The 68,348-nt window shown below is 38.0% G+C and overlaps 1 protein-coding gene across 1 annotated transcript; it reads left to right on the top strand.

The window, feature by feature from the left end:
• The first annotated feature begins 3,467 nt into the window (after positions 1-3,467).
• On the top strand, positions 3,468-40,315 carry KIF20B (kinesin family member 20B). Its single transcript, XM_030453265.1, has 34 exons — positions 3,468-3,583; positions 4,150-4,219; positions 4,927-5,083; positions 5,600-5,686; positions 5,790-5,906; positions 6,102-6,240; positions 7,593-7,777; positions 8,951-8,999; positions 9,583-9,777; positions 11,239-11,350; positions 11,788-11,859; positions 13,308-13,454; positions 13,797-13,959; positions 14,913-15,146; positions 15,843-15,982; positions 16,578-16,725; positions 17,682-17,949; positions 18,496-18,557; positions 18,744-18,863; positions 20,407-20,572; positions 23,510-24,722; positions 26,062-26,200; positions 27,155-27,277; positions 27,733-27,793; positions 28,372-28,497; positions 28,742-28,875; positions 29,769-29,924; positions 31,608-31,784; positions 32,375-32,527; positions 34,863-35,066; positions 35,849-35,926; positions 37,091-37,238; positions 38,751-38,893; positions 40,127-40,315. Exons 3-34 carry the CDS (start codon positions 4,928-4,930, stop codon positions 40,187-40,189), a joined length of 5,478 nt encoding a protein of 1,825 aa, XP_030309125.1. The 5' UTR covers positions 3,468-3,583; positions 4,150-4,219; position 4,927; the 3' UTR covers positions 40,190-40,315.
• Positions 40,316-68,348: the final 28,033 nt, after the last annotated feature.

Genomic DNA, 68,348 nt, shown 5'->3' on the forward strand with positions numbered 1-68,348 from the left:
CTAGGGTAGGGCTTTTTACATGAGCATGTATTAAGAGGACAAGGGGGATGGTTTAATACCTGAAGAGGGGAGATTTAGGTTCGACATTAGGAAAAAATTCTTTCCTGTGAGTATAGTGAGATGCTGGGATAGGTTGCCCAAGGAAGTTGTGGCTCCCTGAAAGTGTTCAAGGCCAGGTTGGATGGGGCCTGGAGACACCTGATCTAGTGAAAAGTGTCCCTGCCCATGCAAGGGAATTGGAACTAGATGATCTTTATGGTCCCTTCCAACCCTAGCCATTTTAAGATTCTATGAAGCTAATTTTAAAAAAAGTTAGCCTGAGTCTTAAAGAACATAGAATAATTTGGGTTGGAAGGGACCTCTAAAAGTCATCTAGTCCAAACCTCCTGCAGTAAGCATGGACAGCCTAAACTAGATCGGGTTGCTCAGAGCCTCATCAAGCCTCACTACTCCAGGTGAGGTCTTGCCAGAGCAAAGTGGCAGAATCCCCTCTCTCCATCTGCTGGCCACGCTTCTTTTGATGCAGCCCAGGATGCAATTGGCCTTTTGGGCTGCAAGCTCTCACTGTTGGCTCATGTCCAGCTTTTCATCCACCAGCACCCCCAAGCCCTTTTTGCAGGGCTGCTTTCTGCAGCCTGTACTGAGAATGTGGATTGTTCAGACCCAAGTGCCAGACCCTGCACTTGGTCTTGTTGAACCTCATGAGATTCACCTGGGCCCACCTCTCCAGTTTGTCCAGGACCTTCTAGATCACATCTTGTCCCTCTGGCTTATAGACAGCACCACTCAGCTTGATGCCACCTGCAAACTTGCTGATGGTGCACTCAATACTGCTGCCTATACTGCTGATAAAATATTAAACTGTACAAGTCCCAGTAGAGACCCCTGAGGGACACCACTTGTCGCTGGTCTCCATCTGGACTCTGAGCCATTGACCATCACCCTCTGGATGAGACCATCCAGCCAATTCCTTATCTACTGAACAGTTCACCCATCAAATCTGTATTTCTCCAACTTGCTGAGCAAGCTTTTGTGGGGGACCATGCCAAAGGCCTTGCAGAAGTCCAGACAGATGACATCCACAGCTTTTCCCTTGTCTACTGATGTAGTTATTCCAATGTAGAAAGCCATTAGGTTGGTCAGGCAGGATTTGCCCCTGGTAAAGCCATGCTGGCTGTCTTGAATCAGCTCCCTGTCCTCCATCTGCCTTAGTATGTCTTATTGGAGGATCTGTTCCATGACCAGATCAGATCCAGGCACAGAGGTGAAGCTGACAGGTCAGCAGTTCCCAGGGTCCTCCTTTCTACCCTTTTAATAAATGAGTGTGATGTGATGTTTCCTTTCTTCCAGTCACCAGGGACTTCACCTGACTGCCATGACTTTTCAAGTATCATGCAAAGTGTCTTGGCAACTACATCTGCCAATTCCCTCAGGACTTCGAGATGCATCTTGTCAGGTCAAATGGACTTGTATATCTTCAGGTTCTCAGATGGTCATGAACCTTGTCTTCACTTACAGTGGGGGAGGACTTTGTCTCACTGGTCTCCATCTTGGGGACCATCAACATGAGAACCATGAGGAGAGGGGGTTGCCAGAGAAAACTGAGGAAAAGTTGCTGAGAATCTCAGTCTTCTCCTTGTCTGTTGTTACCAGTTCACCACTGTGGCTCATCAGGAGGGGGGACACTCTATAACTTTCCTTTTCTGGTCAAAATACCTGTAGAAGCCCCTCTTGTTTTTCTTTACATCTCCTTCCAAGTTCAGTTCTAGCTGCACCTTGGACTTCCTGACCTCATTCCAACACATTTGGGCAACTTCCCTATCTCTTCCCAAGATATCTGTCCCTTCTTCCACTGCCTGTGTAGTCTACCTTGCCTTAGTTTGACCAGCAGGTCTCAACTCAGTCATGCTGATCTCTTTCCTTCCTTGCCCAATTTCTTACACTGGGGGTCTGAGATCTCTTGCACCCTATGGAAAGCATCCTTAAAGATCTGCCAGCTCTATTCTGCTGCCTTGCCCAAAGGTCATATCCCATAGGATCCTATTTACTAACTCCTTAAAGAGCTGGAAGTTTGCTTTCCCCCAAAAAACCATCTGAAAGAGCTTTTCAGTTTTGTTGGACAAACAATTTCAAATTCAATGTTGCATGACTTTATGCTGATAAAATAGATCAATTCTTGCAACATGGCCTGTGTCCAAACTGAAATCATGTACACATCTTTTACTGATATGATGCAGCCTCTGTTTAAATCTTAAAGACAGCTTCATCAAAGCAGATGACCCAGGACCTGGGCAGAATTATTTTATATTTTTATTTTTATAGAATGCCTTGCACTAGGTGGCATTCTTTTCTTCAAATAAAAGACAAGAGTCTGATTTTGGTAGTTAATACTTTCAAGGTACTTTTCCTTGTAGTTTAATTTAAAACAGGCAGATGTTCCTTATTAAAGTTCAAAGAATTCCTGTCAGTCTAAAGAGAAAATTATGGTGGTTTTTGTTACCAAAACCAGAACCATTTCCATACCCTGACATTCTAGAAATGGATGATCTGTTCAGCATTATGACATTGCTTGAAAATAAAGCCAAAAGATTTTATCTCCTTGATGTTTAAGAAATTAAATCCCTGCCACACAAACCTGGTACCAAACAATAATTCCCATCTGGAGAAGGTTTTAAGCAAAGATACCTTACAAAGTGTTTTCCACAACTGTCATTCTTCCAGTATTGTGAATCGGGGAGAGGAGAAAGGAGAGGGTGAACTTAAAACCGGAGTTTCCCAATTCTGCTGATCCCAGCTCTGATATCAGGCATCTGCTGCTTGAGCAGCTCACCTGGGCTCTCTCACTACCTTCAAACAGTGATTATCCTCTTCAGACACTGACTACAACGCCTCAGCTTGGCTCTAAGACTGAAAAACGCCTGTGGAAATATCACCACTGTAATCATCCCAAGTATTCCAAGTAAGCTTTAACTTACATATATCCTTCAGCCATACCTGGTAGAGCCAAAGCCCGGGCACTGTGCAGGCGAAGGCGGGCCGGGGGGCAAGGCCAGGGTGCCTTCCCGTGGCAGTCCAGGTCCTGCCACCGCAGAACAGACAGGCCCTGACGACGTGCAAGTCCCAGCAAATACCCTCGGGTAGCCCACCCGCACCCTGGCAAAGCCCAGAAGCAGCAGCAGCACCGCCAGCCAGGCAGGGCGGGTCAGGGTGGGTCATGTCAGCCCCGGCCCTACCATCCCCTCCCCACGAGGACTACACTTCCCGTCGAGCCTTTCGCCGCAGCAGCGCTCGCTCTCCCAGAAGGTCTCGCGGCGCCGTGCAATGCCATTGGTCGGATTTGAAAAGAAGCCGCGGCCTGGCCGGTTGGGCTGCAGCCGTTCGCGGCGTTGCTCGCCTGAGCAGTTGAGCGGATCGGAGCGGAGCGGATCGGAGCGGATCGGAGCGCTGCTGCCTTTGCTTTCTTCGTCGGCGGGCGCTGCCCTGTTCGTCGCGGGGCGCTGCCCTGTTCGTCGCGGGGCGCTGCCCTGTTCGTCGCGGGGCGCTGCCCTGTTCGTCGGTCACCTCGCGTCGCGTAGGCCCTCAGGTAAGTTAGTGCGGGGCTGCTGGGCTTTGGTTGGAGGAGGAGGAGGTGGGAGAGGCGGGCAGCGGTAGTTGCAGCCTGACGAACGGGCTGTGTGTGAAGTTTTTCCGTACCACTGTGGGGCGTGAAAGTCGCGGATAAGGCCTGGCCCAGCAGGGCTGTGGTTCCGGCACAGCCATGCAGCCGTGAAGGCACTTTGCTGTGCTCAGAACTGTGTTGTTATGAGAAGCAGAGTTACGATAGCGGATCCCAGTATGCAAATACTTTCTAATGGCTACTTCCAGGCAATATTCCTGTTCACGCCGGAATATCTAGAGCGTAACAGAATGCGTAGGGATAGGCACAGTCTGCATCGTGGGTTTGCCAGTGGTTGAACCTTACTGGTCTCAGTGTTGGGTTCATATGAATACTTTCAGTTCCAGCTTTTAAGTACATAACCTAGTGTTTGTCTTTTTCCTCTCATGTAAAAAAGGCACACAGTAAGAGCATAATCTTGACAAATCGCACTTTTAAATAAGCTTTTATTTAAAGCAACTGTCATTTATCTAACAAATATGTTTCCTTTCAAGACCTGGTAAGAGTTTTGAAGTGTGACTTTGTGTATCTGATGAATAAGACTTCTGGATAGTGACTGCACAGGTATGTTTTCTTCCTGCAGTAGCTTATTATCAACTCAAGTGTTTGTTCAAGCTATGACAATATTTCAGGCCAAGTTTTACTTTGTTTTCATATAGCTGCCTGACAAAAATAAATAGGGCAGATTAGAAGAAACAGAGTAACCGTTGTTGCTTAGTTCATGTATATCTTTCCCTCATTTGCAGCTTTATTTGTCTAGCTTAATGAAGTTATGTATCTTCCCTTGACAGACTACATAGGAAGGCTGAGCTGTTAAGTGTTCTGACACTGAAGTGCCCACATGTTTGATGTTTTATGCTGGTGGGAACAAAAATATTGTCAGCATAACAGGAAACAGTCTTCTGAATGAAGGGGCTTTGAACTAGCCCTGCTCTGTTCATTGTGTAAATGAACAGTGTGTTGTCCATCAGTACTAGAGAGACAGTGTATCTGCATCCCTGTAGCATAGCCACAGGAAGGTAGTACTAGAAGACCATTGAATCCTGGGGTCTAAAGCCTCATAACTTTAGGAGGCCATGTGGTAGGTGCCTAATTGCTAGAACACTGCCTGCCATAGTCTGAGTAATTGCCCAATGAGTTACTTTAAACTTAATCTGTAACACAGGCTGCCAAGTCACATTTGTAAGAAATTCCTAAGAAATCTTCTAAGATTTTGGAAGCTCTACCTTATGCAGTGAGAGAACAAAAAACAATTTTATTTTATCTTGCAGGATGGAACCGATTTCGGATGATGAGAAACTTCTCAGACCATCCTATATTTCTAGTATTGAGCTGCCTCAAAGACCAGGACCAGTAAGTGTGGAAGATCTTAAAGCAGATCTCTCTGATGATTTTTCATTGGTTTCTTCAATTTCAGACACAAGCCAGGTAAGAATTTTTAATATTTGCATTGGTTAGTTTTTTTTTCATAAGCTTAGTCTTTCCATCAATAAGGATAATTGGAATTCTTTGCAGAGAAGGTGGAAAGCACCTTTATTATGCTTTTAATTTGGAGAAGATATAATTTGAAGTTGTATGGCGGTGCTTTGGTATGTTATTGTGTGCACTAGTTCTCTGTGAATGAGGCAAATTGCCAGTTCAGAGCAGCTTGGTCATAGAATTAAACTCACAAAACATTTTTGGTCTCTTGTTGGCCTGAATGTAGTGTAAATATATGTGCTTAAAGATGATGAACCGATTAACTTATTACACTGAACTTCTGCAGGGCCCTAAGCAGCTTTAAGTCCCATGTAGTAAATTATGTTTGCTTCCTATGTCACCAAATTACTATTCAGAATAGCCTGGTGAAAATATAACTGTCTTAACATGTTAGATATCAAAGAATCTAGTAAACTTCATAACTTCCTTAATGTTTTTGGGTTTTGTTTTTTTTTTAAATTTAAGAGGAACAGTTTGGAGTACAAAGGACACATAGAAGTTTTCTTGCGTATTAAGCCTCATACGTCATCGGAAAGAGAAAATGAATCACAGGTGTGACATTTATTTAGTTTTAAAGTAGTTTGTGGTTTTTTTCCTGTGGTCTAACTCTTTATACTTTTTTCATGATTGCATTGTTCATGCTTCCTTTTAATAGGGCTGCATTTTAATTGAAGACTCAAGAAGCATCATACTGAAGCCTCCCAAAAACATTTTGAGTCGACTAAGTGAAAAAAGTGGTGGACACATGGTACAGAAATTCAGTTTTTCACGAGTAAGTTAACTGTTTTTTGAAGTTTAAGTTATTTCTGGGAAAATTGTTTAACTTGTATTATTTAACACACTAAAAACTAGATTTATTTTTTTTTTTAGTGTTAATAATCTTTAAGACTGTAAACGTATAGATTTAAAAAAGATTCTGTGAAAGCCTCCGATTGCTTCACCAAGAAACTTCTTTGTTTATGCTCAGGTATTTAGACCTGAAACAACTCAAGAAGAATTCTTTGAAAGTACCATGAAGCAGCCAGTGCAAGATTTCTTAGATGGATACAATCGTCTTATTTTTACGTATGGTGTTACAAATGCTGGAAAAACTTACACATTCCAAGGTAAAAATAGAAATGTGTTTTTCTTGAATCAAATTTCTTTTTTTAAAGTGAGGAATACTTCTGGCAGAAATGTTTCAACTTTATTTATTTAAAATGTAGGCCCTATATTGTGGGGAAAAAAGTCTGTGGAGGCTTAAGGATTCCATGTGCACATCAATATGATTGTATGAAATCGTTTATTAACTTGCACTCTCTTATATAGAGAAGCCTTGTTTACACCATCATATCATGCAGGTGGCTTTGTATTCCAATTACACATTCCATTCTCACAGAACCACTCTTCTCAAATAATTATTTTTCTCTTCTGTTGCCTGTTATCTCCTTCCCATTAGCTCATTTTTAGAAAACCTGCAACTAGGCCTCAGTAACCATTAACTCAATGTAGCCTAAGCTGAAGTAAGTCAGGATTGCTCACAGTCTGTATATTTCTGAACTGTTTCCCCAACACTATATAATAGCTTTGCTTGAATTTTACTAAGTAGCCTTTGAAAGTCTCCTTCCATAACAAATGTCACCAAGCTAACAACAGTTGCTGCCAGAGTTTATGTAAATATATAGTTATTTTCCTTCGGAAGGTTGTAATCATTACAACAAGGTGTGTGTGACTTTCTACCTCCAAGTATCTAGGATGTCAGGGAGGGGAGGGGGAGTTAAGAAAACACACTTCACACCCTGATCTACATCAGATGTAAATCGTTACACCAGGCAAGCACTTTGGGCTTTTAATTATTATTATAAAGGTCATGCACAGTCTTCAAACAGTAAGTGATTTGAAGTTTGTTTGAATTGTATGCAGAGAACATACATTTTGAAACGTAACTGACAACTTTCAAGTCTTGTCTCAAGTTTCTGAGCTTATCAATAATATCCTAAGGGGCATTTTCTCTTCATGCATTATTTCTGTTATAACCAGTTAGTTTTCACAACTAGAACTTTTTTTTAGGGTCTGAGGAATTAATACAGGACTGCAGCTGAGTGATCAGTCATCCAGTTGTATCTCAAGATTGCTTGAGGCATCCTGTGAAATGCAATTGGAAAATCTGCAAGTCACTATAGTTGGTTGTAGTTGTTTGGTTTGCTTTTTTCCTTAAAGCTAAGCTTAGGCAGAATTATGCAGAATCCTTAGTAAGAGGCTGAGAATCAACTGCTGCCAAAAGACAAGTTTCAAAATGCTCTAATGACACTTCTGTTGCTTCAATAATACAAATAAACCCACACCAACTTTGTGCTGTAAGAGGCAGCCAAATTCCTTGTCTATTCTTTGAAATTACAATTCCCTATCTTTCTGTCTTCATTTATCTGTATACCTGGCTTACAGTAATAATTTAGAATCTGTTTTATGTTGCTTACAGGGACAGAAGATGACGTTGGTATTCTGCCAAGGACTATGGATATGTTGTTTAAAAGTATTCAAGGAAAGCTGTACAGGGCAATGGATTTCAAACCCTATCGATGTAGAGATTATATAAAACTGACTAAAGACCAAGTGAGAGAAGAAACTGCTATTAAAAATTCAATACTTCGTCTGATAAAAGAGGTAGAGGAGCATTTCTTTCTATACTGATGAAAACACATCGTTCCATAGCCTCTTCCCATTGAAAAGGGCAACATTGGGCTGTTTTTAAGCATGAATGTGACCATTTGCTGTCAGACATGTTCAGATGAACAGTGAAGTGAGCAGTAGAGCTGATGAACCCTGTTTTCTGTGGATTTCTGTCTTGTGGCACAGTACTTGATAGAATGCAAATGCTAAGTCTTTTTTTTCTGTAGCTTAAGTACCTGATAATCCTCTGGGGTTACTGGTGACTAGTAATGACTGAATGCAAAGTGTCTCTGTGTGCAAGAACAAAGGTAGTTTTGTTCCTATAAATAATTTAGTGTCTTTAAGGGTATTTTGATTTTGGTTTTAAGTCTAGTTTGGCAAATATCCTCAAAGGAAGAAAAAGCTTTTGAAACAGTAGAGGTATAGAGACAGGGGACTTCTAAAGGTTAAAATGCTTTTCTGATGAACTTAATTCTTAAACAGATCACTGCTGAGCTGCCCAGAAATATACTTGTTTTATGAGTTTCCTGGCATTCTAATGCTGTTTAGTGCAATTACAGTTATGGAGATTTGTGTTTTGCTTAAACATATGTTTCTTGGTGTTCTGAAATTAATGGAATATAAAAAAAAAAATCCTGAGTATATACTAGCAATTGGAACTAGAAAGGGGTTATTTAGTGCCCTAAACAATTGTGTTCTACACTTACCTCTGTATAAGGGTTGACCTAGTAAGGTGTAAGACATGGAGTCCTGAGTTAGCAAAATACCAGTAGTAAAAAATGGCTATTAACCAGGTGAATCTAGACAGTCTTGAAGTGTCTAAACTGCAGCTGGACTCCTGCAAATGATCCTGTTAAATCAGTCTGTTTCTGGGGGGGGTCCCACCTCTTTATTTTTCTATGACTAGTTTTAATCTGGCTCAGCAAGTTGAAATATTATATAGTGTAATAGGGTGTAAGGGGAGTATCAGGAATGAATATTAAGGTAAGAACAACCCTTTCAACAGGAGTTTACAGGTGCATTGAACGAGGCATGATGTCTAACCAGGAACTTAGTTTCTTATTGCAACTGTGCTGTATTCCTATCTAGTAGGACAATAGAGCTGTTAGAAAAATGTTCTGATGATACTCTGTCAATGTGTTTTAAAGTTTCTCCTCTCTTTTGTAGGTAGACCACCAAAATAGCACTAACAACAAAGCACCACTTCATTATAAGGGTATGTTTTATATTAAAGATTAGCAGTTAAACCTGTCAAAGCAGCTTTCCTAAGGTCAATAACTGACTTCTGGCCTATGGTAATGGTGTCTAACCAGCACATTTATATGACTGTGAATTGGATAGAAGCAAGCTATCTGGGGAGAAAACACAAGGATAAAATAGCTAGAAGAATAGCTATCAGACATTAAATATGATGAAACTACATAAAGTATGTATGCAATTGGATAGACCTAATTCTATCCTGTAAAATCTACCTAAATACTAGATTTGCTTTAAAGTCAGGCTGTAGAATACTGTTCAGTTTAATTTTGTCCTCTAAATATATTGAAGAGACTTGAGTAATTGTAACCAAACTCTGTGTCTGGGAAAATTTGCAAGTGGAAAAGTGGTGGATTGCAGCTATCTTGAAAATATGTATGGGTAAGCATGTAACTTCCAGATACTTAAGGAGGGGAAATTTAAGTTTATTTTTGTCTGAAATAGTAATTTTTAAAAGGCTGCTGCAAAGTTAGTTTTCACTGACTAATTTTTAAAATGAAATTCACTTTATTTATTGACTTCTAATATTTTGTACTTGGCAGGTGTTGAAGAAGTCTTAAAACCCTTGGAACAATCTAGCACAACTGTGAAAAACAGCACAAAGTTTTCTGTTTGGGTTTCATTTTTTGAGATCTACAATGAATGTTTTTATGATCTACTTGTTCCTATATCAAATGATAAGAAAAGAAAACCACTACGCCTTGCTCAAGACATCAAGGGATTTTCTTATGTAAAAGGTTAGAATATGTTGCAAGTTGCCAATGTGTAATTTGAAAAGTCAATCTTTCTGTAATAGATGTCTTTCTAGATTAGGAAACTCACAACTATGTTCACTGTGGCAAATGTCACAAATGACTGCCTTGACTGGGAAAGGCAACAACCTACATATCTGTATATATATGTATATATATGTGTACATACATACATATACATACATACATATATATATGTACATATAGTATATCTTCAGTAGCATTTCCTTTATTCTTGACTGCAACTCTTCAAAGCCTACGTGTACTCTGCAGTCTTGATATTTTTTAAAATGGGAGAAGTACTGAAAACAAAAATTTATTAGTGGTTTGTTTTTCCATTTTCTTAAAGACTCCAAATGTTCTTAGTTATAATGGTGTCAAAAGTGGTTTGGTTTTTGTTTTTTGGTATTTTCTGCAGAGAAACAGGCTTTGGAGAGTATGTGGGAAGATTCATTCTGACTACGTATTACAGTACTCTCAGTTAAACCTGCAATGTAATTTGCTTTGGGCTGGGGAGCAGGGAGTTAACAGAACTTAAAATAACAGTTATGTGGTTGCTGCTGGCTGGGAAAAAATAGGGTTTGAAACCTGGTTGATTTGTTACAGGTTCTTTGGACTATCAAGACACCAACTGTAGATAAAAGGCCTTTCTGTAGGCATTTGACCTGCTGTTTTTAGCTTTCATTTGCCAAATTTGTACAAATTGTACAAAAAAACCCCGAAACCCCACTAAACAAAAAAAGCCAACAACTCAATTTCTTCTAAGAATAGAAAATGTGAAGTAGGATATAATATGCTTTGATCTGTGCTTCAGCATAATCTTTGTACAAAAGTTTGGAAGGGTAAAGCTATCCTGATGTTATTGGGGAAAATAAGTTAATGATTTTCTTGTTTTTCTTGGTTGCAGCCAGTATTTTTGCTAGTACAGCTGTGGTGACCTCTACTTTAACAGAGGCCATAATGTTAAAGATCTAAATTCCATTAGTAAGGTTGTATTTACTCTAGCATATACCAGGCTGACATACTGTCATCCTATTGAAGATGAAATCCCTGATTGAAAGCTTTCACTTAAGTTGATGGCCCTGGAAGTGATCCAGATGTTTGGATTTTTTCCCTTGAAAATTGTGGCCTAAACCAAATGTCCTGGTGGAATTCTGCCTTGATGAATATGAAAATAAGGCTTTCATGTTTAAATAAGGCTGTACCTTTTGGCTTTTCTGTGCTCAGGCTAAGGTTTCTCACTTAATTTAGATAGAAAATACTTTAGTGTGCTGATTGGAAGAAATGATGTAACATACTGATATAAGATGAATATAATTTATCTGCAGCAGACTTAGTAAAATGTAAGTCTCAAGTGAATGTATTATTCTTGGTATACATTATCCCTTTTCTATTTTTTGGAAACAACATTTTGAAAATTATTATCATGTTTGTTTTTTCCTAAAGATCTGCAATGGGTTCAGATTTCTGATTCTAAAGAAGGTTTAAAACTTCTCAAACTGGGGTTGAAACACCAGAGTATTGCAAGCACAAAACTAAATACTTGCTCCAGCAGAAGGTGAGAAATATTTTAAATAATATGGGGCATAGAATGATGTGTTGGAGGAAGGAGAAAGGTAAAACAGGGTTTGTGGCTTTTAGGAGGTGGAGAGACTTTAACAAGAGCTAGATATCTAGCCTTCAGTTTGGGTGTCCTTTAGCAAATATGTGACCCAGTACTTTAAGCAATAAGGATTCAATCCTTTAGTAAGACGAGCATGTAGAAAACAGTGTTTTATCTAACAAACTCCTTCAAGCAAAAGCAGCTAGCTGTAGTCTGTCTAAATGTCTAAAGAAAAAAGCAAAATAAGTAGTAGTACATAAATATTTCTTTGCTATATGCTTAGATATGTTGACAGATTCAACAACCTTTTGAAAAGATGGGGAAGCTAAAACTACCATTAAGGTGTCTGTCTACTTTATCATGTCTCTGCTAACTTAAACTTCTCCTTTTAGTCACAGCATATTCACTGTCAAGTTACTAAAAATTGAAGATTCAGGAGTGCCTCAAGTGACCCAAGTCAATGAGTAAGTTCAGAGGAGAGCCCTCCTCTTTTTTTGTGATGAAGTTGTCAGTTATCTTCCATATTTCTGCACTGCTACTGAACTATACAGCCAGTGCTCCCTGGTAGAGCCTCATGCATGTATGGTGGTTCCCCCACTTCCTGTTCTCATACAGTGCTTAGTCCTCTCCTTCAAGCCATCAGGCTGCAGTGGTGGTTTCTATCCTGTTCCATCTGCTCAGCACAAGGCTCTACTAGGGTTCTACTAGCCTTCTATGCTCCTCAACTTATGTGAGTCCTTACCAGGAAGATGAAAAATTTGAAGGGAGAGAAAAATTTGCACCATCTCAAGAGAGTCTGTTGGGAAGTAGTGTCGAATTTGATTTCCCTGGATAAAAAGCTGGTTGGATGTGTTGGGTCCAAATTTGCTAACTGGAGTTAAATCCAGCTGATGGCTGGTGAGGAGTGGTGTCCCCCAGGGCTCAGTGCTGGGGCTGCTCCTGTTTAACATCTTTATTTCTGATTTGGATGAGGGAACAGAGTGCACCCTCAGTAAGCTTTCAGATGACACTAAGCTGGGTGGAAGTGTCCACCTGCCTGAGGGTCAGGAGGTTCTGCAGAGGGATCTAGACAGGCCTGATCAATGGGCCAAGGCCAAAACCCCCAGCAGAGCCACAGGCATGGAGAGGAGTGGCTGGAGAGCTGCCCACGAGAGAGGGCACTGGGGATGTTGATTGACAGCCTGCTGAATATGGGACCAGGGAGGTGATCTTATCCCTGTACTTAGCACTGGTGAGGCTGCACCTCAAGTACTATCTGCAGTTTTGAGTGCAACAGTATATGAAGGACATTGAGGTGCTGTGAGGATTGTAGATAAGGGCAAGTAGGCAGATTAGGGGTCTGTAGAACAGGTCTCGAGAGGCTGAAGGAGCTGGGGCTGTTCAGCCTGGAGGATTTTAAAAGGAGGCCTTGTTGTTCTCTACAGCTCCCTGAAAGGAGGTTGTGGTGAGGCAGGTGTTGGTCTCTTCTCCCTAGTGATGAGCAATAGCACAAGAGGAAATGAGTTCAAGCTGCCCCAGGGCGGGTTCAGATTAGATATCAGGAAAAATTTACTCACCAAAAGAGTGGTGAAGCATTGGAATAGGTTTTCCAGGGAGGTGGAGAGTCACTATTCCTGGGGATATTCTAAAACGGGTAGATGTAGCACTTCAGGAGATCAGTTAGGGGTTACAGTGCTGGTGGTTGGACTTCATGATCTTGAAAGTGCTTTCCAACCTTGATTCCATGATTGGGGAAGCAACATTGAAAAGGATATTTCCTCTAAGAAAAAAATACTTATATATATAATATATTTATATATATTATTATTTATATATATATAATATAAAATATTTCCTCTAAGAAAAGTGTTTGGTTTTAGAAGTGAACAATTTGTTTTCTAAGACAAACTTAATTTTCCATATCTGCTTTCAGATTGTCAATGTGTGATCTTGCTGGTTCTGAAAGATACACCAAGACCCGCAATGAAGGTGACAGATTGAAAGAGAGTGGAAATATCAACACCTCTCTCCTTATTCTAGGCAAATGTATTAATGCACTCAAGAACTGTCAACAGTCTAAGTAAGTCCTTTTACAAATTGCATATTGGTTGTGGGGTTTATGCATTGCCTACAACATTTAAAAGCTGCTAGGAGGGATATATAGACTTCTAAAGTTTATACTGTGAAGGTATCATTGATCTACCAGAATTATCTTTAAACTTGTCAAATGAGGGTATGTGACCTATCCTATGCTAAATGTTTAACATGCTCTTGGTTTTCTCTTCACAAACAGCTCTATCTAATCCAAAGCAAGTTTTAAGACTACTGCTTTTATAAATGTTTTTAAATCTTCAGACTGGATAGCTCCCTCACTGACTGGAAACTGTTAAATTTGTGGTCATCTATTCTTTCATCTTTAAAGGTTGCAGCAGCACGTACCCTTTCGAGAAAGTAAGTTGACTCATTTCCTTCAAGGATTCTTCAGTGGAAAGGGAAAGGTACAGATGATAGTAAACATAAGCCAGTGTGCTTCAGCATATGATGAAACACTCAACGTGCTTAAGTTCTCAGCCATTGCACAAAAGGTAAGTATGTTTTTGTTTTGTCCATCAGTACTTATGGTTTGCACTTAAAGTGTAGGTTCTCTCACTTCCAAGAATACTGATTATTTCCTGGGTTTTTCTGTACCATGTTGCAATAACACTTTAGTTATTTCTAGTCAGGCTTTATTTTCCTGTAAAGTTTTTGAAAAGGCTTTGCTGGGACTTTTTTTTTTTTAAATTTGGTGTGGATATGGGAGCATCTCCTCCTGAAAGTCTGTGATTCCTTAAAAATGTCCCTGAGATATATGTACTCATAACATGCTTTCATCTAGGAGAAATTCTAGCTGTTCCATGTATTGCTGCTATCTTAATTTGGAATATTATTAAATTGAGATACTGATAAAATACTTTGAGGACCAAAGAGAGTTTGAAAGCTTAGAGGCTTCAGTGGAAAGGTAGAGGTTAAGTACAATGAGTAGGAGTAAGTGCAGCGATAACCCTGAAGTTGGAAAATGACAGCACTGGGGCTGAGTACTGCAGCCTTAATGGAAGACAAGGAAAACTTCTGTTGACAGGCATCAAAGGACAACAGATGCAGGCCTTTGGAATGTAGGCTGATCTAAGCAGGTTAAGTACAATACTAGAATGATTAGAGTGACAAAGATGTTCAAGTTATAGAATCTAGGATGACATTTGTGTATTGCAACTAGAAACTAGAAGTGCAGGAAATACAGAAATTTGGTGGTGTGTGAGGTGGCAACACTCTTGTAGGTTGTTCAGCAGATGAAACTTGGCCTTCCTGGAATCAAAAGAAGGTTTAGACTAGAAAGTAAGTCTTGTACTCTAAACTGGTCTAAGCAGTGGCTCTGAACAGACGACAGGCTGGGGTAGTGCTATGCTCAGGAAACCTGTAAGCAAGTATAACAGGTATCACTTTGAAGTGCTTGTAGAGGTTTAAAAAATATTGCTGACTTTATTCTTTATTTTCTGGGTAGGTTTTAGTGATGGACACATCTATACCTCCTCATGATCAGTCATGTAGCCAGAAGGCATTACTTAGTGACACTAAAATGCCACTCCCAAGGAAAAGAGTTACTATCCTATGGGACAGGAGCTTAGCAGATGTGATGGAAGATGATGGCGAGATGGAGGAAGAACATAATGTGTCAAAAGAAACAGACCAGACACATGAAGAAAATGAAGTTCTTATTGAAAAAGAAAAATACATGGTATGTGTTAGGGCTACTTTAAGAATTAGTGTAGCATGGAATCTTGAAATAAGGGTTTTGTCTCTGCTTCACCCATTTCTCCCTTTTTTTCTAGTCACCCTTATTCTACCTAAATACAATGTTAAGAACAAAAAGTAGTGTAACTCATGACCTGTTGTGGGAACACTATAAAATATGTCTAAAACCAGACTGAGCAATAAGAATTGCAGATTTGTCTTTCTCACCTTTTAGTAACCTATGGTAAATGCACAGCAAGTATTGGTTTTAGCAGTGCAGAAGACTGTTCCTTTGTGTTCTATGCACAAAAAAACCTCTTGTAAACTGTTCTTTAAGGACCAGCAATTGTAGGCATTTCTAGGGAAGACAAGGAGGAAGCAAAAGAGGAGTAAAAACTGTTTTGTAGAGTTTTCAAGCCAGTGAACCTTACACCTGTTTTTTTAAAGACAACTTCAAGAATTCTTTTCATAAGCTTAATCTTTTTTTGGAAATAGTCTGTGCAGACTTGCTGTGCTAATACCAAATGGGTATAGCTATCTCCTTACGAATACTTAGGAATTCTCTTGTTTATAAATAAGCTAATAGAAGAACTTTTGTTAGCTGGAGGAGTAAAGTTATTGTTGTAGTGTTGGAAATGGAGAAAATCTCACTTCTGGGAAAGTATTTTTTAATTAAAAAACTTAATAATGATAATTCTAGAAGATGGTGGGTCTCATAGAAGACTTGAAGAACAGACTTATTAACGAAAAGAAGAATAAACTCCTGCTGGAACTAAAAATTCGCGAAGAAGTGATACAAGAAATCACTCAACATTTTGCTGAGCAGGAAATAGATGTCAGGTAAGTTCACTTCAAGTGGTTTTAAAGTTACTGGTTAAAAACTGAAAGTAATTTTGTGAATTTCTTAATTCTGTCTCTTGATTGTAAGAGGCTGTGCTCTTCCGCTAGCCTTACTGCCTCCATTACTGTGTTAGTTTTTGTTTGGACTATGAGTTCAAGAAAAATATTGTGCAGGAAATACTTTGATTTTTGGGGAAGAGAGGATGTATGCGTGTGTAAGGAGTGTGTGTCCCTGCAGAGGTCTCTCCAAGAGAAGATTTATGTTGATATCATGTCTCTAGAAAGAGTTACAGCTGCAAATTCTTTGATTACTGTAGTCTAAGTGATACTCCAACAGGTAATCTGGCTTGGAGTTTAGAAAAAATTCTTGTAGTTAAGTGCTATCCATAATCTGTTTTTATGATTCTGTTCCTATTATTCTTCAGGGCTATATAAAGGAGAAATAATTCTATTTTGGTGTAGCAACATCATTTTGTCTATCACTCTATTGTACTGAAATGAATAAAAAACTTTTTCTCTTTAATAGGAAGGAGAACTAATAACTTCTTAGCAGTTCATATCAGCCAGCTTGTAACTGACATTTTTTCTACTGTAGAAAGTGCCTTTCTCGGGAACGTGAACGACTTGAAGATAATTCTGAAAGACGTCTGGAAATCTTCAAGGAACTTGTAAAGGATACTAAAAATGCAGCTGAAGAAAATGAATCGAAGGATCAGGCTTGCAGTGAACAAGCCAAACCTCTGGTATTTTCATCCAGCCTCCTTTTCCTAATCCTTTCCCCAGTAACATCTCTTTTAGTAAATACCTTTTATGGTGATGGTGTCTCAAGGATTACAAAGATATTTTCAAGAATTGCATGCTCTATAACTATATCCTCAGCAAGTTAGATTTATTATATTTAATAGGAGTAGTAGCTAAGCCTTTGTGCATTTAGGAATTTCTGGAGTTTTCAGCGTTTCTGTCCATACAATGTGAAAGCTACTACATGCTAAGAAATTAGAGAAAAAGCTGCAATTCTGGTGTAGGCTCACTTGCATTAAGTGCCTGTTCAGAGTATTCAAAGCTGAATTTTTCAGGCCTATACATGGACTGTACTAGAGTGCTACCAGATACTTTCTCCCTCTTAAGGCTACTGTAGCTACAACTGAAGTAGTGAGAATTGTATATACTCTTAAGCAATAACTAGACTAACTTGAGGCCCACTCTTGCAAGTTTGGAACATTTTTTTCTTAAAACAGAGGAAAGATACTAAGTAGTGTGTTGAGTACAATGTAATTCAGTAAGTTACAACAGCCTTATTTCACCCCACTGACTTTTACTGATACGTGATAAACTGCTAAAAACTGCTTCTTCTAGAACTGCATACTTGCTGCATACCTTTGTTCTCATCGGAGAAAAAATTCTAGCTTTTATATTAACTTTGGAGGGGTTGCCTCTGGTTATAGAAAAGGGAATGTGATTGTGGGTCATTAAGTGTTACAAAAATGGAGTGCTATTACTTGACACTGGAGACTTGCATCCAAACGTAGGCAGAAACAGGCAGTCAAATTGCACAAGAAAGTAAAAGATCCCTTTGAAACCAGAAGTAACTCTGTTTAGATGTCTGAATTGTTACTGGTTGGTCTTCCAAATTTTCTGTTGAAATAATGGCCGTTGTGTAATTATTTGTCATTTCTAAATTATATAAATTACCCTTCAGGATGAAGAATACAGAAGTGGGACCAACACCTATGTTGATTTTTTAGACATTATTGATTCCCTGCAGGATGATGTCGCTGATATCAAAAAGCAGGCAGCAGAAGCACACAGTTCCATTGCGGCCCTAGAAGACCCACAGAGATCCATAGGTTGGCTTGAAGAACAACTGGGAAAAATTACCACTGAACTAACTAATACCAAAGAAGAGCTGGCAAAGAAAACCAATCAGCTAATCAAAACTGAAGAAGAGCTGACACAGAAAACAAAAGGTGAGCTGGGTATAAGCGTGATATGAAAGGCAGAAAAAAAAAATCACTGACTGCTGTAAAACCGTAATAGTCTCGTTGAGGATGGTTTTGGAACCCATTGTTTTCTTTTCAAATTGAACATTTCCAAAGACCCTGGCTGAATAATTTTTAAGACAAAACTGGAACTTCTAATTGCAGTCTTCTGAATTGGGGGGATAAAATATCAACCCTGGTTCTTAAATTCATGGTAATATTGTAATCCCTGCAATTATTTACATTTTGCTGATGAAGTGTTTTCAGGTATCCAGTGAAACATTCAGAGGAAAAAGTAGCAATACCCCATAATACAATTTCAGAAGAACTAACTTGGAATGATCTATATTATGTATGTTGTAAGGTCCAGTTCTATTCAAAAACCTAAAATTTTTCTGATGTGTTTTGTAAGTAAAGCTGATGTCAAAATAGTCTATTCAAAAACTACTGAGGTACCAGAATATATGGAAAAATGGACTCCTGAGTAAACTATGTAATGATTGCTTATTTAATTTGGGCTTTTTTCTGTTACAGACTTTGAAGCTCAAATGATTAAATTGGATGAATCTGCTAAGCAACTTAAGGAAGCAACCCAGGTAACTTTCTAAAGGAAAAAATTGCAAAAGTATTTCCTTTAATGCAAAATTCCAGTAGTGTAAAATTCTTTTTTAGTACGTTTCTAGCTTTTTTACTATTAAATTTAGCTTAACTGATCTTGCTTTTAAAGGAATGGTATAGTTCAACAATTTAATACTGACAACTAAACTACTTTCTTTTCCAAGAAAATGAATACACAGAATAAAAGAATTGAGGAATTGATGGACATTGTGGAACAAAAAGATGATGCTATTATACAACTACAAGATTTAATATCCCATTTAGAAGAAACACTATACGACTATGTAAGTCTTGGCCATCTCAGTTTTCTTTATACAAAAACTTAAATCCATTATAAGCAGAGATTTTTATTATTTTGAAAAATTGAAATTTTCTGTAAGTAACTGCTGCTTGCTGGAAATTGTATCAGATGAGTTGGCACTGAAATTAAACTTACAGGAAAATGTGTGCAGGGCTGTGTGTGAAAAATGTGACTTCTGGAAGCAGTGATACAGAGTTACTATTGGAGGGCTCTAAATGAGACCGAAGGACCACTCTAAAGGGAAAAACCAAAGCAAAACCTCAAACTGGGAGGACTTAAGCAGTGGGACTATTGGAACTGTCATTGTCCCTATTTTTGGCTGAATAGAAGAGAAAAGAGGTTTTAATGCAGCAAAAGCTCAAATTTAATTGAAGAACAGTTAATGTGAGGACAGTGACTATGTGAACTGGCATCAAATTCAGCATGCACACCCTTTCAAAAGAGCAATCATAATTTATTGAGCAGAGTTTGAGCTGAGTGGATGGTCAGGGTATCTGTGTTTGATGCAATTAATAAAATATGCAACTGGCTAGTCTACTACTGGCTGCTGAATGCCATCAACTAGCTTGGGTAATTGTATGCAGGTTAAAAATTAACTGTGTGGGTTTTTTGGTTGGTTGGGTTTTTTTGGGGTTTTTTGAGCTTGGTTTCTAGTAACCTTGAAGTAGTTCTGAAAGCATATTGAATGAAACTTAGTCAGCACTCTAACCCATTTCTCTCTACCAATGTAAACTTAAGGCTTTGAGCACAGTACCATTCTATTCCCTCTCTATGCCCCACAGCAACTTAGCTTTTCAGAGTGAAAAGAGTTGTCACAACAGCTTCCAATTACTACTCCTTCCAAGAGCAAGGCTCCAGTTCTGTGCATTGTTTCTAGGAGACTACGTGCCATGAAACTTAAGACACGACCACAAATGTCAAGTCTGGTCTATGGCTTTTTTTTTTTAAATGAAGTACTTAAAGAGGACTAATTGATTCTTGGCAACCAGCATTGCCTACCACTTGTGTCATCTTGCAAGAAAAGAAACTTGATTCAAATGTATTCTAAAATAAGCAAGACAAAATGAATTAAGCTTTCAAATTGCATTAAATCTGTAAGGATAAAATTGATCTGTGGCCTTGCTGAAGGTGGTTAAAACTCCCAACTCTACTAACCAACAAGAAAGTAACTAATTCTGAGCTGCCCATTTGCCCTTTAAACAAATAGGGATTTTCATCAGCTCTTCAGACACTAGAAATTGTTTTCAAGTAGTAAACAAACTCCTCCTGCATACCAATTATTGCATTTCATAGTTTCTTAGTCTTTTGTTCTACTTTCTGTTTACTGCAAAGCATTGTGCTTATTAGTATCTGAAGGTGTATCTGCTTTTGGTTTAAGTGACTGATATATAACAGTCTTGTTCCTCTGACAATCCCTATGCTTGTTAGGCAAATAGCAATGTAAAAATATTTGCAAATAAAAGATTATGAAGTATTAAGTGTTCACTTTGTATAACTTCAAAGCAATTAATCTTATTTTAACACAGGAAAACACTGTAACTGCCATGAAAAGAGATTTGGAAGAAAAAAACTCTAATGGACTGACTGAAAGTAGCCAATTCAAGGCTTGTGAGGAAACTATGTTGGAAGTGGGAAGAAAACGTTGCTTTGAAAATGAGCCTACTGTGGAAGAAGAGCCACCTACAAAGAAAGGTAAAATTTCCACCATCACTCAACAAGGGGTCCTCCAAAAAAACTTAATTGCTATTCCAGAATAGAAGCAAAAAGTTATGAAACGTAAACATTATTTTATGAGGAGAAAATCTGCCATGTTAAACTGTAAATGGAAGTAACTGTTATGTAAATATCATCTGTCTTGCAGAAAGTCCTATGCTGTTCACTAAATGCTTAAAATAAAAGTTAGTTTTTAGACTTTTTTCCTTTCTGTTTTTTCCCATCTGTTCATGTACTTGCGGAGTCAGTTGTAGTTTTTAAGCAATTTCTTGACAGTTATTTTTGTACTAAACTTGCAGTTGCTGTATTTCTGGTACTCCTGAAGTTTTTTAGAATTGTTTAAGCAAGCATCAAAGTGTCTGACTGATTTTTCAGTGATACAGTATGTGCTGTGAAACTTGATGTTTCATTCTGTATGCATGCTGTGAACACATCTCTGATCAAGGTGACAGTGCTGCCAAAGGAGAAAAGCTTTCCACTTGAATGGAAATAAAATCATAGTAGTCCACAGGTGTGATATCTTGTGCTGCTCTCATGTTTGCTCTCATGTATGTGATCTTACCAGTCTTTTTAGAATTAGTTGAATAAACTAGCTGCAGCTGAAGACTTTCAGGATAAGTGTAAAACTTAACACTACTAGGTATCTATTTCATTAAAGTTTGTTAATCAATGAGATTGAGCTACATGGAACTGCCTGGTGCAAAATGGAATTTGACATCTGATTGCTTCTAACTTAACTTTAGGATACAGCTGAGCTTCAGTTTCTCTTAGAATGGTGGAAAACATGTGAAAGGTGAATGAAAGGTTTTCCATTTGTGGCCCTTACATTCTTCAATTTCTTCTGCACAAGAGGTGCAAGTAAGAAATCTTCCAGGCATTTTTGGGTGAGGGTGAAATAGAGAAATAATATTAAAAATGGAAAGCAAATATTTATCTCTATGAAAGGTGATAAAACGTGTTAAAACAAAACTGGTCAAATTCCCATATTCTTAGAAAACAGAGGATACAGATAGTGAATAAGCTGAATGCTGGACTACCAGTCGTCACAAGGGAAGGCTCAGACTAGTAGAAGATCATCTTAAGTTTATGAAACAAAGCACTCTATGCAGTGGGTAGTGAACTTCTCATACTTGCTGCCCTAGAAGGTGGGAGAGGCAGATAATTCTCAGATTGCAGTAGTGGTTAGACATGCTAAGAGCCAACAGGTTCATATATAGATACTGAAAGGGTTAAGTAGGGATGTATTGTCTTACTTCTCCAACATTACTAATTGTTCTGTGTCAGGAAAGGTTCAGAGGAGGTGACTGGTCCTACCAACAGCAGCAGAAGGTGGTAAAATATTAGGTTAGGTCAACTGATGACATGTGATCCAGTAGGGTCATGTGAAATATTTCCTAAAAGAAGCTTCCTTCTCTACTAATGCATCTGATTTGTCACTGCCATCTTTGATTGGGGTGAATATTACATCCTAGCATTACTATGTGATGGTACTACCTATAAAATATTATGGGAAGGAAATAGAAAAGGAAGCCAGTGTAGACCCCTTGATAGGTAGTAGTAGCTTTGCTATAGTCTCTTTATGAAGTTCGTTTAAACAAACAAATAGAGAAGAGAGAGCTCTCAAATTATAAAAGTGGATAACAGTACCAACAGTACCAACAGATTTTTTTCTCTTGGAAAGAATAGGGTATTTAGTCATGTTAAATGTATTTCTTCTGTAGATTATGAGAATAAGGGATCTGATTTAAAATCTGAGTAGCTACATCCCCCATAATGATGACACTTATTAAATGTAAACATATATGCTAACAGTACTTGCTAAATGCATTTGGCACAATAGTACAGCAGTAACAGCTACACTGATGGCTCAGTGTAGCCTTCAGATACACTAGTGGCCTATGACCAAAGCTTATTTTCAGATAAGAGAGGCTATCTTGAAGTTCAGGTTTTTGTATTCTTCCCTAGGACTCGTCTCCCATGTTTTTGGGGTGGGTCTTATTTTTATCTTAGTATTTTTGACATAAGCTTCTGGACTGATTGTCATGTAATTTCTTGTATTGATACTTATTCTGCTGTATGACTGTGGTTGTCAGTACAAAGCATCTAGATCACTTCTAAATCCCCTTATGAATGGTCATAGACTTCTCACCATAGGTTTTGGGCTAAGATCTACTTATGTTCATCTTGCCACCTCAGGTCACAAAAACATGTCTGCCATGAAGTTTTTAATCCTATAGGATTTAGAAACATGGTTTTACAAGCCAAAGTAAAGCTGCTGGTATGTCTGACCTAGCAGGAGTGCTTGATTTTTTATTTTAAAAAGGTACTGAAAAGGCAGAAAAGTGTCCTGTGAAATTTGACTCTAGAGAGAATCAAAACCAAACCCTGAAATTAGATGAAAAGCACTATTGCTAATGTTTCCGAATGACTGTGTTAGGATCTTAAACTTAGTAACTCTAGAAAACTTTTAGAAACTATTCCAAGGATGCTTCCATGTAGTAGTACACATGTATCCTTGTGTTCAATGCTGCCAAAGTCAAACTCCACATAACACACAAGAATTCATAGTATCTCCCTGGATTACATAGTTGTGATGACACAATCCTTGGTGAAAGGTTTGCTTTTCATACCAAATATTACAAAATGGATAGAGGGGGGTTTTAAAATAATCATGAATGACAGATGGAATAGATTTTGAATGGAGGAAACCAAACTATATCTAAAAGCCTAAGAGGCACCTGCCACATGTTAAACTCTTCATAGGGCTTTAACTGTTAAAAGATTTCAAATTGGTGGGTGCTGTGAGGGTGTGGTTTTCAGATGGTGACCATTTTCTATATAGTAATTGCTATTTGGTATTGATAGTGATGAGAACTATTGATTTTAATCAACTTGAGCCATATGGGTTTTCTTTAGGACATACAAAGCACAGTCGGGAAGGGGACTCTCCAGAGCAAAAGAGAACTGAAGAATATCTGGAAACAAGTACTTCTGACAACTACCCAGAAATACAAGCACTGAAGGAAAGAACTGAAGCTTTAGAAGGTCAGCTAGCTGCACTTGAAGAACAATGCAGAAGAGAAAAAAATGAAAAAGAAGAGCTCAGTGAGCAGATAATGTACTTGTGTCTCAAGCTCTCTGCTTCTGATGAAAGCGCTTCTAGCTTAAATGAAGAACTCCAGCAATGTCTAGACAGCTATCAGGAAATTGTTTCTGAATTGGACGAACAAAAAAGTATAAATAGGGATCAAGAATTAAAGATTACTCAACTAAATAATGAAGTAGAAAGTGCCAAACAAAAGATAATTGATAAAGTGTCACAAATTAAAACATTGCATTCCAAAGTAGATGAGCTGTGTAAACGTCAGTTTGAGTCCTATGCTATGGATCTTGATTTACCTGATCTAAAGGATGCCTCTGACACTCAAGAAGCTGAACCAGAGCGAGCTCAAATGAGTCCTGTGTGCATGCAGTCCCAAAGTACTTCTACAGCAGATCTGAGACAAGAGAGCTTTCAATGCATTGTTGAAAGCATTTGGGAAGAATGCAAAAATATTATTAAGGTTTCCTCACAAAAAAGTCAGCGGATTCAAGAACTACTACAACAAGTTGAAGACTTAAAGAAGGGACTTAATGACGCTCAGAATTACAATAATGAACTAAAAATAAAATTAAATGAGATTCCAGATCAAGATCATCAGTCTGTGAAGGAAAAATATCTTGTGAATGAGTTACAAGAGGAAGTTCAGAAGAAAATGAAGGATCTTGAAAAACAGGCTGCCGAAGATCACAGGCTAATCACACAGTTTGAGGAGGACATTACCCAGTACAAGGGAAAAATAAGAGATCTTGAATGCCTCCTGGAGGCTTCTAGAGCTAAAGATGACAGGATAAAAGAGTTAGAAGTACTACTTAAAGAAAAAGAATCTGTTATTTTAAAACTAGAAAATAATACAGTAGCTCTGCAAGAGAAATGTGCTAATTCAGACAGAAAACTGAAAGAATTAAATGACCAAGAAGCAAATCTGAAGGAAGAAGTTGCACAGTTGATGAACAGCTTGGAAAACATGAAACAGACTATGCAGGAAAAGGAGAAAAATGAAGAGAAGCAAATACAGTCTGTAGAATTGTAAGTAAATACTTGAGTCTGTTTCTTAGTAGCTATGAGAGAAAACTGCTTGCAGTGAAAATCAGTTTGACATAATATATTTTCATACTTATTAAATTTATTAACCAAAATGCTGCTTTAAGGAGTTCTAGTACGCTACTTAAATTTTTATTTATGTACTCTTCTAGCTGTGTTTTCCTCACTTGTTTGTATATTCTTTTGTAATAAAAAATCTAAATCACGTGTAACTCTTGTAGGGGTGAAAAAGGAACAAGCAATGAAATGAACAGTTATTTGGGGTTTTCTAGTAGTTTTATGTTGTAGACCTTTTCTGGACAAAATGACATAGTTTAATGTTGTATCCTGTAACTTTCCAAAAAGCAGCAGCATTTTCTTTGGAAAGGACTGAATGGTAAAAGGAAAAAGAAAAAAGGAAAATTTAAAAAGCCTAGAGGGTGAACATCAAAGAGCTGATGTAGTTACTAGCTATTTTACGTAAACAGTCTGCTATAAGAACTTGAAGGAATAATAGCTGTAGGAAGGTAGGATTTCCCTCAGTTCTCTGTACTAAAATTTTTAGGAAATAAGAGATTCATTGTACTATGGAGATTTTCCATACTACGTAGCAAATACACTGCAATCATGTAAAAATATTTTTATGATGTTATGAAGACCTTCTCCTGACTACAGTTCCTTTAGTGCAGCATCTGTGGGTACCTGCATATAATGTACAATTTAGCATGAAGGCCTGGGGATCTCCAACCTTGTACTTGTAAAGCTTTTGAAAGATTTTTCTTTTTGAGAAACTTAGTTTTGTATTGTCAGTTACAGAATTTTAAAAAATGTATTTTTTACTTTTAAAGCAAAAATCCAAGATATCTCGCTGTATACTTAAAATGATCTTTTAAAAATAAGCAATCAAACTTCTTAATTACTTTGTAGCTCTTGAAACAGCAGAACTTGTTGCAATGTTATTGTATATGTTCTTTTGATTTTCATTTGTTTTGATACTTACAAGGTCTGGGATGTAGATAGGAAGTTTAAACTTATTTGATATTGTTTGTTCCTTTGGTTACTCTATAAGGACATCTAATTATAAAAATGGCTGCTTTATTGTGCTTTAAAAAATTGAAGAATTGCAGTGTTCAGAAGTTAATCTGATCAGTTTATTCTTTCACTATTATATAATAAGAATCTGAAATATAAAAGTAAAATCAGAAAGCTTTTGATTGGTCTGATAAATCTGAGATTCTATTAATGGATAAAACCAGCAGTCTGAGAGCCTGGGCATAATGTGTAAAAACTGTTTATTTGAGATTTGCAACACTGACATTATTTATGTCTCAATTTCTAACACAAGGCTACGGAAAGATCTTTCTGAGAGCTCTGCCCTTGTACAGACTTTGAAAAAAGATTTACAGAGGAAAGAGGAAGAATATATGGATCTCAAAGAGAAATTTTCTGATGCCAAGAAACAAATTCAGCAAGTACGAAAAGAGGTTGGTACCATAGGTGAAATGCTGCTTTAAGTTTGCTTGGGGTTGTGTATTAAAACCTGTTTTCACAAATCTCAAGCTCCACGTGTTAAGAGTGATTCATAACAAGACTATTTTGAGTGATACACCTAGAGTAACAGGGAATCTCTAGCTTCAGTGAATATAAGTTAGGACTAGATGCAAAAAACAAATTAGTGTAGATACTGAAGGAAAAAAGTAAATTTTATCAACACACTAGCTATAGTTTTCTCAAATATTTTTTTAATTTGGCTATAGAGAAGACTTTCTTTTTTAACAGTAGTAGCCTTATGTTGTTGTTTGTCTACCTACCTTCAAAGTCTCAGACTTAAGGAAAATGCTTGCCTCTTGGTGGAAGAGTTGTATTGATCAGAAAAGGAAAGCTCTGACTTAGAGATTTTTTTTTTTAAATCTGAGCTATGTTTTCTATTAACAGTGTGGAAAAGATATGAAATAAATGGAATAACTTCCAGTATTCATTGTTCATATTTAGTTACCAAGCAGTAGCATTTCTTAGGTATTTATGAGATATCACACAAATTTAAAATCTGAAATATTATTGCAAAAGTTTGGGCTTGAAAGTTAAGTCTTGAAATTCTTGATGCATATGCCTAACCACTGAGGATGTTTTCCAGTTCAGCATTCATTGCACAATACTATATTTCAGAAAGAAGAAGGACTGGATGGGATGAAGTGATTATGTGTTGGGCAACTTTTTGGGGTTTGATTTTTCGTTTTTTATAGTACTCTATGGAGAAAACCCTTCTCTGGGAAGGATGTACAGTATAATGCACTTCTAGCCTCTGAAATTTAGCTGAGATATGCTTGAAAAAAAAGGTGACTCTTATTTAAGTATTCAGGTATTTGGCTAACTTAGAGATTGTAGAAAGCTTCTAGCTACATGTTGGCTCTTCTTGCTGTCTTTGGGCATTATTACAGGTCTGTACCATGCAACGTGAGGAGAAATCCCTGAGGAACAAAGTTGATGAACTACAGAGAACTAAAAAGAAGATTAGTGAAGAATTAGAGATTAAAAAGCGCACAATCCTGCAGCTTCAGAAGGTTTTTGTTTGTTTGTTTTTTAAACTTACTTGCTTGTAAGTTTTTGAACTAATGCATTAATGATGCAAGTTTTCCAAGCAACAGGAGAGCTTACAAAAAATTAAGAGTAGCCAGCTGAAATTAGTGTTAATGGGTGAACGGTGTTTAAAGAATTTCTCACTGCAGGATGTTGTCAAATTGTTTGAGTAATCTGCATAGTGAATATATACTTAATACCTGCAAATAACCTAATTCTGATTAGTTACACTCACATATGGTAGGATTAAAGTTTTTCTCTAAACCTTTTCTTTTATCAGCTTTAATCTTCATATGCACTACATAGATTTTTTTTTTATTCTGCACTGTTTGTCTTAATTCATTACTTACTAAAGCTCAGCATGAAAGCTGCTCAGTTTTAGCATGTATATTTTTCTTTCACCACATTTTTTTAAATTTGCTTTCAATGTGATATTTAGGAACACTTGAATAATGAGAAGCTGGAAGAAATCTCCAAACAGTATGAGAAAACATACAAAGGTGAGGAAAAAGATTATTGTTCTGTTCTATAGGTGTAGAGAGGCAAGAAAATGACTTGTCATGTTGTTAATGAATTTACATATTAATTTTAGAATACTGAGAAACTCCAACCTGGATATTAAGATGCTACTCTCAGGAGCTAATTTTTATTGAATTATTATTAGCAGGTTTATTTTAAAACAAAGAGAGTCTCAGAATAAGAAATCTAAGCCCCAGAGACAGACGATTCATGCTTTATCAATGTTAACCTCTTGAATGGTGATATTTATTTGACATTTAGTTGGCCATTGAAAAAAAATTGAACATGGAAACATGAATTAACATAATAAGTTCCTGTGGTTTGATAAACATTTAGCAGTTCAACAATGGTTAGTTTCTTGTAATACAAGCCATAATCTGACTAACATAAATATTGAAATGCCCACTTAAAGTTGATGGGAATCACTTGAGTTTTGAATTTGGGTAGTTCAGTATAGAAGCTGTGTTTCTAATAAAGGGAATAGGGGAAATGACTTGTGATGGAGGCACTTTGGGAGAATGGAGGGGGCTCATCTGTAATTTTACTTTAAAATCCTCAGATCTGCTTTCAAAGGAAAAAATAATTCAAGATATGCGGATGACATTAGAGGAACAAGAACAGACTCAGGCTGAACAAGATGGAGTGCTGGAAGCAAAATTAGAGGAGACCAACAGATTAGCTTTGGGTAATGTCTTCATGGAAAGGGAGCAGGGAAACAATTGGTTTGTATGTATTGTGGTAGCTGCTTTAATTTTTTTTTTCCTTTATTGACTATTATTTAGGCATAACAAGCTTCTAACAGTTAAAGGCCTCTGTCTTCTTGTGGCCACAGCTGTTAAATCGAAGTAATTTTAACTGAAGGAGGTGAATGTGGTCAAATATGCATTTGAAACTATACAATATGTAACCTTGTTTTGTCTACTGACTAGAACTGGAAGCATGGAAAGAGAAATATGAAGAACTGAAGAAACATACTGATGATGACTGGAAACAAGAGAGGAGCACAAATGAGGAGAAAATAAATGAAAATGAGAAATTAATAAAGTTGCAAAAAGAACTGAAGGTAAAATATGGTGATATAATTCTACTTGGTTTTATAAGCTTAACTTCATCAAATGAAAGCATAGGTTTCATTTAAGGAGTCAATTTTTTGTGCCATTTTCTAGAACAAAAGCATATTGTGGGAAGTTGTTACACTGCAGCCAAGTCTGGATGCTGTGTCTTTGCAATATAAAGCATCACTGCTACCCCATAATGGAGTGCACCATTCTTATGTTATGCTACCATGGACACGGCTTCTGTTGCTGTGCTCCTCTTCCAGTTGGTGTAAGCAATCCAGCTTATGGTATCATTTCTGTACTTATTTCCCATCATTTGGTTGGGCAACCAAATCATATTTCAAGATCTTGTTCTTATGACCTATAAACCCTTTCTGTTATGCTGAGGATTTACTTCTAATTTTCCTTGGATTAGAAAGCAAACTTTTCCCAAGCAGCTTTTCAAGTGCTTTCTGACTTGTGGGAGAATGTCTGACAAGCAGTTTGATTGTGATGGAAAAGGAGGCAAAGGTGTTTTGGATTGAAGTGGTGTTTGTAGGTACTCTGGCTACCATTCAAATTGCACTACATTCTTTGCCTTCAAGTCATGAAACAGAAATTTTCTAACACATCCTGTAAGGTACAATTATTTTTGGTGTAACTTCTCTAGTGTTTATGACCTATGCTTAGGAAAAAAATGTTACATGAAGACATGCCAGTCTAAATAATAAGTTAATTTTTTTGATACAGAAGAACAAATGAGAATGTAATACTTACACTTTCAAATATACTGGAGTAAAACTGTGCTGGTATTTCTATTATCTTTTTGAAACAAATCCCCGTTTAATGGAAGCTGAATTTGAAGACTTTTTCTGTAAAGTTTGTACCAATGGTTATATTTCTGGTTTCATTAAAACAGGAAAATGAGGCAAAGTATGAAAATGATAGAAAAAAGTGGCTGAAGGAAAAAATGGAGCTCATAAATCAAGTAAAAGAAGCTGAGGCCTATTGCAACAGAGAAATAAGAAAATCTGTGGAGGACAGAGAATGTCATGAAAAACAACAAGCAGAAATTGTAAGTATCTGGAGATCTCTATATAGCCCTCTAAGTGTAATTCTTTAATACAGAGCAAATCTCATATCAAGTGTTAACAGCACTTGAGGGTGACTGTGAAAGTCCCCACACTTCTTCACATGACAATGCCTGGATGAGATCTCAGTATGCTAAGGAGTAGGAGAGTCGCAAAGCAAAAAATCTTGATACATAATGGAAGTCAACGTCTGTTTCTTTCTATCCTATTACCATGACAACCTCACTAACTTTTTAAACTTCATCTTGTGTGTAAAACATGAAAAACATGAAAAAGTAACCACTTAACACTGAAATGCATTGGTATTTAACAAAGCTAAGAAAGCATACCTTGGAAAAGATTTGTTGGCTGGCTTATCTTTGAACAAAAAGCCTAAGAGGAAGAGAAAAAACAAGCAAAGTTGACAAAAAAAGCTTCTTCCTGATAGAACAAAAATACTTGGTCAGTAGTGGATTTGTTCCCATATTGCTTTCAATGTAGTCTGAGTGACAGCTAATAATACAGTGTATACCTTGCCTGTTCATAAACACTTGGATATTATTATCTCTATGTAAATCTAAAAATGTCTTTGCATCTGGAAGTAGTTAGCAATGATATTCTGGACCTGCAGTTGATGCAGGATGATGTTAGATGCTTAGGACTGAAGCCCAAAAAGGCCTAAAAAAACTGTTTAGAGACAGAGTTTTAAGCCTTTAAACAACAAAGGTATTTATTTTGGGATCCGAGGAACTCCCAGCTCATGCTGGACAAAGAGTTCCAAGGGTTAAGGGAAAGGGTTAGGGTATTTATACAGTAAAAGGGAGGTGACATGCATATTCATAAGTTTGCAACATAAAATTATAATATTCATGACAGGCGGAGTCTGGGCAGAGATGTCGGGGGGGTCTTTGGATGAAGTAAGAAATCTTTATCTCTCCTGTTTTTGATGACTTCATCCTCTTAATTGAACCCTTGCGATAATTTCTCCCTTATCTGCTGGTTGTGGCTGCTTCATCCTGTCTCCGTGCAGGTGTTCGCACTCCCCCAGTGCCCAGCTGGTGCCTAAATGGCCTTAGCAGTGTCTTGTTTTAAGAACAAGGCTTACACTTTTAATTATCTCCCAGACAGAAGTTAATCCCCTTAGGGTCTTGTATTGGTTACATTGTCCTAGTGGAAAATGATGTCTCAGCTGCTTTGTTCACTTCTTTCTCAGTTTAACCCTGAATTTTACTGGTTATGAATACAAACTCATTAACATATATTACAAGTTTTAATTCTACATAAAGTAAATTCACACAAACAGCTTGGCCTGATCTCCTCTCCTTACAGGAGTCAATCCTGTCAGGATCTTTCTCTTTTTCAGGACTTCCATCGCTTTGTGACTTTGCTTGCCTGAGACTTGTTATTGATAAAATTACAGAGTGAGGAAATGATAGTGGTGGTGGTACTTACAATAAATTATCTTCACAAATATATATTTGTATAAATAGAGATACATATTTTCTATTAGAAGTGTTTTACTTCTGCAAATTTGTAGTGAAAGTAGTGCTATGGGAGCTTAAAGATCTGTGTAGGTTTTCACATCAATTAAGGCCATAAAATAGTGCTGTGTAGAACAAAACTATCAGAATACTTCAGGTACTGTGTAGAAGTGGTGTTCAGTTCTAACCTCTCTTTTTCTTGTTTAGGAAAGACTTGGTGCACAGCTGGTAGAAAAGGAGAGCAATCTTCAGAAGTGGCGTGAAGAAAGAGATAGATTAGTAGAAGCTTTGGAAGTGCAGCTCAAGACTTTGGCTTCCAACATAATACAAAAAGATAAAGAAATAGCAGAATTGAAACAGGCTACACGAGAGGATTCAAAAAAGGTCATTCTCTCTTGCATTCTTGTGTGGGTTGGGTTTTTTTTTTTTGTTCCTTTGTTTTTGTTTTTTTCTTAATCCATTCTTTCTGCAAACCACTACACTTGTGCTTTCAATTTTGTCTCTATTTTTGTTCTTAAACAATGTTGAATTTTAACAATTTGCAGCTTATCTTTAAGAAAAAGTATATATTTTTTTGAAAATTAATTTGAAACAGTAGCTGAAGTTTCAAAATATTTAGGACTTGAAATAAAAATTCAAGTCAATTTTATCCTTTGATTGCAAGATTTGACTGGAAATCCAAAACAACTATTATATTTGCTGCCTTTTTCCCATCACCAAGGACTTAACAAACAAATGCAAAATGAACATTTTCCTAGGATGTTACATGGCTTTTCTTCACTTTAAATAGTAGTCACTCATATGTGAAATTATTGGGGTTTTGTTGGATAGCAGACTGTTCTAGCCTGCAATTTTTAAAACTGATGCTACTAAGTAATCATAATTATGCTTATGTATATGTTAATGTCTTTAGCCAAAAATTGCAAGTGATGGCAACAAATTTGCAAGAATGGCAATTTTTCTGTGTTTATTAGGATAAGGCAACTGATACAGAAGAACTAAGGAAAGAGCTGGCTGAGAAAGATGACTTACAGGAATTGAAGCAGCACATTAATGACACAAATCTTCAGCCTTTGGCCGAAGTACCTGAAGAACAAAATAAAATAGATCAGTCTATAAACAAAGAGGTTTGTTTACTCTATTTATGGAAAAATATGTACTAATGATTTGTTGTTAGTTTTATTGCTCTCTCAGTATGTATTTCAGCAATATTGGCAATCTCCCAAAGTTATTTTTTTGTAATTCTTTAATGATATCTTCAGTTCTGAGGTTTTGTTCATTCTCTCTCCCTCTTTCATGGTTGCACTCTAAAGTACTGTGGTTTATAGAATGCTACCTCTCTATAGAGGTTTTGTACTTGAGGGTAAAACTAATCCAGGTTCCAGAAATTTCAAGGCATATTTGTAGCATCATCAAATTTGGTAATGTCTGTGTTAAGAGAATTTCAGCTCAACTTTCCAGATATCACCTACAGTGATAATAGAGATAATTCTGTAATTAGACCTTCCAGCCCATATGGGGGCTCACAAGAACAGAACAGTATCTTGCATCCCACTCAAAATGAAACTTTCTTTACACAAAGAAAAGATCAACTTTGCATACTTCCTGACTGAAAAATAAAAGGTTCACAACTGTACTGAGATGTGCCATTCTGAGTGAAGAATTGTGTGCTACATGAACAGTATTTAATAAGGAAGTTGTCCTGCTAACCTGATGATTGCTATGTGGTTCCATTGCTAATTAATAATGAACAGGGCTGAACGTGGATTTCCTAGTAGTCCCTCCCCTGGCTTCAGGAAGATTCTCTTTTTGGAGAACTGGACTGAATGCTGAAATGCATCTCTTCATCTCTTTCTTGTCTATTGCCAAATAAGTGTGGCTAATTTATTGATTCTTCTGTAAGTTCAGGTTGTGTCTTATAAAGCTACTGTTACATGAGGGAGGACAGAGTATCTCAGAAGAGTTAGTACTTGATACAGCTTAGTATAGCACCTAAGAGAGCACAGAGCAGAGAATTTTAGTTACTTCTGCTATAAAATGAGAGAAGAATTGTTGTAAACAGTTGGTGCTGATGTATTTACCTCAAGCCAGTAGCAACAATACTTGATGTTATTAATAAAGAAAGGCTGCTAGCAGGCTTATTGTATAAGAACTTTATACTTTGTGAAGCTGAATGGGGTACAGTTTTGGGATAGGAGGCAGATAGTTTTCAGGAAATACATAGAACAAAAACTAAAGTGATCATGGTAGTATGTATCTCCTGCTTTGTAAGTAGAGGCTAAGAAGCTGGCACTCAGATTAGGAAAGGTTCAGATTATGGGGCTGAGGCTTACAAAATCACAGTTGTAGGAGGTAAACAGAAGTCAGAACTGTTCTTCCTAAAATCCTGCAGTAAATGAAGAGCACCTGATGAATCTAATGGACATAATTTTAAAACAGTGAAAGTAACATATTCCTATATAAAGCAGCTAGTGGTCTTTTGGAGACAGTGAATACAGATATTGTCAGCAGGGATTAGAAAAATGTATTTCCCACTTATAATCCCAACAGAACCTGTCTAGGAAAGAAGTTATCCTCGAGGGTGAAACAGCACAAGAAGCAACATCAGAGTCTGTTTGCAACCTTAATAGGAGTCATAGTAGTGGCTACCTGCCAATTCTCACCACCAACAACTACAGGAGCCTATTTTCCCTGTTTCGTTCAAGCAGCTGCCGAATTAATTTTTACATCTGCTGTCCCAGAGATGCAGACCAGGGATTTCTTGCTAGTTTTGCTCATAAAAACAAGTTTCTGTGGATGGTGGAAGTTCAGTGCTCATGGTGAAGAAAAGGTGTGCAAATCTTATCGTGCCCTCACTGTGCAGTTTTTGAGGTTTGGCTATAAGCAGGTTACAAGACAAGGGAGCTTCAGCTTTCAGTCAATGCCTGGTGTTCTCCAGACAACAGAGAGTGGAGTAGAAGTCTCTCATACACTGAATTTGGCTTGTAGCTTGCCAGTTGGACTTTGTTCTTGCATAATTAACTTCTCTGGGGTAGAAGGGGAAGGGAGATCTCCTTAAATGTAAGCTAGAGAAAAGTTATTCTTTTCATGCAGGAGTTTTAGCACTGCCTAGTTCCTAAGGAGCAGTAGAGTTAAGATGAAGATGAAGAAAATCATGTCAATTCTTCTCCCGCTAGCTGTGAAAATCATAGCTAGCTGTCTCTACTCTTGAGGAAAATTACTGAAAGTATTAGGCTGACTTCAGTGAGGAAAACTAAATTCTATGATCACAGAAATGTTAACATTTTAAAAATTAACAAGAAAGTTTCAGAAAATAGAAGTCTTTGCTTCCACTGCAAGTATTCTGAAAACTAACAGCTGGAAAATTGAATTTTTACTTTGGAATCCACTGGGGATATGTATGTATTATAGTTTTTTAAACTCATTTATTTTAACATTTGTTTTCTTAAAACTTGCTTGCAGGACCATTCAGAAATTGTCCTTGATTCCTCTGAAGTGTCCACAGAAAATGGAAAAACTAGTCGGTTCCCAAAACCAGAGATGGAAATCCAGTTCACACCTCTGCAACCTAATCAGGTGGAGGTGAAACACCAGGGTAGCACCTTACCAGTTACAGTGAGAATGCCAAGGCAAAGACAGAAAAGGAAGAGTGAAGAGATGGATGAGGTATGACCTCGACCACTTTGACAAAACACGTTGTGCAGTTTTTCAATGTATTACTCTAAGTTGTTAACATCCTCTCTTTATTTCACAGAGATGCTAAAGATCTATCTAGGGTATATTTAATCCTTGCTACCCTTGCTACCTCTGACAAGTGGTAGATCTCTAGCCTGTGCTGAGTAAGGTCATAGGCTCTGTCCATCCTTTGACCCCTTGTCCCTTATTTGCAATTCACCTTTTACTTCTTTGTCTCCTTGGATCTGTGAGATGACAGAGCAACTCTATAGAATTGCTGCTTTTGATTTAGGGAATCGGTTCTATCAATTATCAATTATTATCAATAATTAAACAAGGAATAAAATCCTTTAATGATTCTTATTACTTGGTATGGATATCGGTTATCTGAAATCTCTTGGCACCACTTTGAGATAGATGTCTTTTAATGACAGCTTAACAATGGTACTGTGTTAGCAATTTGTTTTTATAGTTGTCACAGTAAATCAATTTACAGATGTTTGAGTTAATATGAATTTCTGTATTTGCTTGTCAATATCTGAAAGACAAAAGTACATGAAATGAAGGAGAGAGGAATGGTTCATCTACAGGTCTTTATCTCCCTTCTACAAGTTCATTTAGGGCTTAATTCACATTGGATTAGTTATCTCTATCCAGTATTAGCCAATGCTTTTCTACTGCTAGACAGTGTTTAAGCAGTGGCTGCTTCATAATATAAAATAATTGTTCTTTCCAGAAGAATCCCAGGTAAAATTTGTCATTTCTTTCCTTAGGATTTTGTGGGAAGTGAGAATAAGAAGAATGCAAAAATTGCTGTGACTAATTCTCCTTCTACAAGCAACAAGGAAATGGTTTGGCTTTTTTCTATTTTTAAAGTTTGGCCTTTTCTGTAAAGTTGACTTGTGAAAGTAACATTCAGTTTTCAATATTTAATCTTATCAATGCACTTGAACAAAATTCTTAAACACTTATGTTGTCTTTTAACCAGCTAACCAAAGAGAAATTATGTATTTGCCAAGAATGTGTACTAGCTGCAGTGTGCAATGATATAAAGGGAAGGATGTTGCATGTTGAGTAGTTATGAAGACTGGTTTGAACATGCTATTAGTATATCTGATGTTATAGGCACCAATTTTGAAGTAAAATTCATGTTACTGTCATCAATGTGTGACAGTTATAAAAAGCTGATTTTTAGTAATTTGGGCAGGTTCAGCAGGTAGGTGGTAGATTTATTTTCCCCCATCAGTTTCTTCCTTTTCTATTTTTTTACTGCTTGAAAGACTCCAGTGCAGAACCTCCAGGATGATAAAGGGAGTGGAAAATCTCCCTTATGAGGAAAGTCTCTTCAGCTTGGGGGAGAATGAGGGGTGACCTCATTCATGTTTACAAATAAATGAAGGGTGAGTGCCAGGAGGATGGAGCCAGGCTCTTCTCAGTGATGCCCAATGATAGGACAAGAGGCAATGGGTAAACAGGTACAAGCTTGAACATAGGAGGTTCTACTTAAACAAAAGGAAAGACTTTTTAACTGTGAGGGTGAGAAAGCACTGGCACAGGCTGCCCAGAGAGGTTGTGGAGTCTCCTTCTCTGGAGCTATTCAAAACCTGCCTGGACGTGTTCCTATGTATTCTGCTGTAGGTGACCCTGCTCTGGCAGGGGGGTTGGACTTAATGATCTCTGGAGGTCCCTCCCAACCCTGAACTTACTGTGATTTCTAACTAGAACATCTTGTCTAACAAAATATGCTACAACTTTCAATTATTTTTTTTTTCCACAAACTTTCTTTTGCATATTAGTTGTGCCCTTAAGTGCCCTCTGAAACTGCCATTTTCTCTTTGCTTCTGGGTAAAAAAATGAGATTACCTACATTTCTTGCTGTGGTAATATTTTTAGTCTAATGAACAGAGGTGTAGATGTCAAAGCTGAAAATGTCAGCTTGAAAATAACATTGAAATAAAATGGAATTAAAATTCAAGTCAATTTTCAACTTAAAAAATGGTCTTATTTCTGTACAGATGTCTACTACACAGTCATTTAGAAAAAAATACTTCTTGAGAAATCAAGCATCTACTTCAAGTAATAAGTCAGCGAAAAAGAAAGATGGAACACTACAGAAAATTGGAGAGTTTTTTCAAAATTCTCCTACTATTATTCACTCTAAAGGTTTGTACAGCATAAATAAGGCCTGTTCTTTGTTCTCTGGGCATTGTAGAATGTATTTTTCTACTGTAACCTATTAATGTGTATATGTTAATAAATGGGTCTGCTGCATTAATTTTTATGTCTGTGAAATAGTGGAGTCTGAATTGAGGCCTGCTGTATTGCATCCTGCAGAGAGGGAAAAGCTCTCTTGGTGGAGAGGATAATGCAATTCTAATATTTAGGTTAAATGTGAAAGATAAACCAGGTGGAATGGAAGGGTGAAGAGTGGAACACATGCATATAAATTAATCACAGAAGCAATGATAATGAAGTTCAAAATGTTTGAGTTATCTTGTTCTTGGTGGCAGTAAAATAGTCAGAGGCAATTTCAGAAATTTTCCCTACTGCTCTAAAAGGCAAGAGCTGAAACTGAACTCCAAGTCTTACCTTGTTCTATAAGCAATCCTTCTTTCCCTTCCTTCCTACTTTGTTTCTGTGGAAACTGTATTAATAATTTTTGATGTTAGGTATGTGGGAGGGGAAGATTAGTTCTATAGAATCTGAAAGCCCATGTCACATGCAAATATTTGGAAGGCTTCAATAAAGTGACTATGGAGCAATTAATGGATTTCATTCAGTTTAAGCATAGTCCTGGGAAGATTAACTGCTAAGACTTAACACTGCAGGACGTATTTTTCTTCTTTCCTACAGTAAGACATGATCTCTGAGTTACTGTGGGGTTTTTTTAAAGATTAAAATTAGAAGAGGGTACAAGGAATCACCAGTGTTAAGTTCTAATATACTATTATTTGCTTAGTTAAAGCAAGGTCAGTCATTATCAAATGTAGATTCCCATTCCAGCTTGAAAACTTGAATTTCTAGAGAGTACCTTGTGTCTGTTTTTACACAGTATTTATGATGGTGTGATTTTTAGAATCTTCAAGGTTAGTCAGATTGTTTCCTTGAGCACAATATATTATCAAATGAAGCCAAATTCAGACTTTTCAAAATTCATCCCTGAAAATACTTAATTTGAGCAAATGGGTTTTAGTTTTTAGCCTTTAATACCATGTCTTGTATTTTTCTCCTTTTGCTTAATTTAGTATTGTTTGGAATTCTGTCCTTCTAGCTCAAAATATGCATGCACTCAGCTCTTCATAGTACTAGATCTATGACAAAACTGCACAAATGTGTAAAGTCGACTCCACCCTGTGCCTTCTGTCAGTCCAAAGAAGCTAAGCTTGTTTTCAACTCCTGTTAAAATGTTTAACATCCAGTGAAATCTGAATGCTAATTGATTTTTAATGCACTATTTACATGTGTCCTCTATGCTTTTGCATCTGAAGCTATAAAAAACAGTTTCCAGCTATGGAAAATTGTGGTAATCAAATATCACTTCTGAATTTTTAAATATAAACTTCTGATTGCATCTGTTTCATTTTTAACTGTTTTTAATAGAGCTTGACTTATTCAATAATTTTGGGGCTTACAGAACTAATAAGACACCTATTTATATTGTAACTTTTCTTCTAGCAAAGAAGCTGATTGCAACAATCAGCTCACCCAAGCCTGCAGAACCAGAAATCATCAAAGAAAATGAGCATAAACCAAAACGACCTAAGAGAAAACTGTATTCAGCTGACATTTCTTACCCTCTAGATATCCCTGCTTCTTCAGTAAGTGATTAGAGATTACTGTTCTATCTGCTGCAATTTATTTCTGTAATTTTGGCTCAAAAAACTATTAGAGGGACAGAATAAATTCAAAGATCTTATCAAGTTGCAGAAGAGGTTTGAAAGTTCTGACTTAGTTTGTAATTCTACCTGACCATTCCTTTTGGTCTTGTCTTCCTGCTGTTTTACTTAATTTTTTGTTTTCTCACTTATCTTCTCTGTGTTTGACTGCTGACTTACTGTACAGGTGATGCAGTAATCATGGAGTTATCTTTAAATTTGGATTTGTAAATATCTTAACTGTGTTGTCTGGAGGATTACTTTTTCCTCTACAGCAATTGAGTCTTAACTTGTTTTTCCAGTAGGTGGTGTTCATCTAAGTATAGTACAAAGAAAGAATAGAAATACAGGCCATGAAAGGATCCATAGATTGTTAACAGCATGACTGAAACACTAAAGATAAATGTCTGCATATACAATTAACTTTGCAGGGCAAGTGAGTGCCTAAGGTAATTTCTGATTCCAGTTATGCCCAGATGATATTTGGCTTACTTTAGGATGTGGAAATATTCATGCTTTTCCAAAGCACAGTTTAGATGAATGTGCCTAAATTGTGTTGCCTCTAAGCCAGCCATAAGGAGTCTTATAGGCTGATTTATTATTTCTGAAATCCAGCCTTATGGTTTTGTCAGGAACTACATTGCTGAGTGTACTTCTGCTCTGTTGGAGGTATGCTTCTTCAAGCTGTTCAATCCTTTCTTCTTCACTATGGTGAGCGTTTGAGACATCCTATTGAACTTTCTTTAAATTGTAAGAATGGATGCAGTAGAAACCAAAGTGCTGTCCATAGGAGAATGGAGAAAATGAGAAATGCAAAGCAAAAGCAGCTAAGAAACTTGCAAGAGAAAGGAAAAGTGAAAGACTGAATCTTCAGACAATCAGGGAAAGCTAAAGGAATTAAAGTGAAAAATGCATTCTGAACACATCCGATTTCACGTTTTTTCTTTGCCTTTGCTAATTCTTTCAGCAAAACTGGAATTTTTTATATTGTTTGTTGCTTAGTATGATGTGCTAAAATTGTCTCCATCCTGGAGACATCTGAGTAGAATGTAATAGGCAAATTTCATCCTGAAAACAGCCTTTGAGGAAAAACATGTTGGTTGCATGGGTCTGGAAGTACATGTCATTTGTGTTTGAAGAAGTGTTGACTAATTCTTAAAATCCCATCTTTTTCAGATCTTAATAGAACAAAAAGAGAAGGAAAGCGATCATCAAATCATCAAGCGACGGCTACGGTAAAAACAGCCAAGTAATCTTGCAAAAGCTTGTTTGTATTTCTTGTTTAGGGCATGTTTGTGTTTTATTGTTTGTTATATATGATTGTTGTTGATGTTATATTGGAAGTAAGAGATTCTTGATGTTCCCAAGTTTGTATATAGATGTATAGGATTGTTCCAATGGTGTCCAGTTCTGACTCCATTAAAGATGAAATAATCAAGAATGCTTGTGTCTGAATCTTTTTTTAGCAATGCTGTCCTTGGAAGCTGTCCTCATATATTTTACCCATTGTGCAAGAACTGGGTGTGGATAGGTTTAGTTCCTTTTCTCAGTTTGCCAGGATACCTACCATAGCTTTGAGTGAAAGAAAAATTACAGGCTGGAGAGTTGGGCAGAGAGAAACATGATGAAATTCAACAAGGGGAAGTGTAGAGTTTTGCATTTGGGGAAGAACAACACGATGTCCCAGTATAGGTTGGGGGCTGACCTGCTGGAGAGCAGTGTAGGTGAAAGAGACCTGGGCGTCCTGGTAGACAAGAGGATGACCATGAGCCAGCAATGTGCCCTTGTGGCCAAGAAGGCCAATGGCATCCTGGGGTGCATTAGAAAGGGTGTGGTTAGTAGGTCAAGAGAGGTTCTCCTCCCCCTCTATTCTGCATTGGTGAGGCCGCACCTGGAGTATTGTGTCCAGTTCTGGGCCCCTCAGTTCAAGAAGGACAGGGAAGTGCTTGAAAGAGTCCAGCGCAGAGCTACTAAGATGATTAAGGGAGTGGAACATCTCCCTTATGAGGAAAGGCTGAGGGAGCTGGGTCTCTTTAGTTTGGAGAAAAGGAGACTGAGGGGTGACCTCATCAATGTTTTCAAATATGTAAGGGGTGAGTGTCAGGGAGATGGAGTTAGGCTCTTCTCAGTGGTGACCAGTGATAGGACAAGGGGTAATGGGTGTAAATTGGAGCATAGGAGGTTCAAGTTGAATATTCGGAAAAATTTTTTTCCTGTAAGGGTGACAGAGCCCTGGAACAGGCTGCCCAGGGGCGTCGTGGAGTCTCCTTCACTGGAGACATTCAAAACCCGTCTGGACACGTTCCTATGCGAAGTGCTCTAGGTGGCCCTGCTCTGGCAGGGGGCGTTGGACTAGATGATCTTTCGAGGTCCCTTCCAACCCCAAGGATTCTATGATTCTATGAAAAATGAGTACACGTCAGAATTTGTATATACTTAAATTATTTAAACAGATATATAAATCTAAAACATCTTTCTATTTAAAGAGTTCTTTTTTCAGTCTCTTTTGCACATACACAGTGGTTGGCACCATAGAAGGTTTCTTGGTTTTGAGGTTCATTCTTGCTTTTTGAGGTTTGGCATTGGCCTGACTACAAAAATTTTTCAGAAGTTCTCTGTGAACATTCAGTCTGGGGTTCTTTTCCCTTCCTCCAAGCCATACTGTTTTGCTCATATAGCCAGTTAAGTGCTATTAATTTTTGATAGTAAAACTGAACCTTATTGTCCTTCAGAAATTATTTAAGTTCTGTGTGTGTTGGACTGCTGCTCCAAATTGTATTTTGTCTTTTGTCCAAAGAAAAAAAATCAGATTGAGTCAATGACAAACATGAGATTAAAAATATTTTTCTTGAAATAAAGTGAAAATACCTGATGTAGTTTAGCTTTAATAACAAACATGATACCTTTAAGAATGCAAATAAATATAAAAATGGTCTTTAGTTTTTGTACTAAAAGCAGTTTTTGATTTTTATGTGACTATGGCTTAAATGTGGAAAACCAGATTATTTTGAGGGTGACTTTTTTTTCAGTGAGAGGATACCTTTCATTAGATTATGAAAGTATTTATTGATACTTGATTAATTCTATGAGAGAAGAAAAAAAGTAAGTGAAAGCATGCCTGCTTGGATCTCTCCCAAGCCTGTTGAGTGCCTCACGGCAGCAGAATCCCCAGGAGATGGCGCTGAGGCACAGCCTGGGGGCTCGGATTTGCCACCGAGAACTTCAGCAGGGAGGAGCAGGGAGGCAGAAACGTCTTTGTTTTAAGCTAACCCACTTTTCACAGAATCAAATGTTAGGGCCTGGAAGGGACCTCGAAAGATTGAGTCCAACTCTCCTACCATCACATGTAGCCAAGCTTCATAAAAATTTCCAAGTGGGGCCTTGCTAGGTTATATTCTCTTGGCAAAGTCCTCGTTCTCCAGATCTTCTTTTCCCCATGCTACGATGACACTACCCATGCACACAAGCAATTATCAGATAGCCCTGTTATACAGAATTCTGTTTCTCAAGCCAGGATCCTGAGATGAAGTGCTGGTTTATATGGTATGGTGTCCACTTTAACCTGTTTATCCACTGCTACACACTATCGTGTCCCAGGAGTTTCTATACTTTAAGATAAAGGATACTTCAACTAAGAAATTCATTAGGCTGAACTAGAGCTCCTTGAGGGTTTAAGAACAAGTATGAGATCAGATTAATTTATGGAAGAGTTTATTTCAAAAGGTAATGTTTTTAACACTAAACAAAACCAGATTCTGCTTTATGGACTTGTAATGCATTTTGTGCAAGTGCTATAGCATTGTTTTATTTTTGAATGATCTATGAGAAAAAGAAATCTAAACAAGTTCTGTCTTGTTATGTGATATAAAAATACCTAATTGTCTCTTTCTTGCTGTACACTGAATCTTCCCTGCACACTCAGATCTCTGCTGAAAGATGAATTCTGAAACAACCTGCCTTAAAAGCAGATGACAATAGAATGATATGGTTCTCTGAAGAAAACAGAGTCACAGTAGTTGCTATACAAATAATCTTTTTCTTGTTTATAGCCTTGCAAAAATGGTTGGTGGAAAAAATGACCAATTATATGTTTATATTTCATTCCCCTACTAAAAACTTGAATGGAAGCTTAACTCTCTGATGTTAGGCAGACACATCTGCATGTGGATGCCAGTGTGGAGGTTAGTAACAATCTTGAGGGGAATCCAACTTTTGTGATGCCCAGGGGAGACAGGCAGCTCCAACACAAGTACCAAAGCAAGGAATTTATGGAAGTACATGAGTCTGAAATATTTGTCCCTACCATTTTAACCTACTCAACAAATAGCAGTTACAAGGTAACACAGCTTGAACTTTGTACCTCATTTTATTTGACTTACTCTGAGGTGATGCATGCATGCAGTGCCTTACTCCCCAGGGAAATGTATCTATTCCACAATACCTATTTTCATTTGGGTTTTAGGACAGCAGTGGAAAAAAATAAAAATAACATGGATACCTAGAAGTACCTAGAAAAGGAATCCAATCAGTTAAAAGATATGTTCTTCCAGTATTAATGAGAGACCTAGGCAAATTATTCCAGTAGCCAGCAGAATGCCTCAGGACCAGATTGCAAAATGAAACACTATAGTTTGAAATGATCAGTGAGGCCATCGAAGCTAACTGATTAACTGCAATCTGCAAAGAGCTCATGCAAATATTTCCATTCCAGAAATCTACAAGTCTGTGACATTAGAAGTAAAGACATTGTAGGGGAGGTAATAAGAGATAACAGAGCTTTCATTCATACAAAACATCTCATAATAGGCAATTAGATGACAGAAGCCCAACTTTTTTTTTTTAAAAAAAAAAACCCATTGTTTTTATCATGAGAACAACCTAATCGTTAGCTTCCACTGCACAAAGGAACCCTAAACAATGACACATTTATTAAGCTAGTCTTGTGCTTTGTTGCTACAAAATTGACCTTATGTAAAATGTCATTTACAGTTTAAATTTCAGAATATTTGTGTGCTTTTCCGTAATGTACAACAGGCAGGGAAAATAAGATGCTTCCTTTTTTTTTTTTTTAATTGAAAAATTTAGCATAGCAGTTTTATCAATTTGACAATCTCTGACATTTAACCACTGTGACTTAGTAGGGTAATTTACAAAGCTATTGGCAATTTTTTAAGACACTGCTGTCAGTGGGTTCCATCTAAGTTGAGACTTGCAAAGTGATGAGGGCAACAGAGATGTCATTACTACACTTTTTTTTTTTTAGTACTGATATCATGGTATCAAATTAGACAGTCAATGTTCACTGAGACTTTTTTCCTGAGATGCTGTGGCTTGAGGAGTAGGTGTCCCACCAAACACAGCTCCAAGTCAGGGCTGATGTTTAGTGCTGCAGAGATGCTGACTCCACAGTGTTGAAGCTGCTCTGCTCTTGTCGGCAGGGGCAGGGGCCGACAAGAGCAGAGCAGCCTCAACACTGTGGGAAGGGAAGATGCCTAGAAAGTACTGAAGTCATGCTAACTTGAAAGGAAACAAAAGTCTTTGTAGATATTTTCTCTACCCTTTCTTCTTCCCCTGTCTTGCTTGGTTTTCCTAATATGCCACAGCTTTTGAAATAGAGGCAGCATTATCTCACAGCTCATTCTGCTTTCCTATAAAGGTTTATGCTCTCTTCATCAGTATTCTGGTTTTGTATTTCAATAAAATGGCATCTACAGTAAAACAGCACTTGAGGGTCCTGTTAACTCTAGCTGAAATGCACTGATGATGAACTTCCCTTTATGTGTAATGTTAATTCCTTTAACCCTTTTTCCTTCAAGCTCACATGGGGAATCAAAATGCCAATTTTGGGTTAATTTTTACTTTAGTGACAGAGATTTTGCTAGAAAAAAGGACAATAACAGTGCATCTTTTAAACATAATTTTTCAGATTTTGTAAACTCTGTTGGTTAACAAAGTTTTATTGTTTAAATCAGAAACTCTGTTTCATGTGCAGCGAGTCACTAAATAGTATTTTTATTATTGTAAACATTCAAATGACTGAAAATTAATTAATTACCATACAGACAACAGTGAACTAAATTTTCAAAAAACTATTTCAAAACTATCTTTTGCTTTATCTTTGACGTATTTATCTTTTGGTTGCTGTCAGGCTTTCTTCACATTTACTGAAGGCACCTGAAACGTGAGTCTATGAAATAGTAAGATTAATCACAGATTATATGGAAGAGCTCATGATAGGTCTAGTGATGGACAGCCCCCCCTCCCCATTCACCCCCCAAAGGACATTCAGAACTGAGACATGGCAGAGCATGAGGTACTTGGGTAACAAACTAGCACACTGAAATTGCAGAGGATACTGAATCAGAATGTACTAATTTAAAATATTTTAGATAATGAAATTATTTTTTCATACCTCCCAGCTTTGCTTTCCAGAGCTGCAATTCAAAGATATTTACACTAGCAACTAAACCAGAAAGAGGAAACTATATCATTATGTTGGGAACATGCATGCCTTTTTGTTAGTGTCCTATATCATCTTGAAAGGTGATTTAATTTGTAAACTGAATTGGATCACACTGCCTGTGTGATAAATAAAAGTTCTATATTGGCTGCCATATCATTCAAGCTGCCCTGACTGACTGCATTTTTAACTAGAATGTCCATATCCTTTCCCTAAATGCAATTGCCTGTGATTGTGTTGACCTCCCTAGAAATTTGCCTGCAAGCAGGATCTAGCTCTGTGGTTTCATGAGGGAAGCATTCAGAAGCAAGTACTTAAGGAGTTAGAACTTCTGAGTTCTGAATGAAAATTAAGAAATCTGTGGCTTAGAGTCTGCCAACACAATAAAAAAGACACTAATTTGTGGACACTGATTAAATAAAACCTCCTAAAGCACTGAACTAATTGCTGGCATTCATTGACAGGCAAATGCTGACAACTTGATATTGTTTAAACAAGAAGCTGGAGAAGCTGTTAGCAGCTGCTGCTAAAACCATAGCCTCAAAATTATCAGAAGCATAAATGTTAGACAAGCTTAAGTGACTTAAATATAATTTTATCAACAGGTGCTTGGTGTCTGCAATGTTCCTTTGTAGAGCTCCAGACAATGAGGGGATGAAAAGCAAATGAATTAAACAAGCCTGCTACATTTCTAGCCTCCTGCCTTTAGTGAGTGCCACAAACTTTTTGACAAAAAGCAGTTCTACAAATCTGTCTCCACAATTTAGGGTCAGCTTTCTCTTGCTTGCAGTTACAGTGTTAGCACAACAGGACCACAGAAACCTGATGTAGCTCCATCAGTGGCCAGTGAGAACAAAAAGTGTGGCAGAAAGCTGAATTTCTTCGTCTCCCTGGTCTGAGCTATATTCTGCCAAAGCTATTACCCAAAAGCTGTGATTTTACCCATGAAACTAGGAAAGGTAGGAACTTGAGGCTAAAAATCTGAGGTGGTATTATCTGTTGCCTGTTAACAAAAAAGACTTGCTTCAGTAAATGCCGTAGTTTTCCTGTAACAGAGATTAGCAAGATGAGCAGCATCTGCAGGCCACTCAGGTGTAAGCACTGTTAGAGCAGTACAACAAAAGCACAAAATAATAGCACAGCTCTGGAAAGGATAAAGCTAATTTCTAACTTCAACAGCAGTTACCAAGCAGATAACCTTTGCAGGAAAGTCTTAAATCATTGCATACTGTAATTTATTTTTTTCCTTTCTAAACAACATAAACTTCAGAAAATATCTCAGCATAAACATTTCACATTTGTTTTGATTTCACTGGCTGCAGATGTCTTTCATGTGGTTTTTGTATTTGGGGGGTTCAGTAAACTTAGCAGCAGAAAATCAAGGGAAACCCCAGGTTGATTATCTCCATAAAAAGTTAGGGAAAGGATTTCTGGGTGGAGTCAAAATGGCCTGGAGAATGGCAGTGTGTAGAAATAGAAAAAAGATAAAAGAAAAAGCTATAGGAATAGGAGACTGGAAGAGGGTTGGACTCAAGGAATTTAGCAAGAATCAAATTGTCCTGCCTCATCTGTGACAGACGGTAGCCCCGTCCAGTATCTCCAGAGTGGGAATCCTGAGCTTTCTGGAAACCTAGTCCAAGAGCATACCCTCTTTACTCTTAAACTTTTTCTGCTCTCTAAATGTCCTGCTGCAATATCAGCTCATCTTTCCTTGTTCTGTCCTCATTTGCTATAACTCCTTTATCACTACTTTTATGTATTTGAAGGTGGCATTTTATGTTCTCTGGTTTTCAGCCTTTATTGTATTTTGTTCTTCTCATTTCCAGTGCTCTCTGCTGTCATTTTCCCCATTTGAGGAAGGAGTCCTTTCACTCTCCCATGTACCAGCTCCACTTGCATCAGGTCTTCATGGCCCAGTATACTGGGGGGGTCTGCAGCCTGTGCTAAAACTGATATTTTTCTGTATTTTGGTGAATACTGATAATAAGTTGTTGGTTAGAGGTATTTGAATTACATAAATATTGCTTGTTTGGTCACAGAGAAGTAGGAAATTGTGCTTTTTATTATTTGTGTTTTGTGAAATATTTTTTAAACTCTAAAGGAAGCAAATGACATATCTCTGCTAAAGAGAGATTCTTCCTCATCTGAACCATGGTTTGGGAGGCACTGAGAAATCCAAATTTAATTATTTTCTAGTGTGAGTTTTGCTTTTAGCTTTTTCAACAGAACCACTGTTTTGAATCAGCATCATTAGCTGACAAATATTTTGTAGTTGCTTTTGGAAATCCATTAGTGGCAAGATGAGGCACAGTGCTTCCTGTTAAGGCTTAACTGTAGCAACAAATACATTATTATTAATATAAAAATCCAAGCCTCAGCTCTAAATCTGAACTGTGTCGAAGCTGTGAAACAAGGTGACATGAATTTCCCTGGAAATCTTTCTTTGAAAGGCATTTTATTTGCCATGCAATGTGTGCACTTCAAATCCATGTTTAAATGTGGTAGCCTTTGCTAGTGTGCCAAAAAAATTATGATAAGGATGTAAGATTACGGGCTGAGACCTACAGGCTTTTTCACTCTAGAGACAAAACATCTCAAACTATTTAATGAAACCTACTGATGTCAGCTGTGCTGGGACTTGCACTTCCTTCCCTTCACAGCTGTGTGGAACTGGCAAAATCTTTACCCAGGGAACCAGCTGAGGGGATGGAAAACTGATGGTAGATGTGATTTGTTCAATTAATTTTTGGGGAAGGAATCCTTTGAGGTTTGTTCTTTGTTTTATTTTGTTTTTAATTTAAGAAATATTTCTGTGTAATTTATTTAGTAAACTGCTGGATCAAAACAGGAACAAAACATTTTAACTTTGACAAAACCAGCTCAATGGCCTTGAAGTGCAGGTTATTCAGAGATTAAGGTGTGACTTTGGAGTCTTACTGTTTAGATGTTTTGAAGTAGATAAACATATAGATGTTGAAAAGGCCCCTTTCTCTGACTTCTAAGAGAAAAAAAAAACAAACCTCTCCTCACAAATTCCTGGAGATAAAAGTGAGGTACTCGAGCACAGAAGAAGTAAGCTAGCCACTGCTATTGCTTCTGGACTCCCAACAGTTATTTACTGAGGTAAATTCATTACAGGTGTGAGTTCACACATGTGCCCACAGAGCTGACCTGATGTGTGAGAAGTTGCTCAGGCAGTGGAGATCTCTAATCTGAGAGATATTAAGGACAGCTGAAGTCAGTAGCTAGATAAGTCTTTTGACTTGGGAGAGGAAGGTTGTGTGGTATGGAAACATCTTGTGTTTCCTTTGTGGTATGGAGGAGAAAGACTTCAAGGAGTGGGTGCTGAAGGTCTGTACCCCAGATGGAGCACAAGCCTTGGAGCTCTGAAGGCATAGAGTGGACCAGTGCAGCTTCAGTCCCATGGCAAGTAGGAGTTGGCTGGTCTTTTTTTCTTCTTTATATCTTTTAATAATTTTTTTTCTCAAAAGACTCTTTTTTTTCATCTATAAAGTGTTTCTGTTGCTTGTCTGGGAGGTTATTGAAGTGACTTCTGCTGTAGGCTTTATGTGGTGTACAGATAAAAATACTAAAGATTTTTTGAGTTCCCTGATTTTTATTTAGCTTGCATTTTGTAAAACTTCATTTCACATCAAAGAGTTCTTGCTTACATAAGAACTAAAGTGAGCATATATAAAGCAGTTGTTTCTGCAGTAGATGGAAAGACCTGGTGCTTTTCCTGGTACATTGGGCTGGGCATTCAGTGCCATGGAAGTGAATGCTTAGCTAAGAACTCCATTAAATTTATGTGAGTCTTTGGGCTTTCAAAAGTGCTGTATGTTGGTTTTGTCTGTATTTCAGCAAGCAGTTTTTCAAATAAATATATAGGTAAATGTTATGACACTGTTAAACATTAAGATATTAAATCAAATATTAAGCAGGACTCTGTTTTGCTTCTCTAAAATAATTGTGAAATCAATTGTGTGGTCTCCCCAAATAATCTCCAGGAGTGTTGTATTTAATGTGGGAAATGTGGTGGTTTTGCAGCCTTACTCAGATTGTGCAGTGATTCCCTTCCCCCATGTATGATTTTTTGCAGTGTTTCTATTCAGAGCATTAGGCAACTTAAAGGATTAATTCTGTATTACTCAAAATCTTTAAGTCTTGGCTATAAAGGCGAAAAACAAACTCTGTGGCTTCAAGTGACTACCAGGTGTTACAAATTTACACTTTGACAACACAAATGAAACAAAAAGAACCAAAGCAGGCTGCTAGTATGACAAAACTCATCTGTAAGACTGTGAGGCTGAGCAATGATCAGACTTGTGTGCAGGGCTGTAAGGCCACTCTCTGTGGGTTACGGCAAGTTTGATGTAACTGCAGTGCCTGTTCCCTTTGTAGCATACTGCAAAGGCTTTTGCTTTCATCTTTAATACTGCTGGTGAAGGTTGCAAGAAAGTTGTGGTTTCCTTGTTTTTTTTTCTTGTCATGCCCATGCTGCTAAAGGCTCAGCTGCTAGGAGGAGGGGGTGGGTGCTGATGTGACACAGGTGGACCAGATGGGGCCAAGTAATGGGCCTGCTTATGTCAAAGGTGATCCTGAGGTTTGCAGAAGTTATCTGTGGTGAGTTTAAGCAGACAAATTACTTCATGTAATTAGTTTGCTTGTGTAAAGAGTGGCAACAGTTGAAAAAAACCCTTTTGTCTGGGAGAAATGTGCTTGAAACAATTGCATGAAGTGTAAATGACTTGGGGAACTGAAGGATCCGTAAGTGACTTAGAGTGTGGTTTTCTTTTAAGATTTCTGTCAAACATGTTTAATTTTGTAATTCCTTTGACTCTTACTGCAAGCAGCCTGAGAGGGAAGTAACAACAATTTTCTTTGAAGTGTGACAGTCTGAAATACCAAGTTGTATGAAGGGTACAATTCATTGGCCTCCTATCTTGTGAAGTGTCATAAGAACTTAATTGCAAAAGTACAAACAGCTGGGAGCTGGAATTAAAACTTGGGGCTGCTAGGGAAGAAGGACAGCTCTACCTGTAGGTCAGCTGCATTCCACAAATCACAATTGCTTTCTGTAGGTCTGATTTTCTGTCAGTATGAACCCTGCCAGCACAAAATGAGGTGTTTCTGTTCAAAGTCTAAATTTCATTAGCTGTGTTTCAATCGTGCCACTTGTGGATGGTACTTTCAGCAGATGGCTAAAGCAAAACCTGTCTGAGATACTCAGTGCTATAAAAAGAAAGAAATGCAGCCAAGAGCTGCAGCATGTGTTTCTGGAATTACCTGCCTCCCCTGGGGGACAGAGCTGGATCTGACAGAAGGATATTTTTGCTGGCAGATTGTTTCTATCTATATATGTGTGCAAAAGGCTTTAAAACTCTGTCTTTAAATGTAAAGTTTACCTGTTAAAAGCCTGTGCTTATTCATGACATCAGTTTCAGCAAGAATTGAGCCTCTGAAAAACCTGACGTATACAGGGATTTGCCCAACTTTACCTGCACCCTCTGAAGCTGGGGGCGGAGGTGAGTAATTCTGTTTGCATTGGGTTGAACTGTGCTGCCAGGTATGGTTGTATTGCAGTGCTCTGAGCTTTGGGTGAATGAGAGTCCACTGCTGAGATGTGAAGACAAGCCTCCCACAGAGCTGCTTCAGTGGCTAAAGCTTGAGATCAGTTGGACCTCAGATGCAGTGAGGTGCATTACTGTAAAATAAGCTGATGGTGTTGTGGAAATCAGCTTGACTGTGAAGCTTATTGTACAGAGGCTTATTTCCATGGCTAGAAGGAACTGCTTAAAGGGCATTGCTTAAAGAGACCAGATTTGAGAGAGGAAAATGCAATGCCATTTTTCTACTTGATTACTGCTTAATTTGGCATTCTGGAAGAATATTAAACGTCATTTGGAAGTCTTAATTTTTAGTACATAAAGCTGTATATCTGAACTTTTCAAGCAACCAAGTACTTTAAAAAGAAATATCTGTCACAGTTAAGAGAAAATACCCCCGGCAAATCATTGTTGTGCATGAGGTTAGAATGCAACTGTGACAATGTTGTGATTTTCCACCTTGCTCATGTATGCTCCCACCTTTGTCAGAGATGGCTAATACCTGCTCTCTGCTCTGTTCTGATGATAATGTGGTCTTGTGTAATGGCTACACTGAGCCGCAGCTGTCTTGGCTATGCCTGGCTTGTCCTGAGTGCTACCAGCTCATTCTCAAGGGCTGGAGAAACTTATACACAAGCACAAGGTAATTCAGCTGCAGTTGCATTCCAGGAGCTGCATGTTCTATACAGGTATAACTTGCATCTCTGAAATGTTAACAGGATGCCCAAGTTGAAGCACTGAGTATTCTTTGGAAGCAACTGTGGAGACTGGTAATTTCACAGAACTGAAGGCAGCTTTGGGCTGGGGGATTAATCTGAGTATCTGAGCAAATGAGGATTAGGAAAGGCATTGAGTATTTGTCTTCAGACATTGCTGTGTGTTTGCAGTGGTTTTGATGCATTCTCATCTGCTGCAGTGCAGCTGCTGCTGGAGAGCAGGCTAGGAGGAAGGGAGGGATCCTTCACCCCCTGGCTCATGCTTCCTGCTGCACAGGCTTTTGGCCATAGAACTAGGAAAAGTTACTGCTTCCTACCTCCTGTATCCACCCCTCCTCAAGACTCTTTCCCTCTGGTAATCTGTGAAAGCAAATGTTGAAACTACCAGTTTTTCCCCATAGAGGACTCTTGGTTTTGTGGCTAGAAGTGTTTTAAGAGTTGATATTGTTATGAGAGGAAAATGCTTACTGAAAGCCCTTGAGGAAACGAGCAGACCTGATGAGAAAATGCTTCCTAAACTCTTACTATTTAAGAAAAAAAGTCTAGAAAAGTCATTCATCAACAACCAGCAAACCATGGAAAAGGATTACTGGAAAATTACAAGTCAATTTTAAAACCATAATATGCACTTGGGTAGTAAAAAGCAAGGTATCTTTTCAAATAGAGGAAAAGGCCAGGTGTGTTGCCTCTTCATAATAGCAAAATAAAACCAATCTGTGGAAATTTAAATAGTCTTTAATAATTCATAACACTCATACTAAGGTTTAAGAGTACAGCTAGAATTATCCTGGTTTTAGAGTGCAATGATCATCCAAGTGAGTTAATATCAACAGTATAGCTATGAGCCAAGTTAATACAGAATTAGCTGATTATGTTTTCCTTATAACTGGGGAGTTTTTATATAAATCTATGCAATGAAATCCTTTCACCTTGTTTCACAAGCCCTTGCACTGGGCTATTCTCCTTGGATTGAAGAGAATATGTATACTGCATCTCTTTGTGCTCTTCAGAATCACAAGGTATTGCTCAAGACCAGATTGAAATGAAACAGGGAAAATTGAGACAAATACTGATTTTTAAAAAATTTTATTTTATTAAACTTTTCTGTTTGTGCATGACAAGAAAGTTGTCCTCACTTAACCCCAATGAGATCCAGCAAATTTACTGAAAAATTATGTCCTCAGTATGCTGCATGATCCAATTAGCTCTGTCACTCATTTCTTGAGAAAATGATAGTCTGACTAATTTATTTGTGGTTTTGAGATTCTTACAAGTAATTTAATATCTTGTAAAGATTAATGTCTCAGAAATGTCATTTTGTTCTTTACTCCAGTCTGAGAACCATTCTTCTCATTTTGTAGCAAGGGCAAAATAGTGAATTTCAATTAATTCAGTAATCTATCTTCCTGGATACACATTTGCCTCTGAGTGCTTTCATTTTAAACTGGAAGAGTTTAAAATTAGTAAATATTACTGTTGAAGGAAACCAAAGTCAATCATATAGTTCTTTGCCTACGGTGCTCCATTAGAGAAGTGACAAGAGGTGGTTGATTTGACTGTTCTGTTGATGGTGCAGACCCAATTGGATTTTGAAAATTAATAGGTTTTGCCAAGCTGATTTTTTCTTGTATGCTCTTAAAATTACTGCATCATGAAAACATTTTATTTCTTGGTTAAGGTTTTTTTGTTTTCAGAGAATGTTGAGATGACTGACACTCGCTTGTGAAGTGACATTTGTTATTCAAGGTATAAATCATTCAAATATTATTCACTGTATTAATTTTGGTGACTATTTTGATGTAGGAATTAACTTCAAATGCTTAAAGATTTTGTCATTCTCAATTTACAAAATATTTTTGGTTTTTAAGTGTACATTTTTGTACATAGAATCTGAAATTTGCCTTAGGACAATAGTTATATATGTGTATATGCAAACACATATATACGTACACATATACATATTACAGATTCCATTAAAAAGACTTAATTTCTGAAAACCCTCAGTTACTTTTTCTGTCACTTTACATGGATAAAACCTAAATAGAAAAAGAAGCACGTGTTGCCTAGGTAACTGCAGTATTTACAGCTCTGATTCTAAATAATTGACCTTTCTGCTGCCACATTTATTTATACTTCTAATTGACTCATAAAATTAACATAAATGTCCCCTCTGCCTGTCCTGCCACCTGCTGTCCTTTCTCCCTATGTCCTCTACTCTTCACCTGGATGCCCTTATGCTTGTGCATCTAACTCTGCATGACAGGAGTGCTCATATGACTAGTGGGCTAAAAAAAGGTATCTTCAAGTGTTCTGATGGAGTGTCAGTAAACACATCATTTTAACTTTCTGATTGTTGCATATTAATATGTGCATTTACTATACGTACAGTTTTACCAGGGAGTGTTAGAGAATTAGAAGGTGCTTTAAAAAGGAATATTCTTATGAAACACAAAATTAGCCTAATTAAGCTTTAGGAAATTGAATTGTATTAATTGTATTTCCTCTTGGGAGAAAGTTGATCAGATCCCTATGAGTAACCCCTTTCTTGATTATATATGTAATTTTAAAAAATTATTATTTTCTGTTGCTAATTGGCACTCATTTTTCTTCTCAAGCACTAGCATTATTTGCAGTATAGCTAGAGAAAAAGCTATAATGTTTGTTAGTTCTGTGAGGTACAGGGAGCTAGAGGAAGGCTGAGCAACTGATGATAGGCAGGCAGCCAATATCTGAAATGGGGCAAGTCTGAAACCTTCTAAATGAGGAAAGCCACTCAAGATGTAGACTCTGGGGCATAGAGCATCCCATAGCTCCTGACTTTCTTGCCAGTGTTTAGCACTCCTCTGCCCCATCACAGGAGATGGCAGGTGTGCATAAGTCAGTCAGTGTTCCCAGGAAGGGCTGGGGCCTGGGGAGCAGTTGGAGGCTTCAGGACACCTGGTACACCTGCAGGACACGGTGGTGGGGGGAAGCTCTGCTGGTGCTGCTGCTAAGGTTGAGCTGTATCTCATCAGCAAAAATCTTGCATTGAAAGAGCAAGCAAACACGTCTGGGGGAGAGTCACTGACACAAAATATGTGACTGCTACTGTGCTTTATAGCATTGCAACTAGTGAAATGTAAAATGTAGGACAGTCTGCTAATAACACAATAATAATAATAAGGCACAACTTGAACTGAATCTCACCACCTCTGTGAAGGAAAACAAAAAGTCCTTCTACAGGTAAATCAACGGCAAGAGGAGGGGCAAGAAAAACATCCATTCTTTACTGGACATGGGCAGGAATATAGTTGTCAAAGATGAAGAAAAGGCTGAGGTATTTAACACCTCCTTTGCCTCAGTTTTCAACAGTAAGACAGGTTGTCCTGAGGACAGCTGGCTTCTGGAGCTTATAGAAGGTGACAAGAATCTAAACAGCCCCCCTGTAATCCTGAAGGACACAGTCAGTGATCTATTGAACTGCTTGGATCCCCACAAGTCTATGGGACCAGATGGGATCCACCCAAGGGTGATGAGAGAGCTGGCAGAAGAGCTCGCCAAGCCTCTCTCTATCATCTACCAACAGTCCTGGCTCACTGGGGACATCCCAGATGATTGGAAGTTGGCGAATGTCACGCCAATCCACAAAAAGGAATGGAAGGAGAACTTGGAAAACTGCAGGCCCGTCAGCCTGACCTCAGTGCCTGGCAGGGTCATGGAACAGATCATCCTCAGTGCAATCACACAGCACCTACAGGATGGACAAGGGATTAGACCCAGCCAGCACGGGTTTAGGAAGGGCAGGTCCTGCCTGACCAACCTGATCTCCTTTTATGATCAGGTGACCCAACTGGTGGATGAGGGGAAGGCTGTGGATGGAGTCTACCTGGACTTCACCAAGGCCTTCGACACCGTCTCCCACAGCATCCTCCTGAAAAAGCTGTCAGCCCACAGCTTGGACAGGAGCACCCTGTGCTGGGTTAGGAACTGGCTGGAGGGCCGGGCCGAGAGCGTGGTTCTGAATGGGGCTGCATCCAGTTGGCAACTGGTCACTAGTGGTGTCCCCCAGGGATCAGTATTGGGCCCAGTTCTGTTCAATATCTTTATTGATGATTTAGATGAGGGGATTGAGTCCATCATCAGCAAATTTGCAGATGACACTAAGCTGGGGAGAAGTGTGGATCAGCTGGAAGGCAGGAGGGCTCTGCAGAGGGACCTGGACAGACTGGAGAGTTGGGCTGATTCCAACGGGATGAGGTTCAACACGGCCAAATGCCGGGTCCTGCACTGTGGCCACAACAACCCCATGCAGCGCTACAGGCTAGGGACAGAGTGGTTGGAGAGCAGTCAGACAGAAAGGGACCTGGGAGTCTGGATTGACAGGAAGCTGAACATGAGCCAGCAGTGTGCCAAGGGCATCCTGGCCTGTATCGGGAACAGCGTGGCCAGCAGGTCCAGGGAAGGGATTCTGCCCCTGTACTCAGTACTGGTGAGGCCACACCTTGAGTACTGTGTCCAGTTCTGGGCCCCTCAGTTTAGGAAGGATATTGAGGTCCTGGAGCAGGTCCAAAGGAGGGCAACCAGGCTGGTGAAAGGACTTGATCACAGATCCTGTGAGGAGAGGCTGAGGGAGCTGGGGCTGTTCAGCCTGGAGAAGAGGAGGCTCAGAGGAGACCTCATCACTCTCTACAACTCCCTGAAAGGAGGATGGAGCCAGGTGGGGGTTGGTCTCTTTTGCCAGATGACTTTCAACAAGACAAGAGGGCACGGTCTTAAGTTGTGCTGGGGGAGGTTTAGGTTGGACATTAGAAAGAATTTCTTTACAGAGAGGGTGATCAAGCATTGGAATGGGCTGCCCAGGGAAGTAGTGGATTCTCCATCCCTGGAGATTTTTAAAAAGAGACTGGATGTGGCACTCAGTGCCATGGTCTGGTAACTGCAGCAGTAGTGGATCAAGTGCATAATTTTTTATACCAACCAAGTGCTCAAGTTTTATAATTGTAATACATAAATTGCTCACCAGAAGCTCTTACGTTTGCGCTTGAAATGTATGTGGTTTTATAATGCGTGTTCATGGAAAGCTGCTGATTGAAGTGCACCAATCAATTTTTCTGTGCAGCCCCTTGGATTATACCCTATAAGTAAATTGCCTGTTTAGAGCCAGTCAGGTCCACTTCATCCCTGTCTAAAGAGCTTGCCATCACCTGTATTGTGTCCATATGTGTTGTAGATAATACCAAGGGGCCTGTGGACTAGGCAGGTGAGGTGTCTGATCTAGTGCAGTTATGTGTCTCTATATAGTGAGATTTCAACAGCTACAAAATGGTAGAGGATCCAGCAATGTGTTGGGGTTTTTTTTCCCCACACTGCAGCAGCATTGTGCCTTTTCTGCTGAGAGACCAAGACTGCTGTCTTTTGAGGTGTAATAGCTCTACAATGCCCCTGAAAATTTTCTCAGTAAACATTTGTATCTGTCCTTACATTAAACTCTCAAAACCAACAGATCAAATTTTCTATTAACTCTTTGTGTTGCTGGTCTGTAGGGCATGCAAAACCTCCAGCTTTTCCTTGTCCTCTCTTCATCCTAAGCAGCAGTCATGGTGCCTGTAAGGGATGCTACTGAACTGTAATTCATTTGCTATATTAATGTAATAATATTAAGTAAAATTAAACTTACCACCTTGTGTTCACTATGTAATATCTCAATATAAATCATTATAAAAAAAAAATTGGGGGTGTTTCATTAAAACTCATAAAGTAACAAAAAAATTGTTCCAGAAGAACTGGGACCATGGCTACAATAGTTGGTAATTTTGCACAAGAGTAGCATATGAAATTATTTTTCTGACACTGAACTTGATCATTACACAGTTCTAAGTCATTCTTATTTGGGAAGCATTTTTTAAAACTGTAAATTATGTAGAATTTTTATCTTATTAAAATGTGTTAAGAAACAAGATATTCTTTCTTTCATGCCAAAAATGGCTCCACCACTGTATCCTCAGGGACTAAAGATCTCCTGCACATCAGGAAAAAGTGATGAGGTCATAAAATTTGAAGAGCTGGGACTGTACCTGTGGGCAAAATGATGACTTCATGGCACCTGCTGGTTTCCTGGGACTGTTGTATGTCTGAGGAAATGCTTCTTTGCCTGCCAATAGCTCCAAGCCCTTGGGCTCTGGACATCTCATCTGAGGGGGATTCTAGTGTTAGCCATCTTCTCCCCCTGTGGCAGGTGCTCTGTATAATTGTATAATATATTAGCTTGACTCACATGTCGATTATGTGACTTACTATCACAACTCTGGATTTTAGCCTGCTGAGTAAGTGCATCTCACTTAGCCAAGTAATATCAATTTATAAAATGATGGTTCAATTTTCTCTTGGCCTGAATTTCTATTCTGTCTTCTTCAATTTACACCCAGTCTTTACTGCATTGTGCATTATTCTCAATCCTGTGTAGAATCAGTCTGAAACTAACCTTTAAAATCCACTGCCTCATTACCATGAGAACAGATAAGGATGTTAATCTCAGTGAGAAGATGGTAGTTATTGGTCAGTTTCAACTCTTGGAATGCACAAAGAAAACTTATTTGAATACTAGTTGTTGTAAGAATGATACAGTATAACTTGCAGGAGAGGCGAAGCCTGTGGTTGAAATTAAGGTTCTGGCTCTTTGAGATGTTGTTAGAAGCTTTATAAAGCCTTCTGTTATAGATGTTTCCCTTGCAACAAGTAGGTTACACCCTTTTACCACAGAAGCTTTGGCTCTCCTGAGAGCTTTCACAAGCTGTTATCCATTCCTGCTATGAAGATGATGAGTTATTACAGCTTTATTTAAATTTTATGCCATTTTAATAGCAGGTAAAACTCTTTTTACCATGGTAAGCTAGAACACTGAAGGCCTGTCTCTTTCTGTAATGGCTTATACTTTTGTCATGCAAAAAGGTGTTTGCAGTTCGCTTTAGTCTGAAATGCACAGATGAAAAAGTAACACTGAAAATACAGCTCCGACTCAGCCTGTGGTTTCATGTCCACTCTGACCTAGCAGATTGGTAGGCTTATATGCCACTTGCATAGAACTTTTCAACTTCTCTGAGGAAGAAATAAGCAAAAAATGAAACAAAAAATATTGTCCTCAAATCTCCCTTACCTCAGAGTAATTCTGTCCCCCACAATGACTCACTTGAATGCCTTCCCAAGCTGCTAATGCACCTTCAAGAGGTTTATGATGATTTGATGCCATTGACATCAGCACATGACACATGTCACACAAATTTCATCATTTAGCCACTTTGTGTTTTCTGTTCTTAATCTCACTGGAAATTTTCAACAGCTCTGCTTCATTTTTATGTAGGAGATAGTAACATGGAGAGCCAATTTGCATATTATTACCATCATATGTGAATTCTATTTTACTTAGTGTATTCTGAAGTACTTTTTAAAAGGGGTTCTGTGACCCAATATATGTCACAAAAAGCACAAGCCAAAAATTTTCATGTTTGTACTTATTCTTGGTGCTACTTACAAGTATCTTATAATTAACTTATCTATAGATAAGTTATTGTGCTTATTTTAAACATTGCAAAAAGATCTTCTAAAGCATTTGTCATATTGCTTTTCCAGACTCCCTTCCTTTCATTTCAGTTCCCTCCTACACATCTCATTATTTTAAATCCTAAATCCTTGCAGTCAGAATTAATTCTTTGGTATGACTCTATCACTTCAAGGAAAAAGAGACCACTGGTCATGAAAACTAGAAAATTACTGCAAAATGGCTTGGTAGAAAAAGGCTAATAGGGATGAGTAAAGCACTAGTGCCAAACTTTGATATGTAGTCTCTCTGAAACAATAGGAAGTTAGTATGGAAACTTGTCAGATGTAGGCAAGTCCAGAGCCAGCTTATTTTGTCTGGCAGAACTGCAAGGTGAGTAGGTACGAGGCAGTGTGTTCATAAGAGTCAAGCTTCTAGCTGTCTAACTCCTCTGCATAACTAAGGGTATGTTGTTCTTTTGTGCACCACTCAGTGAAGGGAATAGTTTCTATTCTGGGGAAACTAGGTAAACTTCTCTAAGTGTGTAATACAGATACTAGAATGATGTATTTTATTAACTTTTCTAGTTCCAGAGAGAGTTGAAAAGCCAAAGACCAAAGGTCTCTGAAGCTATTCACCCTGTAAAAACTTTTGATGGCATTGTGGCTTGTGTTGTAATCTCCCTACAATGGACCTGTATTTTCCTTTGTGTTTTGAAGATCCATATTTCCACCTGTTGTAGGGTTTTTGCTTTGTTTGGGATTTTGTTGTTGTTGTTGGCTTTCCTTTTCCTCAGTCCTTCATAGGTAGGGGGTGCTGCCATCTGTATTCCATGGAGCATGGAAAAGTGGGCCTGCAGTCAGTAGAAGATGCACTACAGACACCATCCCCTGCAGGTTTGTTGTCAGCTCGTCTGTGCCTTACTGTGTCACCAAATGCAAGTATGAGCTGCTATTGGTGGCAGGAGTAAAGACATCTCTATGTTCCTTCTCCTACTCTTTCACAATTGACCTTGTGGCTATTCAAGGGCTGGGTTCTCAACACCGTAAGGGAAAAGCTTGCAGATTTATAGATACATATATTTAAAGCTGTAACTTTTTCCTGAAATAATTTTCAAACTAACCATGATATTATCCTATTCTTAATAGCTATTTTGACACAGGAAATCTTTTTTTACCATTTTGCCTTTAGCTCTGAATTGTTTAAACAATTGATTCTGAAATATAATGACACATTTGCCACTTCAGATATCTTAAAATGTCAAATTACTGCAGTCGTCTGGAAAGTGTCAGGATGCTCCCCCTGATTAGTTAAACTCGATGCCTCAGAACGCTTTAGCAAATGAAGTTATCCCTTTAGAAGGGAATAGGAATCATTATCTGTGACATCAGATGAGAGATTAATGCTCAAGAATTGGGAGGTGGAAAAAGATCATGTTATGCTTGTCATTGCTTTGACAGTGCTCCTTGTCAGACACTTCTCTGCTTCCTGTCCTGGGTTACAAAGATGAACACAAAACATTGCTCAAAATAACCAATGAAATACAATAGATTTGCACAGCTGAGCTGAACAAATGGTTCAGCAATTGTATCCCTGCCAAGCATGCAGTAAAAAATCTGCTTTGGAAACTTATTGGGGAAAATGAGTCAAATCTATATAAAGAATTTGAAAAAAATGGTTTTATAGCCTACGGACTTTTTCTGAGATGATTCACGGAGGCCCAGAAAGCTTAGACTGTATGGTGCAATTCCACCTTTTGATGTGAATACTGATAGACCTGTTTGGCATGAGGCTTGGGGACTTTTTCTTTTTTTGCCTTTTCTTCCAGTTGTTTACTTATTTTTTTGTTTAGCAAAAACACTCTACAATACTGCCAACACATGCCAGTGAAGAGACTGAATTAAATGGGGCTGGATGTGACCCCTGCTCTGTCCTTGAGGAGAAAGGCTGCCCATGTCTAGTACACTTTGTAATTCACAAAATGGAAAGGACAAAGTTGTATCAGACTTCCATCAAAACAAAATCATTTTAAGGAACAGCTTTGGTTCAACTGCCATAGCATTTAAAACAGGTATAGTCCATAGAATTACTACTCAAAACCAAAATAAATCAGTTCACATGTAACCTATCATAAGTATGACAAACTAAAATGGCTGCCAATAAGTTTATGTAACATTTTTCAGTGTAACTTGAATAAAAAATTCATAAATTAAAAATAGAATGCATAATTTTAATTTCAGAATCAACATTTTCAGTAGGTACTGGATACAGTACTGGAAAAAATCAGCCATAGTATTTTACCCTGGCTGGTAAGAAATCTCTCATTGATTCAAGTGAAGAATCAGAAATTAAAATGGATCATAGAATCATAGAAAATTAGGGGTTGGAAGGGACCTCAAAAGATAATCTAGTCCAACATCCTGCCAAAACAGAGCCACCTACAACATGTCACACAGGAACATGTCCAGGTCGGCTTTGAATGTCTCCAGGGAAGGAGACTCCACAGCCTCCCTGGGCAGCCTGTGCCAGTGCCCTGTCACCCTCACAGTGAAAGAATTCTTTCAAATACTTATATGGAACTGCCTGTGCTCCAGTTTATAAGCATTGCCCCTTGTCCTATTGTCAGTCACCCCTGAGAAAAGTTTGACTGCACCCTCCTGGCATTTGTACCTTATATATTTATAAACATTAATGAGGTCACTCCTCGTTCTCCTCCAAGCTGAAGAGACCCAGCTCCCTCAGTCTTTTCTTATAAGAGGGATGTTCCACTCCCTTCATCATCTTGGTCACTCTGTGCTGGACTATTTCAAGCCCCTTCTGGAAGAACTGAGAGGCCCAGAACTGGACACAATATTCCAGATGTGGCTTCACCCGGGCAGAGTAGAGGGGAAACAGACAATAGCACCAAATGTGTGTAAGTTTTGAAGTCTCACAAATGTGAAGGGGGTTGTCTTGCAGTTTCTCTGTACTATGGTTTGTACACAAACATAGTAGGGCCTCACTGTAGCTATCACTGAGTAAAAATGTTGTGTCCTGTCCCTGATCTGAGACTGTGCTCTAGCTTGTCTAAGAAGTGAAGTTCTGGGTCTGAGAACTAGAGCTACTTATCTGAGCAATAAGGAATGGAATTCTGAAGAGTCTCCAAGTCAGTAAACCAGTGGTTGATGAACACTGATGGAAAAATAACCTTCCTTTGCTCTTTCTCAGATACCAGTTGCAATAATCACTGCCACAGGGCGGATGGGGCAGTGACAGAGCTTAAAATCCAAAGTAGTTAATGTCTGTTATATAAGGAAATGTAACAGAACCATGGAGCAGAAGAAGGAAGCATCTTGAGGGATTAATTAGCAGTTGAGGTTAACTTGTGTTGCCTAAATCAAAAATTTATTTTCTGCTTTGTTGGGATTTTCTCTAAGGAGACAGGACTGTAGTATCAGCAAATATCACTCACTGTTATGCCTGGATGTCTGGTCTAGATATGCACTATTGCATGCAGCTCACTGGAGAATTGTTCTTCCTTTTCTGGTTCAAATGCACCTTTTCTACTGTCACTCGCAGTGGAATTAATTGGTAATCACAAACTCCAATACATCAGGCTATTACTGAGTGACTTTTTCCATTAAGTCAGATACAGCCGAGGTGTCTGCAACACCATTTATGCCTTTTAATTTTGGATTGTGAAGAAATTGACTTCTTATAGTCTTAAAGGATTTAACCATGGACCTGTATCTTTGACACTTTAAAGATACATAAATGCATATATTAAAACCAGCAGCAACAAAAGCAAACCAATCAAAGAGAACAACCTGATACTATGGCAAAAAAAAAACAACAAAACCAACAACAACAAAAACACACACAAAAACCCCAACGAACCAAAAAAAAAACTCTGAAGGCTTCAGAGGAGTTTGTGCATCTTAATAAGTTAACCCTGAGAGAGTCAAGTCTATTAAAAGCAAGGGGGCAAACTGTAGAATTAACTTTTGCAAATCTTTTATCTTTCAAATTATTTCTTTGCTTTGAAAAGTAGCTTGTTACATGAGTATTTTCTATTTTGCTCACTGGATTTTCATTCCAGGTTTTATGTTTTCTGGGTGAGAAGAACCTGGTCTTTGCCCTTTATGCAGTCTTGTAAATGTATGTGAACAGCAATTAACCCTGATAAAGTTACGAAACTTCCCTCCTTTGCAAAGGTAGATATGTATAGTAACTTCATGTGGTCAGTATCCCACTGAAAGAGGAAGCAAAACCCAGAATAATTTGTGTAGTAGATACATAGAGCAAGTCTTGTCCTCAGATTACTTTTTCCTGACTTGTCTGATAACAGCAGTATATCTGAGGAAAGGCTAATGCAGACAAACAGGTCTTGCTCACAGATGTGAAACAAGTTGCATTATTCCAGCCCCTTCACAGAGAGCTGTAGAATAGCAAGTTGACTGCAGGAAAAAATTTTGTACCATTTTCATTCAAGCTTTAATATTGGCACTGAAAACATTATAATCACTGTTTCCATTTTCTATCTCTAGCATGCATGGGTTTAATTTTTTTTTACCATCAGCAAAGACAGTAACATGATGTTCTGGGTTTCAGAATTTAGGGGCAAAATATTCTTTTTCTCAGTACTATATTCTGTAACCTATTTATAACAGCTCTACAGCTGTAACAGTGAGAGGCAGGCAGTTCATTTTAGATAAGAAAACAGTCTTCATGAGGGAAGAACCGGTGAGAACTCTTGCAAAAATTATTGCTAGAATGGGTTTTAAATGGCTGAAACTAGGCATCTTTGAAAACCAGGCTTATCAAGCTATCAGGATGCCATGAAAATGACTTGCTGGCAGATTGTTTTGGAGGCAGTTGAGCAGAGGCAGGTTCCCATGGGTATGGAATCAGGCATGATTAATTTAGATCAACCAAAATAGAGCTTATGTTTGCAAACAGGGTTTATACTCCCTTATTTGCACTTTTAGAGCCCATACATTTATCAGCTGAAGAATTACTAAGAATCTCACCTTGACTTCACTTTGTGTTTCCCTGTCTTTCTATTTCCACCCAGTTGCAATTACTTTCTGTAATTCCATAGTACCTTCCTAGCTATACCCAGCCTGTGGCAAATTCTAGGGTTTTTTTGGGTTTTTTTCTGCTTTTGTTACTCTACATTTTTTTCTTCACATTCTGTTTTTCCCATATGCTTGCACTGGGTTCACTTAATTTTCTCGTGTTCTGTGATGCCAAGCCCAGCATAGTCCCACATGTGGTTAATGCTTAGCCATGTTTAAAGTACAAATTAAGACAGTAGTAAAGAGGCAGCAGAAAACGTAGTTTCACTTGAACAGAAGGATACCTTAAAGAGAATTGCAGAGACAATCTAATTAAGGAGAACTGAGAGGGAAAGAACATGTCAGAATATGTATCTTTCTCATACTGTATCTTTCTCATACTTTCTCAATCATGCCCTCTCCCTTCAAACAGAATAACCTGAAGTCTTCCAAAATCACTTACCTTGTCCCTTAGTTATGAATTTTTTTAAAAGTACTTTTCATAGGTATGCTTCATCAGAGAAATTTTTTTCTTTAGAGTTTTCTAAATTTCTAATAGCATTTTTTCTGAGAATGCATTTTTGGTTTGAATTTGTGCAGTGGTGTACAAAAGTTTTAACTGAAACTACAAAAAATCTCCTGGTGGATTACTGTGCTGTATTTGTGGACTTTGGCCTGATATAACTGCAGTTTATTTGTACTTTTCGTACTGGAAGTTTTGTTTCTGTGGCTCTACCTCAAATATAGTGCATAGCAATTTGCAACTTTTCCAGGCTGCACCTCTAAAATACGTCTGTTCAACCTGGAGAAAATCAGAAATCTGCTATGAAAAAGAGAAGCTTCAGGTGTGAGCAAACAGGCACCCAAAACCAGAGATGCTTATGCAGCTACATATGCTTTGCCTGTGTTGTATTCTCTTTTAAACAATACCCCCATTATTCAGGGCATCATTTGCTGAGTGACAGCATTGGTCTGTTCCAGCAGCACCAATCTAGATTCTTTTGTAATTCAGTGCTTTGTGGGGAAACGGAGAGAGGAGGATAGCTGATTACACAATGAATACCATATGCTGTGTTTTTGTTTTGGGGGGTTTTTGTTGTTAATTCTCTTCTGTAAAGGGGGAACTGCAAAGGGAAGAAACAATAGTCAAGGAAAACAACCATCTGGCCTTCACCCATGCCCCAGACAAATTCGGCCTGGCCTTGAAGTCTGAAAACCTTCCTGCCCATTACCATGAGGCTGGAACCAAAAAGCAGGTATTTATATTAAAAGTAGAGCAGGACCGCAGCGAAGACAAAAGAGTAACTCTGTCAGTTCCATAAATCTATTGAATAAGCCTAAATATGTGCTTGAGTAATTTTGAAACATTTAATCATGTACTGATATTATGAGATTTGTTGATGAATTTTTGCCTTAGTCTTTTCATAGCTTTTTGCCAGCAGTCACAGAATCCCAGATGGTGTGGACACCTCCCTGGAAACAGACATAAGAACTTCAAACAGGTTGTGACAGAACTGAAGCCTCCTTATGCAGGTGAAATTCCTCAAGGGCTGCTTCAACCTGCTTTTTGTTGGCTGCTTCAACCTGACCTCAAAATGATAAAGGTCAGACCAGACTGCTAAAACCCAATTATTTTCTACTTTTAACTCTTCCCCTGTCTTTTGAAGGGTCAGATTACTTCTCTGTGGAACCACTGCTTCTTGGTCCATCCCTGGCTTTCTGTCTGGAGATTATACCATAAATTTTTATGATACAGAGGTTACAGTACAGAAGATACATTGTTCCTACCTCATTGGCTTTGAGCCTGTACTGGGCAAAGTACATACCATTGACTATATCCCATCTTTAGGGTAGATTTATAAGGCAGAATTTCTCATCTTAGTGTCTTACAAGGCATCTTGTTTTAGCAGTACTAATTTTCTCTGTACAAAGTGGGCACTTTTTCAGACTGTAGAATGCACCCAAAGGGATTTCCAACTGGTGTGTCTCTTTTCTTGGGATTATTTAGTGAAATAATTACATGGCAGTATTTTTTGCCAGCTGAATCATTGGTAAGTCTTTTCAGGGGTGACTGCATTTATGCAACTTCTGTTGTTTAATAGGTCATTTTCAAAGAATACTTGAATCTAATGGGAAAAAATATAGCTACAAATCTGTATCAGTAGTTAACACTACTGCTGGGGGCCAATGTGAAGCTATTGCTCTTGAAAAGGACTGTTATACCAGTAATATTATTTTCATACCCATCTGACATAAACTAAAGCATCATTCTGGATGCATTTTATCTTTTTTTTATAAAGACACAAAAATGTCTTTACCGTTTTAACGGTGATAAATGATCAGAAAACTCTAGGAAAGCCAAGAACTTTTGTTTTGTTTCACCAGTTGTTGCTTCAGTGCCCCATGTGGAAAAAGCACCTATGTCAATGGAGTAATTTTTTTTCTATAAATATTTATAACAGTTTTAACTGACTATTTTAGTTGTATCTTATCTGATGGAAGAGTAGATGTACCATATGCATGTTGTCTTTCAGTAGCTCAATTACAAAATCAAGTATTTTGAGCTCTTACAAAGCTTCCTTCAGCCTTTTTTCTCTTGTTAAAGTTACCATTTTGCATTTTTGGCATGTGCATATTAGTAAGCCTTCATGGGAAGTCCCATACTTGTTGTGTTATTGAATGAATAAAGACTATGATAGAATGGTTGTGGAAAAAAATCCGCAGAGGCTTAAGGAGAACACGCAGTCACCAATATGGTTAAAGTGAAGTCGTCCATTAACAATTCACACTCGCTTTATATAGAGCCCTTGTTTATATAACGATATCTTGCAGGTGGCTATATCTTGGCCACAAATCCTGCTCTCACAGAACTTCTGCTGGCTTACCTCATTACTCTGCTATTCTACTTTTTCTGTTGCCAGCTCCCTTATCTTTTCCCATAGCTCATCTTTCAGTAGCCTTGAAACTAGGTCTCAAGGCCCTTAGCTTACTCTTAGCTAAAGCTAAATAGTTAGGATTGCTCACATGCCTGTTTTCTTCCAGTTTCCCAACAAATGGTGATCTTGTAATGGGAGAGGTGTAAATACGTTTATTGAATTTAAAAGGAATAAAAATTGTATCTATTGTTTCACACCAAATTGGTTCCAAGGGCTTACATTTTGCTTGTATTTGGAAATATACCAAAGAAACACTTTCAGTAATTATTTTTAAATAGTTATTTTAGTTTAAACCAAAGCAGTCATTCTGTGATAACTGTTCTGGTGAAATTCCAAGTGTAGACAAGTGGTAATAAGCACCAGTTCATCATTTTGTTCACGTGAGTTACACTTCAACAATTAGTGTTCTGTTTGCCTTTCTTGGCTGGCTTTGTTCAATGTTTTGTTAGTGTGATCTAGAAAGGTATTTTCACACTTGATTTGCCATGCCTTTGAAGAAATGTCCCATTACCAGAGAGATAATGAAATCTTTCACCAATTTTGGAAGGAAAAATATTTAAATCTTAATGGTACAACCAAAACCCAAACAAAAAAGTCCCCAGAAATCAGTTCAGTGACAACTTAATTCCTGTGAGAATTCAGGTGTGTAAAAATTAAAGAAGCATCTGTAATTTAACTATCATGTAGCAAAATGATTCTGTGATTTTTCTCCAACTTTAGTGATCATATAAGGACAGCAGATTGCCAAGAGGGTTTTAAACAGCTCTCTTGCAACAAAAACTTGACATTTTTTGCCTTTGTGAGTAATTTGTTCAGTGTCATGAATGCTATTTCAAATTGCTGTGAATGGATGCTGTGGGAGGAAAGCCAGATGTGTTCCTCAGTATTAAGAGAGGAGAGAAAGCTCTCATTTTCATAAAAATATTTGACTTCTCCCATTATTTTTCTGTTCTTTCTTCCTTTGTCATCATTCTGTTTGTTATCACTGAGGTGCTTGACCCTACTTTGGAGCAGATGAGTGGTGTATCTATTTGCTTTGGCTTTCCAGCCTGCTTGTTTTTTTTCCTTCTCATCTTCATAGGTTTTTGTAAGATATTCCAAAAGGGTAACTATAGATAAAAATATAGCCCA

The sequence above is a fragment of the Calypte anna genome, chromosome 6 (genome assembly GCF_003957555.1).
Source record: "Calypte anna isolate BGI_N300 chromosome 6, bCalAnn1_v1.p, whole genome shotgun sequence".
Taxonomy (NCBI): Eukaryota; Metazoa; Chordata; class Aves; order Apodiformes; family Trochilidae; genus Calypte; species Calypte anna.

What these genes read in the sequence shown, in the direction of transcription:
- KIF20B (XM_030453265.1), top strand. Translation starts at nt 4,928, where the DNA reads ATGGAACCGATTTCGGATGATGAGAAACTTCTCAGACCATCCTATATT. An exon ending in AGAGCCACCTACAAAGAAAG is followed by an intron (nt 20,573 to 23,509) that starts GTAAAATTTCCA and finishes GGTTTTCTTTAG; the next exon opens with GACATACAAAGCACAGTCGG. An exon ending in TACTATTATTCACTCTAAAG is followed by an intron (nt 37,239 to 38,750) that starts GTTTGTACAGCA and finishes CTTTTCTTCTAG; the next exon opens with CAAAGAAGCTGATTGCAACA.